At 39.0% G+C, this 51,883-nt stretch overlaps 2 protein-coding genes across 6 annotated transcripts; one reads left to right on the forward strand and one right to left on the reverse strand.

Annotated features, from left to right (window-relative positions):
* Nucleotides 1-4,605: 4,605 nt before the first annotated feature.
* On the forward strand, nucleotides 4,606-14,623 carry LOC106912233 (3-hydroxy-3-methylglutaryl-coenzyme A reductase-like). Of its 2 annotated transcripts, none has more exons than XM_014979054.2 (20): nucleotides 4,606-4,734; nucleotides 5,031-5,250; nucleotides 5,340-5,451; nucleotides 5,999-6,086; nucleotides 7,244-7,328; nucleotides 7,411-7,516; nucleotides 7,606-7,712; nucleotides 8,902-9,021; nucleotides 9,153-9,286; nucleotides 9,615-9,889; nucleotides 10,668-10,798; nucleotides 10,889-11,083; nucleotides 11,500-11,658; nucleotides 11,747-11,904; nucleotides 11,990-12,095; nucleotides 12,600-12,770; nucleotides 12,858-12,998; nucleotides 13,117-13,275; nucleotides 13,626-13,774; nucleotides 13,887-14,623. In XM_014979054.2, exons 2-20 carry the CDS (start codon nucleotides 5,089-5,091, stop codon nucleotides 13,927-13,929), a joined length of 2,601 nt encoding a protein of 866 aa, XP_014834540.2. In that variant the 5' UTR covers nucleotides 4,606-4,734; nucleotides 5,031-5,088; the 3' UTR covers nucleotides 13,930-14,623. The 2 variants fall into 2 exon arrangements, with proteins under 2 accessions (XP_014834540.2, XP_014834541.2); XM_014979055.2 differs by having other exon boundaries at nucleotides 4,611-4,734; nucleotides 5,053-5,250.
* A 438-nt stretch (nucleotides 14,624-15,061) lies between these two features.
* On the reverse strand, nucleotides 15,062-39,770 carry LOC106928742 (ceramide transfer protein-like). 4 transcript variants are annotated; one of them, XM_088010786.1, is made up of 18 exons: nucleotides 39,123-39,769; nucleotides 34,762-34,896; nucleotides 27,490-27,606; nucleotides 27,292-27,357; nucleotides 24,658-24,765; nucleotides 23,934-24,066; nucleotides 22,400-22,483; nucleotides 20,603-20,760; nucleotides 20,408-20,500; nucleotides 20,238-20,324; nucleotides 20,048-20,140; nucleotides 19,145-19,240; nucleotides 18,895-19,027; nucleotides 18,211-18,281; nucleotides 17,992-18,120; nucleotides 17,777-17,906; nucleotides 16,555-16,691; nucleotides 15,062-16,465 (listed from the first exon to the last, which is right to left on the reverse strand). In XM_088010786.1, exons 1-17 carry the CDS (start codon nucleotides 39,231-39,233, stop codon nucleotides 16,564-16,566), a joined length of 1,872 nt encoding a protein of 623 aa, XP_087866912.1. In that variant the 5' UTR covers nucleotides 39,234-39,769; the 3' UTR covers nucleotides 15,062-16,465; nucleotides 16,555-16,563. The 4 variants fall into 4 exon arrangements, with proteins under 4 accessions (XP_087866912.1, XP_087866911.1, XP_087866913.1 ...); XM_088010785.1 differs by having other exon boundaries at nucleotides 23,934-24,069; XM_088010787.1 differs by lacking the exon at nucleotides 27,292-27,357 and having other exon boundaries at nucleotides 39,123-39,770.
* Nucleotides 39,771-51,883: the final 12,113 nt, after the last annotated feature.

A 51,883-nucleotide genomic window follows, 5' to 3' on the forward strand; every position in this document is an offset into this window, starting at 1 on the left:
GACCCACTACATGTGTAACTGCAGCAAAGGTTTGCCCCAAACAGGAAGAGAAACTGACTTCCCACTGACATAAGACACATTTAACACCAATGAGAGCTAGTGATGCTAAAGAGCAGCATTAACTTCTCTGAGAGAAAGAAAATCTGAACGTCCAATTCTCAGTGGGTTGAATTCAGTTGCGCCCTGGAGACGGTTGGGAACGGTTAAATGATCGTCCAGCGCTGACAAAACAATACTTAAAAGAAAGAGCAAAACAAGTCCACATGTTGGAGGGGATCAGACCAAATCCCCTGACATCAGAACCCACTTTTAAAACACAAAGGGTTTATTTTGTGCTCGCCAGGTTCCGATTATCCAGAGACGTGCAAGAGTTATGCTGTTCAGACAGAGTACAACTAAGAATTGGCTGCTTTGGTAATGAAGCACAGCATTTGTTTTTCCACAGTTATCTACGTGTACATGTGTTTTAAATAATAATAAAAAAAACGAATAAGTACAATAATTAATGTAAAAAGTAGATTTGGATTTCATTCACTCAGAAAAACCAAAAACACATATTCAGAAAAATCTGGCCATTAGTGAAAAAGTAATAGACTCTGTCACACAACAATAAAGAGCATTTGAAGCAGAGCAGGCCTAACAAAGCAACGCAACTTCACGGCAATTTCTTACTGGAGCATGTTGCCTTCTATGAATGATGACCATGTAAAAAAAAATAATTATATATATATATATATATATATATATATATATATATATATATATATATATATATATATATATATATATATATATATATATATATATATATATATATATATATATATATATATATATATATATATATATTTGTAACAGTGGTTTTAATTGTGGTGTGAACCTCAGGAGGAATAGTCTCTACTCTGCGGTAGAGACTAATGGGAATCCTTAAATAAACAAGGAAACTATGTTGTTTCATCTTGATGATCAACCAGGAGTTTTGGAAAATATTCTGTGGACTAGAGAGACAAAAGTGGAGCTTTTTGGCAGGTGGTGGTGGTATGATGGTGGTTTGCTTTGCTGATTTCTTCTTTTGTTTCTTGAAAACATTTTGGATTCTTCGGTTTATGGGTTAATGACAAATGATAACAATCCAAAGCGTCCAAATGAATTTACGTATGAAAGGCTAAAAAGGACAAAGCGAAAGTTTAGGAACGGCCTAGTCAACACCTGGAGTTGGACCAAACAGATCCTGTGGTTTATCTTTAAACAGCCTGTTCATGTTTAGAAACCCTCCAGTGCGGCTGAAGTGAAACAGCTCAGTAAGGAAGTGGTTTATAGCACAGGGTGAGTCTGATTCATGTGACGACTAATCGAACATCTATGATCTTTGGAGGCCTGATTTGTGTTTTAAACAATAAGCAAATTAATGCACTCTCAACTGAACATACAAATAATAAATAAATAAATAAATAAATAAATAAATAAATAAAGGTGGCTTACTGACTCTGTTACCAGGTACTGAGCTGGTTTGAAATCAGCAAACTGATTTGTTTTCTCTCAGGAAACAGTCAGCCTGGCTGCTGCAAGATGATTGGGTTTATGTAAACGAGTCGACGGCTTCTAATGATTCACTTGACTCTAAATATCTTTAAATAGTTATACGAAAGGTGAAACAATTAAATGAATTTGATTCATTTATTGATTTTACAATAAAATACTGTACCGTAAAAACAGTTTAAACTTCCTTTCAATCCTGTGCGGATGAGTACGAAGCTAAAATGACTGATTCTTATGTTACAAGACATCATTTTAATAAATAAATAAATAAAAACGATTCAAAAAATGACTTGAATTTCCACATTCCTCAGATTACTAGATAAGAGAGCAGAAAGGATCTCCAGTAACAGTCAGCCTTGCAGCAACTCTGAAGAGGCCTCTGACTGAAGAATGTTGCTGTAAGACGAGCTTAATATCTGGGGAGTAGAAATGATATTACACAGTATTGTCAGATTATGATCTGATCATTTTTAATCTAATGGAGTACACACACACACACACACTCACACACACGCACGCACGCACACACACGCACGCACACACACACACACACGCACACACTTTAGACAAAATTACTTTATAGTAGGTCATATCAGACGACATTAGAATAACCTGTTCTGCTTTTACCTCTCTCAGAATCACAGAAAAACACACCAGAGGGCAACAATTCAATCTCTACCTTTTCAAAGATATAATTTTCTTCTTCATAATTTTACTTTCTCATTGTGAGTGGCATTAAACAACGGAGCCCTCGCTTGAAAAAGGAGGTAAAACTGGGAAAAAAAAATGAAAAGAGAACAAGAATAACCAGAGGTTTCTTTTCAGTGCTGTTACCAAACTTACAATGAGTCAATCTGTAAATTCATCCGGCTCTGCAAAGCCGGATGAACTCCGTCACTTAATGGTGTTCTTTAAGAACATTCAAAAATAAAACTATTGATGTCTTGCCGAACAGGGTAACTGTTGCTTCGGTGATTAAATAATAATCAAGTTTTGTCACACTTTAGGATCTTATTCTTTCAAACGTTCCTGACAGAGCACTTTGCTCCCAAACTGCCGGTTTGCTTGTGGTTCCTGGAATTTCTAAAAGTAGAAATCTTTTAGCTGTCATGCTAATTAGATCCCAGTTTTAGTACGTGAAACAGACACACTATTTTTAAGACCAGGTGTAAAACTTAAACTTCCCTTTTTGATAAAGTTTATAGTTAGAGTGGCTTATCCCACACTCCAGCTTCCTGCTGGAGCACAAAAAAACTCAAAGTTGTCAACATAATGTGCTAAATCTTAAATGTAACAAAAGAAAAGGGGTGTGGTGTTTTGCTAGAAGTTGTCAACATCACAGCGACATCTGAGGCCAAGTGTATCACATTTCACAGGTCTGTAAAGTGTTAAGGAAAATACTGAGAAGAGATTAGGTCAGTTATGCTAGCTTGACTTTGACAACTTTAACATGTAGCTGTGCTGCAGAATTTGGTGTGCTTTGGTTCAGTTTAAAAAAAAAAGAAAAGGGCAACCCTCAACAGATTATCAGTAAAGCAGGTGTTTAGATAAAAAAATTAAAGGTGTGTCGATTTTAATTTTAGCATCTTATTTACAGCCAGTCTAATACATATTGTACTTCATATGCAATGCCAAGTAAAAGTATGAAATCGTTTTCATTCTAAAGAACTAACAAAAAGTTATTTTTTTCTTTGTTTTGGAAGGATTTGTAGCAAGAGACTATTGGCAGATAATAATACTTCTGGCAATCATAAAACACTGGAATCTGGAATTTTTTTTGTTTGTTTGTTTTTTTTGTGCAAAGACATATTCTTTCCTTCCAGGAGACTCCCTCTGTCAAGCAGAATCAGTAAAACTGTGTCCTGAAACTGATGTAGCAATCAGGCGACGCTGATCAATGTAATTTCATAATTTAAATCATATTTATCTGAATAACTATCACTGCACAGAACTTGTGAATGTGGCTTCAGAGGGACCTTGAACCCTCTAGTGGCCAACATAATGTAAATGCAATTTTTCAAAACCAAAGTTATAAGAAATGATGAGTAATATTAATGTTTGTGCAAATGAGCTAATTGTATAAAAATTAAAATAAATAAATAAAATAAGGACTTCTTGCAATTTTTCCCCCAGCATCAGCTGACAGTGAATTAAATCTACTGAAATTGACTTATTTGTCTTTCAGGAAAACTAGATATAAGAACAAAATTGTGTAAGGGCCAGTGGCCTTTTTATTTCTATAATTTGATCAGTTTAATTTGTAAATCAATACGTAGCCTATAGCATGTGAAAAAACGTTTTCAGAAATGATGTGTAATTTTTCCTACTTTAAGTAAAATCTTAATGAGTACATGTCAAAATTCAGCCAAATTTATAAATCATAATCTCAAACCAAAATTAGGATCAATGCATGTTTTGGTAATTGAATTTTCATATTAGAAACCAGTAATGACCCACAAACGAACAACAAAATGTAAAAAAAAATTGACATTCATCTTTATTCAACATTTCTTAACCAATCTTTCCCACTCGCTTTTTTGTGAAAAAAGTACGTGACACAACACCTTCGAGGCAGAAACAACAGTCAGTCATACTGCAAAACAATAAAAAAAATTCTGATGCGTGTGAAGGAATATAAGAAATGTGACAATTTTTCGTTTTTCTCACTAGGGAGTTTTGTTTTTATTATATCACGTATGAAAGAAAAACAAACCAAATTCAATGTGTACTTTATCTGTTTTTGGCCTACAAAAAGGCTTTATTTTCAGTCTTTTAATTTGCATTAAAACAAATCAAATAGCTACTTGCACTTTTCCTTTTTTTGTTTTTTCGTTTTACAGAACAACGCAGTATTACTACTCGGAGTGGCGCGTTGATAGACTTTTGCGTAAAAAAATAATGCAAAATACAAAGGAAAAAACAGTACCTTTGATATTTTTTTTCTCTCGATAAAACAAATTACAACTAAAAACTGTTTTAAAGGTGAAAATAAACAAACAAATAAATAAATAAAATCGAAAAATTGTTGACGTACTTCCTGTCCTTCGGCGCCGCCCCGTCACGTCTCCGCGGTGACGACAGAATGAGGTCAGGAGTTCCGCGTCGCCATGTTGATTTTAGTTACATCAGTCTAGCAGCAGAGCTGTCACAAATATGAAAGAGACCCTCTGACCGCGGCAAAACTCACCATTTGAGGTAGGTAGGAGCTCTAGTGGCACCGAACAGGAAGTTTTATGAACGTTTAAGGCTGTAGGATAAGCTTCCTCTGGTAAGAGGCTATGTTAGATAAGTTCGGGTGTGACAGCTAATGTTGCTAAGGCTAACAGTAGGCACTGTCAGTATCTCTCAGATTTAGAGAAAGTAGATACAGTTTGCTTTTTGACTAAATAAAGAGGTGTGTGTACAGTGAAAAGAAAAGTTCTTCAGCTGCGTCAGTCGGCCATTTTTGGGCGTTTTAAACCGTCGAATTAACCTCCGTCATTTGGTTTCAGGTGTGATATTGTCGCCTTACAGATGAAGCTCCAGTAAGCAGGCATCTCGACATCCACGATGCTGGCCCGTCTTTTCCGCCTCCACGGCCTGCTGGTGGCCTCCCATCCCTGGGAGGTGATAGTGGGGACCCTGGCCGTCACCGTCTGCCTCATGAACATGAACAGCTCATCGACCAGCAGTCAGATGTGCAGCTGGAACAACTGTCCAAAGGTTAAAGAGGTGAGACGGCTGTGAACGGAGCATTTGGAAAGGGAGAAAGTTGTTTTCCTTCGCGCTAACAAGAGGTTATATGTCCTGTTTTCTTTCAGGAGGCCCCCAGTAGTGATATAATCGTTTTGACCATCACTCGCTGCATGGCTATTATTTATATCTACTTCCAGTTTAAGAACCTCCTGCAGCTGGGATCCAAATATATTCTGGGTCAGTATGATGACAGACTGTGACCATGTTCTAAAATTACACCGCTCCATGTTGGGGTATCTCCATCACCTTCGTTCTGATTTGTTCTTTTTGTAGATTTTTATATATATATATATATATATATATATATATATATTTGGCATATTTAAACAGCTTTGGATTTGGATTTTGGATGCTGGGGAGCTGGAAGGATTTTTGCTCTCTTTTTTTTCTTTCTTTCTACTTTTAAACAGTTATTATGATGTGTAACTGAGGCAACAAGATATTGTTTTTACAATTGGAAGCAACTTATTAGCGTCAAATACTGACTGCTACTGGAGATCCTTCCTGCCCATAGCATCACCGTTACACAACGACTCTTTAAAGACACTTGGACGATATGAGTTATGACGATATTCACCTCGGGCATAAATGAAGTATTTTTGAATTGAGCTGAATGACCGGCTTCTGCTTGTTACGCATCCCAACGCTAGCACAACAATCGTTTGGGAAAACAAATGAACATCCAAAAATATCTAAACACATTTGTTTTTGTTTGTTTCTGCAGGTATTGCTGGATTGTTTACAGTGTTTTCCAGCTTTGTTTTCAGTACAGTGGTCATCCACTTCTTCGGGAAAGAACTAACCGGTCTTAAGTAAGTGTTGTTTTGGGTTGTGCTTTAGGAAAGTTTTCATACGCCTGATAATTGTCTCACTTTAGTCATGAAGGAATCACAAACTTTAGGTTAAATTTATCTGTATTTTGTCTACTGGATGAACACGAAGCAGCAGATTGTTGCAGAATGGAAGGGAAATGATACTTTTAAACGTTGCACAAATTTAGTCATATTGGACAGAGAGCAAAGCGTCTCAAATTTAAAGTTTTCCTGTTTTAATATGACGATGGCGTCAAGTTCTTAGGATTTTATTTAGAATTATAATATTACTAGTATTTTAGAGAAAGATTGCCTTGTGTTTCTGATTGAAAAACGATAAGGGGTGTAATTCAGTTCCAATCAAAGACGGAGTATTATTTATAATTTAAGAAAATAAAATGAGTAAAATAAAGTCTTAATAATAAGTATAAACTTGTAGTATTTTGATTTCCTTCTCGTATCATTGCGACTTTATTCTTGAAACATTATGGCTTTATTCTCGTAATTTTATTTCTTTGATATCATCCAGATCCTCTGAAGCTGGAGTCTTTCTGGGTCCCATTTTCTTTCAATTTCACTTTTTTTTTTTCTTTTTACTTATTTCTTCTCCAATGAAAATTCCTCGCCACTGCTTGCGAGTTACCTTCCAGATTTCCACTGCCTACCGGCTTCCAGTTAGCTTACAGTTAGCTCCCACCGCTTACAGGCTAGCTTCGGTTAGCTTCAGATCGCTGTACTTTTAACGAAAACGCTCCGTGAAGCATTTCTCCTCACCGATCACGCTGAGCAGTTAAACGGCTCTCTCCGCATCATTCAGGTCCTCATTCGCCGTCTTGTCGATGTTGCTGGTATGTTTTCTTTCCGTTGTTTTCGGTGACGGACAGCTTGAACATGGGAGTGTCAAGCACAGGCAGCGTCGGTCAAGCAGCGACGCTGCTTCTTTTACTTTTAAACTTTTCTTAGTGTGGCCTTAACAATCTGTCAAACTAATCAGACGCTCCCGTCGGAATGAACTTCATTTGATTGGCCAGTTCTGATCTCTGCCCAATCTAATGGTGTTTTTTTCAAACTCTTTAAGACATTAATACAAAGGCTGCTGCTCAGTTGTTTTAGTTATTATTGTTGTAGAAATCTCACCCTGTCCTGTTTTCCTGCAGTGAAGCTCTGCCGTTCTTTCTCCTGCTCATTGACCTGTCCAAAGCCTGCACTTTAGCTAAATTTGCCCTCAGCTCCAACTCCCAGGTAGTGTTTCACGCCCGTCGATGCGTCTGAACTTGCACCTTGAACCGTTCAGCCGTAACAATCTGGTCGTGATTCTGTGTAGGAGGAGGTGAGGGAGAACATATCGAAGGGCATGGCTATCCTCGGCCCCACGTTCACCCTGGATGCTCTCGTCGAGTGTCTGGTTATAGGAATCGGCACCATGTCGGGTGAGAATGACTTTTGTTTTGTTTTAACAACCCAAAACATTTGCTGGTGTCAAACAGAAATTTTAATCAGGACCTGATTTGCTCTCCAGGCGTTCCTCAGTTGGAGATCATGTGCTGTTTTGGCTGCATGTCTGTTCTGGCCAATTACTTTGTTTTCATGACGTTCTTCCCAGCGTGCGTCTCTCTAGTCCTCGAGGTAAGGGTGAACCCAAAACATCCTGTTGAAGCAAGCTCAGTCTAATGAAGAGAATAGTTGCTATCATTGATGTATATTGCTGGATTGGACAGCGCCGGTTAGCCGCTGTGGCTAGAGACGTACTCCTGCAGGAGTCATTACTGTGCTTTGAGCCACAACAACAAAACTAAACTGTTCCTTTGAGCAGGAATCTGTCGTAGCACTCTTATTTCTTAACCAAGTTGTAGAAAATGAGGCTTAAATTAAAGTGGAGAAAATTGCCTAGGTTTCAATATGTAACATATTTATACTGCCTAGAAATAAATCCATAAATAGTTTGGTTTCTGTTGTTTCTAGGTGAATTTTTCTTTTTTTTAATATTGGACAATAACTTAATTTTACATAATTATTGCTAATAATCAAACTATGACTCCTGTGCTTTATGAAATATTTCATCCCATTTGATGACACTTATGAACATCTCCACATACTGCGAACAACAAGGAAAATTAGTCCAGTTTTTGTCGCTTATTAAACTTTTAGAAATCACAACGGCTGCAGTGTGCAGGGAATTAATGCCAAAAAACAACTCAAAACCACGTTTAGTTGCCATGGCAACTGACTGACAACAGCTCTGCTAGCTGACAGCAGAGATTATGTTCAAGTGTATCAGGAATGGACACCAAAAAACACGCAGACGTTTCCCAGACAAAGAGAGCCCATAAAAACCTGAGAGCATTCAGACCGTTCCAGTTTTCGGACTCAGCGTTAGTTTTGCTAATTGGCCAACTAAACACTGGGGTTGGTAGATCAGCTAATTTAAACACCTGCTCTACTGATGGTCTGTCAGAGTCTAGGTGTGTTTGTTGCCTTATTTTAGTGTTAACTGAACCAAAACATACCGAATTTCTCAGCACATCTACACGGTAAAATTGTCAAGCCAGCATAACCTACTTCCTGCTTTCTCACATTTTTTTTTTTAAGTTAACTTTTTTCCTCTCCTGTGAAATGTGATTCACTTGGACCTTGTTATTTTCGCTGCCGTAGTGTTGACATCTAATAGTAAAACATCGCATCCATTTTTCAGATTCTTGGCATGATTGTGTCATTTTACCAGCTACCGTTATTCCCAGACTCGATGCGTAACGTCCAGTCCAGTGATGTGTATCAGTGAGTTACATGTTCAGCTGTGGATTCTTCTGCTTTAAAGCTGTCCAGGGAAAGTCGGGAAGGCCGTCCCATCTGGCAGATGAGCCACTTGGCTAATGTTCTGGCTGAGGAAGAAGACAACAAGCCCAACCCTGTGACCCAAAGAGTTAAAATCATCATGGTGAGAACAAAGAAACAAAACAACCTTTCCAGTTTTTTGCTGCTGCCTAAAGGAGGTTTAGTTTTACTTTCCTCATGTGAAGTTGGAACAGTGAAGCAAGCGTCAGTCCGTTTCTCTTTCCCGTCTTTCAGTCTCTCGGTTTGGCCCTGGTCCACGCCCACACTCGGTTAACAGCCGAGCATTCGGGTCGCAATCGCACAGCAGAGGGACCCGTAGCTGAGAGACTGGAATCAGCTGGGACCGTGTGGCCCCTGAAACTCACCAGGTAAACACAAAATGAGCTTTTGATCATTTTATACTTATACTTGTTATTAGGAGGGTATAAGAGACATTTAAAACACATAAAATGTTCCTACATTTTAGTTTCCCTTGTCCTTGCTGCAGGATGTAGAATATCATCTCAAAGAAAGTTAACATTAATAAACGATATAATAGTGAATTGAAACTGTCGTTTGTATCGTTTCTATCTCCAGTTTGGTGCAGGAAAAGTTTGAAATGGTATTTTGAAAAATACTTGAACTTTGCAGATGAAGCGTCTTTCTGTACATCCCGTTTGTCCTGCTCCGCTCATGTTTGTCCGTCTCGTCCCTCAGCATGGAGCTGGAACATGTGATAACCCTTGGCCTGGCGCTGCTTCTCGCCATCAAGTACGTCTTCTTTGAGCAAGCGGACACCGAGTCCTCCCTGTCTCTCAGGAGTCCCATTAGCGGCGCCTCTCTGGTTCAGAAGCCCCGGGCAGCCGACAGCTGCTGCAGGAGGGACCAATCAGCTGCCAGGAAAAGCTCCGCTGGTGTCTTAGCAACCGGGGTTGCTTCCTCGGCGGTCTCAGACGTTAAACCGTTGCCTGAGGCTGACATTACCTGTAAAGGTATCTTTTTGTTTTGGGAGGTTCCTCCCAGATTTAACACTCTGTGGCTTTGATTAGATGGATCTTCTTCCTGTCTGTGTTAAAATGATAAAAACATGAATCTCATTAGAAATCCTTGATCATTTTAGGTTTAGCGTATTTCTAACATTCTGTATTATAACACATTTGTTTCTAATCAGTGGCCATGCAAAACATTTCCCCAACTTGCCTTTTGTAGATAACATAAACTTACAAATTATGTAATATTTTTTTACTACATTTGATCCCATTTGATAGCTAAACTAGTTGAATTGACTAAATCTGCAACACTTCACTACCTACAGACAATTTTTACTCTCAGGCCGGCCAAAGAAAACTTGTTTTGAGCCGCAAATGTCACGTTACGTTTTTAAAATAATTTCAGAAAGGAAATTTGTCATTCTCAAAGATGCACAATTTTTCCCTATTTTATGGAATTTAAAATAAAGATGAGCATGAAATTTTAGCGAAATTATTATTTTTTTCTTCTGTAGGATGGAAAATGATTTAAACAATAAAAAAGCACATGGATTACCCACCTAATGAGAAGAAAAACATATTTAAAAATGTTACATGTACTTTTATCGTCACAACTTGTGGGAATTCACTTCAAATATTGTAGGACTAAACAGAAAAACAGTCAAAAAGTTTGATATTTCTAAATTTAGAAACAATAGCCGGTGCTTTTTCATTTTTTATTAAGATCCAAAGAGCTGCAGACCAGCACAGTAACATGATGTGTTCCTCTCTGTCACTGAAGTGAGACGAAGCGTTTCAGTGGAGGTCGGCGGCTGTGCTTCACCTCGCCTGGAGACGTGCAGAGCTCCTGCAGGCTGTGGAGCAGAACCTCGCTCACTGGAGGAATGCATGGCCGTCCTCTCTGACCCCGAGGTGACTCACCAGACCACACAGACAGCTCAGGTAGTTTTTGATGGTGTGGAAATGGTTTCTGACGCTTTTTCAAATATTTCTTTTTTCTAGAGAGGTCCAGAAATGCTGACGGATTCAGAGGTGATCAACCTGGTGACCGCTAGGAAGATCCTGAACTACAAACTGGAAGCGCTGCTGGAGACTCCAGAAAGGGGCGTGGCCATCAGGAGAGAGATGCTGGCGCTGAAACTTCCTGTCAGCTCCGCTTTGTCTGGTCTGCCTTACAAAGGCTACGACTATTCAAAGGTATTTACCGGTTCCCTCGTACTTTAAAGGGGCAGTATTATTAATAATATATAAATAAATGCTGTTATATATCAAATATCACTTATAAGAAATTTGACTTTGTAGTTTGCTAATTGCTGCTCTGAAGGAGCTGAGTAGGGGAGGAGCTTCATCCTTGGAGGCGGGGCTAGGTGCACCCAGGTGCTTTGCACAACTGAATGGTTGCCATGGAAATTAAAGGATTTCTCAAACATGCATGAAAGAATCAAAGCAACACTCCAGGAATGTTTTTGATGAGGGAACAACATAACAGTGTAAAACTCTTAAAATTGATTTCACGTAACACTTCCCCTTTAAGTTATCCTGTTTTTATGTTGCCATAGAAACCGTTTCAGCTCCTCATCCGCTGCTTTGTGTTTCATTTTGTGTCGCTGTAGGTGATGGGCGCTTGCTGCGAGAACGTCATCGGCTACATGCCAGTGCCAGTGGGCGTGGCCGGCCCGCTGCTGTTGGACGGCCAGCAGTTTCATGTCCCCATGGCGACCACGGAGGGCTGCCTCGTGGCCAGCACCAACAGAGGATGCAGAGCGGTTTCTGTAGGTACACCGGCTCCTGCTCCAGTCATGTCCGGTGCGCTCCGTCGCTAACCGTTAGCGCTCTTCTTCTTCTTCTTCCCCCGTCCAGCTGAGCGGGGGCTGCAGCAGCAGGATCCTGGCCGACAGCATGACCAGGGGTCCTGTGGTGAGGCTGCCCTCGGCGTGCCGGGCCGCAGAGGTCAAAATGTGGCTGGAGACGTCGGACGGGTTCGGCTTGGTCAAGGAAGCCTTCGACGAGACCAGCAGGTGGGAAACGACCGCGGAGGTGATTTTTTTATTTTTGTTTCACCTGAGAGGCAGAAAGATCAAAACTAGACGTTTGTGTTTGCAGGTTTGCCCGTCTGGAGAAGCTGCTGGCCTGTGTGGCAGGAAGAAACCTTTACATTCGCTTCCAGTCGCAGACGGGCGACGCCATGGGGATGAACATGCTCTCTAAGGTACAGCCAGACAGCCAAGCTCTCCTTGTTGGCAGCATTGAACATTTTCAACACCTTTCAAAACCTTAAAGTATTTTATGTAGAGCTGAGCGATTGATCAAATGTTTGGTTTTATTATTGTTTAATATTTGGAAAGTTTTTTTTTTTTTTATGGTATTATGACTAAAATTCTCGTAGCCTCACCCTGACACTCCACCATGCAACTCACAGAAGGGTTGATTGAAGAAAGAAATACTCTCATTTGTAAATTTATCATTATTTTTACTTTTTAGAAAAGAAATTGAGAAAAAAAATGTGATTTAAAATCAGAACTGAGATTTTTCACCAAGCGCTTTATTTTGTGCTACACCGACTCAAAACGGTGCTCGACTGTGGATGAAATGAGTTGGTTTTTTTCCTTCATTTCTCGAAAACGTTCCCAGTGTGTCCAACACCATAGATAAAGGGGTGTGTGTGCGTGTGTGTGTGCGCGTGTGTGTGTGTGTGCGTGTGCGCGCCCTTCAGGGGACGGAGCAGGCTCTGAGTCGGCTCAAGCAGCACTTCCCAGACATGGAGGTTCTGTCTGTCAGTGGTAACTACTGCACTGACAAGAAGTCTGCTGCCATCAACTGGATCCTGGGTCGGGGGAAGTCCACTGTGTGTGAAGCCACCATCCCTGCCCAGGTGGTGAGGGAGGTAAAGGATCCAACAGGAAATGATGTCAGCTCGAGCTCCAGTCTTTTCTAGCTGTGTTCAAAGTGTTGTGTAAATGTTCTGCTGCAGGTTCTGAAGAGCAGCACGGCCGCTCTGGTGGATCTGAACATCAGTAAGAACCTGGTGGGCTCGGCCATGGCCGGCAGCATAGGGGGCTTCAACGCACATGCTGCCAACATAGTCACCGCCATCTTCATCGCCTGTGGACAGGTAGAGCAGCACCGAGCGCGCTCAGACCGGAGCTGCTGTTACTTTAGTGGTTAATGGATGGACTTGGTGTGACCAGTCGTCCTCCCAGTTCCTCACTGGTGCTGTTGCTATGGTGCAGGACCCGGCTCAGACCGTGGGGAGCTCCAGCTGCATCACTCAGATGGAGGCCGCCGGCCCAGACGGAGACGACCTGTACATCAGCTGCACCATGCCGTCCATAGAGCTGGGCACTGTGGGCGGAGGCACCAACCTGCCGCCACAGCAGGCCTGTCTGCAGGTACCATAAACGGCTGAGCTTTTCACGTTCATGTTGGAAGTATTTTTTAGCTGCAGATCCATCATTTGCTACAAATGTTCACCAAAGCAATGCTGTTATTGCATTTAAGGCAATAAAATGTTTATTTTCTCATTTAAAAAATGAGTTGATTCATTTGCACGTTTGAATGTATTTCTAATGTATAAAAAAAGACTTTAATTCAAAAATCTGCAGAATGTGGCAATTTTTTAAATCGGATTAATTGTCAGAATAATCAATTAATCGATAACTAAAATCCTCATCAGTTGCTACTTGGTGCACCTGCAGTGCAGGAAATGTTCTGAGGCGATTCCGTCGTTCTTCCTCTACAGATGCTTGGTGTCGCCGGGCCCAACCAGCCGGGAGAGAACGCCCGCCAGCTGGCCCGCGTAGTGTGTGCCACCGTCCTGGCGGGGGAGCTGTCTCTGATGGCCGCTCTGGCAGCAGGACACCTCGTCAAAAGCCACATGACTCACAACAGGTAGGGTTGCTTGTGTTTTTTTATTTTATTTTTAAAGTTTTTGTTCCCAATGCTGCCTCCTCCACCTTTTTCGGCCATTTCTGACTGCGTGTCTCTCTCTCTTCCCTCTCAGATCTAAGACCAACCTGCCTGAGACAAACGTCCCTAAGCGTTGACGCTTCATCCAAAACTGCTATAAACACAGCCTGTGTTTGGTTGCTCTCTGACTGCAAATCTTTTTTTTTTTTTTTTTGTTTCTCAGTGGAGATGTTACCATTACTAATGTGTGCTATTTATTTGCATCTTTTTTTTTTTATCATCCTGGCCAATCAGCTTACTGAATCTGACGTGAGAAAACCTGCATGGTTGTTAAACAGGTTTAAACCTGTCTTTGCATTTGCCAAAAGCTTGCTGGAGACGGTGCTGCAGATGTGTGTGAGGCCATTTCTGCTCACGTTTCGAACCCTGAATGTGTTTTTTCCTGCCAGTGTTGTAAGCTCCGGCCTGTGCCATCCTACCTGACTAAAAGCTCGCTGCTGTATACTGTGTATACTACGGAGCGGCCATGACTGCTGGTCTTCTTGGCTCCCGCTCGGATCCACTAACTAGTCGTCACCGCTGGGAAACAAGAGACTTAAAGCAATATTTATTTATTTTTGAACCTTTTCATGTGAAAGTATTAGATTCCTGCAGGTGGTGAATGTTAAAGGACGGTTGTGACGTCTCGGTGGTGATAAATCACAGATTCTTGTATTGCCATCCTCAGAAGTGGCCTTATGCGTTACAAGTGGAGCTTTACATAGAATATCCAATTCAAAGAAATTTCTTACACTTGTAATCATATTTAAAAAATAAAACACTACCTTTCTACTTGGTGAACTCATCTTTATAAAACAAAATAAGCTCGAGTTCTTTAACAGCTTTTATTTTTCATACGTTTTGTTTTTCATGTCAAGATAATTTTCTCTTCAATTAAAATACCTTTTCTAAGTAATTTGATGTAGTCAAACGGATCTATGGTCAATATTCCTGAAACATCTTTGACATTAGTATCACAAACATGTTTGTATTCAGTATTTGGCAGGAGGTTTTAAGAAAACTATTTAGTGGTATATGAAGAATAATCTGGTTTTAATCAGTCCACTCCATAAACTATTTGATTTCATTATAAGAATCTGTGTTTTAGGCAAAACCCATCACTTCATCTATAAAATTTACAATGTAGAAACAGAATTTCTACAAAAAAAGATTGTGCTTAAATTGTACAGAGGATGAGAGTTTGAGGGGGAAAAAAAAAAAAAAAAAAACTGAGGATAAACGGATTTATTTCACTTTCAAAACAGGGCAGAAGAGATGCCACATTACAGTACATTTACAGGCCGATCCCAAAGCGTTAGTATGAACAACTTTACTCAAAGTACATTCAGTTTGACCAAAACACAGAAAACTCAACTTACAGGAAAATGTTTGCTTTCAGATTAAAACGGCCTAACCCTGGCATTTTTCTAACGAGCAGCGGGGCCGAGCGAACTCCTCCATCGCGTTTTTCAGACAGAATGTCTGAATTCACAAGCTTAGGAATAACCGGGAAAGAAAACGTAGGAAAAAGTAGAACAGACAAGGTAATGCAGTACAGAGAAAGAATAGAAAGTATTAAAAATAAGTAAAATTGAAATCTGTTAATTTGCCTTGACGTTACAGAGCGTAACATTCTTCCACATGATCAAGAAGAAAAAGCTGCAGTACAAATAATTTTTTTTAAATGACCTGTTCAAATTGTGCCAGTGGAGTCCTTCATGTAACAAATCCCAGAAATACTGACACCGATTGCGACACTTTTATTCTAGAGCTTGGAATATGGCTCCTTCTGTGGACAACACGAGTAACTCCTCACCAGGTTCATTTGTTCAGTCAAAAACACGGCAAGACCAGATTTGAGTCGAATAAAACGAACGCACCCGAGAGGCACTTCCTCTATCAGCAACCTTCTACGTCTTCCTGCGACACTAAGGCATCTGGGCTCGAGTCAAAGCTTTGCAAACCGTCGGCAGAAGCCATGACAACTATTTACATTTGTAGCGAAGCGTGGTCGCGAAGAAAGCGCAACTGGAACGGTGTTATTCACACTTGGTAAATGTGCAGGCGTCGTGATAATCTCTGGTTCCTCCTTCAAACACCGGCATGTCGGGTGGTTTCATTAGAGAAACGTACAGCTTCTATCATCGGGCTCGCACGCTAACAGGAAGCCCTCTGGAGATTACACAGCCGAGATGTGGGGAAAATAATAATAACTCAAAACATGACCTTATCCACACAAAAATAGTTACTTATTTCCATCTAAAAACTAAGATTTTCTTTGTTTTGTTTGTTTTATAAACTTCTTTCCAGTTTCCAAACATTTAGGTACATCAGGGGAAGCAGCTGCAGAGTGTTTCCCCTTCACTCTGATGGGTGGAGAGTCTCCTCAGTGTCATTATTAAAAAATGGTAATCATGTCCAGTCAATTTATAAACATTCTTTTTTTTTTCCAGACTAGTGGTGCTCTTCTCTTGAGCCTTATGATCTAACTGTCTATCATGCACCCGCCCTACGTTTTAGCTACAAACCAGGACAAAAAAAAAAAAAGAAAAAACGTCTTTTCTTGGAGGGATGCTGTTTGGAAATAGAGTCCCTCCAGTCCTTCTGGCGTAGATCTGACCTCATTTTTTGATCCTAAAAAAGATAGAGAACGGTGATGGCATCATTCTGCAATATTATTTTAAATGTAAAATAACCCCGTCTCAGCAGAAAACTCATTTTACCTGCATGTCTCAGAATAAGATGGGCTTGCCGCTGGTTTTTTCTTGCACATAGGAAGTGAAGCGCTTGAGGAACTTGGGGTACTCCCTCTTAGCTACGGCCCTGAGTACGGAGGCTGGAGCCCAGCCCCCCGGATTCACTGCACACACACAAACATACACGGAAACATTTTAATTATTTATAGAATAATATCCAATTACTCCCATCATTTTGACAACAAGTCAAAATGATGTCAAAGATTTTAAAAGGGGAGGAAAATGGTTCCCATCAAGAGGTTGTGCTTAAAGTTGCTGCATTCACTGATTTTTCTCCAATTAACACTTTTGTTTAATGGACAGTTTGCGTTTATTATTACTATTTATATTAGATTGCATAGTTGGACTAATTTCTCCAAGATTTGTCTGGAAGCAATTAGTTTTCATTTAGCTTGTGGCATTTTATTTTGGTTTCCTGTCCTGGCTGCCCAGGTAACCAGCAGGGCGTCAAACGTATTTGGTTGGTGTCACTGATGCAACTGGATGGAGTCAGAACAACAGTGAGAATGAAAAACAGTCGACAAAAAAAAACTATTTCTGGAAAGTCTATAATCGGGTGATTAGATTTAAAAAATTTACCTTTTATTTTTCAAAATATAAGCTTTGATTTTTTGAAATAAAATTAGCAGACTAGAAATTTATGTTTACAACTAGTACACACAAAAATATTATAGTTGGAAAAGATATAGAATAAGGTATGAACAGTCATGGCCAACTAATACAGTGTTCTAAATTAAAGTTGAAAATGTAAATATTGGAAATAATTGCATTAAATAAATAAAGGCATCAGAATTGGACCCAACAAACTAAAATCTAAATGCTAAATTTGGAAACAAAAAAAATTGAATAAACTGTATCACCACAGAATTTTTTTAGTACATATTTATTTATTTGTCATCTGCTGTGAAACTATTTAAGCTCTTACTGTGCATCACTAACAGGGTAGCAGCTGATTGGTTACCCAATAAAACCAATGATCTATATCTGAGCAACGTTAGTTGAGTTGACTGAATATATTCTGCATCTATGACAGTTTTTTTTCATGTAGGTTATGTAACATATCATGTTCTCACATTAAATTTTAGTTGGCACATTAGCGTAACCGGTTACTGATTTTTTATGATTATTTTTATTCACTGGATTGTGGCACCGATTGTCTTCCATATAAATGAAAATGCAGTAGAATTACCATTGGCAACATAGGTGATTTTACACAGGATGTTGTCCCTGCTGATCTCTTTGTCTCCCTCTGGTGGACTGACCAGGGTCTGACAGATCATAGCGATGTTGATTTTGGCACGCACACATCTGCTGCTCGACTGAACCAGGGAAGAAAACCAGAAGGTTACAGGAAGAACTCGGTTGTTATGGTCTGTGGGACTTGGAGCGGATCTGGGTTCTGACCTGAGCCTCGTCGTGATCCACAGAGAAGTTGCACACCAGCCAGGTGTCGGGGTCATTCTCATTGTTGGCCAAAATCTTCCTCATAGCAGAAAGGTACAGCACGTCCCTCTGGGATGCAGGCCACACCCGCTGCAACACAGGTTGGCTCATCAGGCTGCAGATCTACAACACCAGGATGTTTAGTTTGGGACCTAAAGCATTCCAGCCTCTGGCTCTTACCTTGTGTGTTTGGTAGATTATTGCTGCGTTGTCTGAAAGTCTCTCCACCACATTGAAGTTTTCAATAGTAGCTGCAGAAAGAAGAACGTAATGTTTTTCATTTCATTTCCTGAAATGAAATGAAAAACAGCTCCTGAGCTGGTTGTCTGAACACAGGGTTCATTTAGGGTGTTTTCACACCAGATAGTCCGGTGAGTCGTGACTCAAACTCTGATACAGAGCAAAAAAGAAAACTCTGCTCCGCCCAAAAACCTGGGTCTCAGCTCGGTTGATGTGAACTCTCATCTAATTCAAATGCGTATGTGAATGCAAAACTGACCAGAGACGGCTTCAAAAGCTGCAGTCAGCCTTACTCAGAATGGGCAGGGCATTCTGGGTAAAAAACAACCAAAACAAACGCAAAAGTCTAGCAGGAGAAATGGCTCACTGTCTTTTCCTAAAGATGACGGAGTAATCATACAACCACTACTATTAGCTCCTCCATTTTTGTTTGTTTTTTGTGAAAAAGGAATTTGCTTCCAGTGTCTTCTTCAGAGGATTTTATGGCGTTTCCTTTAGTTGTTCGTGGAGCAGCGCCACCACAGGCGAGGAGGATAAACAGGTTTTTCAAAGGGCTTGGTTTGTTTGACACCAAACCCTGTAACATGCTGCAGTCTACTGGACTTCCACACCTCAAAGACTTACTTTCCCAGTCGTTGCGGTACATGGTGTCCCAAAAGTAGTGGCAGACTTCATGACCTGTGACTCCCTTCACAGAGTGGGTGGCCTTCAAAGGGTCCAACACAATCCCGTTTTCCTCCACTTCTCTCCTGTAAACCTGCGTTGCAAACATGTCGGGAAACCTTCTTTATTCCTTATACCAAACTTAAAATGAACCTCCCATTTATTTGTGCTTTTTGGAATACCGTCACAGTTCCTGTGAATATGGCCTCACCTTCATCTCTCCCTCTTCTACGACCAGTTGCCAGTTGGCGTCTCCACCGACATCCTGCAGCGAGTAGGTCATGTGATTCTGCACCATCTCTTCCACCTACAACACAAGGCAAGCGACAGGAAGAGGGAATGAATAATTTAGATGCAATCAGAGAGCAGGGAGATTCTAAGGGATGGCGTCACCAAGTGGTAAACAATAGAAACAACAACTGATACTCATTGAAACATTAAAACCACCACCTTCTTGGATGGAGAGCATCTGAGGAAAGCAATATCTAAGTCTCACTGCAGGTTCTCAGTTGTCTTGACTTGCCTTTATTGAGGAGTATCAGACAAAAGCGGACTATTTAAAGACCTTGCCTCATGAAAACATGATGTCCAGTTTAGACAGGGGAAACAGGAAAATGGCTGAAAGACTTGCTCAGTGGTTCCACTATGACTCTATTGACCATTTAACTGCACAAATTGGAGTTCAGAATCTGCTTAATGGAAACAAGATCATTTCAAAAAACCTCACATTTTTTGATGAAAAAGTTTTTGTGCTCGGATGTGATGGCTTTTCAGCCATATCAAAATTTTGCAAATTTCAATGGAAACATTTTTTTCCTCATCATGAGCCATGTGATCAACAACCGGATAAAAAAAGTCAAAGAAGAAGACAGGAAGTGGCAGGAGGATGATGGCGCGGCATATTTTTTAACAATGTATCGTGTAAACAGACGTATTCACATCGCAATATTGTGTTTTTTCGATGTTGGCGCATCATTGATAAAGTTTTGTGCACATTTGTAATGGAAAGCTGGTGATGCTGGACAAATTGTGTGAAACGGGATTAGAGGAGGAGAAATGGAGGGGAGGTGTGGAAAATGATTAAAGTATCTTGTGAGGAGAACAGTACTCCAACCTTATTGGAGAACCGGTGCGAGCCGGAGGTGGAGTAGATGTCTTCAGGGGGAGGTGGGCTGGATCGCTCTATCCTTGTCTTCTCTGCCTGAGACTACACCCAAACAAACATTGGAAGTTGTTTAGTTGTAATCATGATAAAAACATGAAAAAAGTGACAAATTGTTTTTTTTCTGATGGTTTTGTTTTACCTGTTCTTCAATTTTGTCCTGCCTGTCGAGAGCAGCTTCCACCGCATCGAAAAATTCATCCTCATTAATTAAACTGTTTGGTCCTTCCTATAAAGGAGACAACTAAGTATGAACTCATACATAGACAGTTATTTCTATTGCATAATGGAGAAATGTTACAATTATTTTACCTCATAATCTGGACCTCCAAAGTGAGACTTCTTCTTCAGTTCATTAAGGGCTGATTTATAGCTTTCCTCTATTCTTCTTCTCTTTTCCATTTCCTACAAAAACAGACGTTACATTACAGTCACGGTAAAAAGATTGGAAAGCAAACAAATCAAACGTGACCTTTTAGACTTCACAGTAGTCCAAATGTTACAGACCTTGTCCAGTCTCTTCTGCCAGCTGTCCTCTCTCTTTACCATCAGGTCGATACAGTGGGACAGAGTGGCTAAGATTCCAGCCGTGGTGGCCTTGAACGTGATGGCCTCGCCCTTAAAGTCTATTCCATTGATTCCCTTTGGATTCAAGGACTGAAACACTGAGCAAAGAGCAGAGAAACAAAAGCAAATGCTATGAATGACAATGACTTAGTTTATAGGATCAACGTGTAAAGTTTTCTGTTGCTTGCGGTGTTTCATTCCTAGTATGCATTTCAGACAGGAAGATTATTGGTGGCGCACCGCCTCCAACATACATTACTGGCAAATGCAAAAGGTTAAAAGTCTGCAAAATAAGATTTTTTTTTCTTTTTGGAAGATAGTAGAAGTTCACTTTGGCAATGCCTTCTTTTGGATTAGCTGTTAGCTTCTGGCTAAACCACCAAATTATCTGGATTTATACTAGATGAAGATTTCAAGAACTACAGGTGAGAAGTTAACTTTTTAGAAGATCCACACTCATCTATTTAATTTGAAAAATAATGAGGTCGTCTAAAGGAGACACAATGCTAACAGGTACTCAGAACTAATTGTTTTAAAGCTTCAAAAATTTCCACCACCATCAGAGTTGCTTACTAATTTTTCAGCTAAAGCAAATCTAATGTGTTTGAGACGACGACACAGAGGCCGCCCAATAAATTCTCAAAGAATTCACTTAGACATTTTGGTTAGCTTAAAATGATGTATAGTATCAGTAGTGACATATAGTAAACAGCTGTTCAAAGCACAAAGTAAAAGGTTGAAAATATTTACATGTATTTTGTTTGAATGTGAGGCTTGAGTAGATTTACTTGGTGAGAATTTTGCATATGTTCTGAGTGGCTCAGCTCGACTCCTTTGATTCTCCAAACTGAGGTCAATCTGACCACAGACTACAACAGGTTAGCCACAGGCAGCTCCACCCAGACCCATTTCATTAAGTTGAACTATCCCTTTACACAGTAAAAATTAAAGCTGAAACAATTAATCAGATTAATCGTCATAAATCGATTATTGAAATTATTCGGCAACTACTTCAGTCGTCGAGTAATCGCTAACTGGAGTATAGTCTAAAAAAACAGCATTTGTTGAGAGAATAATATATTCGGAGCAGCTATTAAGTCAAAACTGTACAAAACACACACACACACACACATATATATAAAAAATTTAAGATAAAAAAAAAAACCTGTCTGCTCTATCCAAAATTCGAGGGAACTAATTTTAGCTTCACCCAGTTCAAATATTGTAAAAGAAAATCTGTTAAGTACCTTTTGCTGTCCAATTATTAATTAATTTATCCAACAAATAATCAATAGATCAGCCAAACACTATTGATGTTAAGCAGAAAGGTCTGTGCTTTTCATATGTTGATGTTATAAGTATTTTGTTTATGAATCCTTTGCTACAAATGATTGCGTGTTCACTAAAGAAATGCTGTGTTGTTATACTTTAGGCAATACAATATTTATTTTCTTATGTAAAAAAGGAATTGAATTATTTATTTGCATACTTTAATGCATTTCTAAAATTGTATAAAAATGGCTCAAGTGAAAAATGTGCAGAATGTGCCAGTTTTTTTCTGAATAATCGTCAAAATAATCGATTAATTGATAACTAAGCTAATTGTTAGTTGCAGCCGTATTAAAATTACAATAATTTTATAGCCTTTTGCTGTAATTTTTTTAATACTGTGTTCAAAACAAATTGATAAAATAGTCACTGAAGGACTTTTTTAAAAAAGAACTGTGAATTACTCACATTTTTCTTTGCTACCGTTGTTGTTGTGCAGAAACTCTCCGTCGGTGCGGGTGTTTGGGAAGTCGTCTTCATCGTCCTCCACAACTGAAACAACACAGAAGGATTCAGACTGGACGGCACAAACCACAAACAGGTGATTTGCTACACAAAAGTCTTTTCTTGTCAGAGTGTCCGTTAAGGTCAGGGTTTCTGGACAGGGTCACGCCTAGTGGTCTGAATCATAACCGACTGCACAGCACAGCAGACCAACGGGGCCGACGGCCCTCTGCTGCTCTGGACAACATGACAATGGTCTGGTTTCATCCTCAGAATGGAGGGAGAGCCGGAGAGGAAGACAGGGAGAGAGGTCAGGAGAACAAAAGCCGGGTTTCATTCATTGTGGTCGTCCAAGTGAAGACTGCCATCAACGAATGCTAAGCCGGCCAAGACGGAGAAGCAGTGAGGGGGCTGATCGAATCACTGCTGTCTGAGTCACAAAACACATTCCTTCCAAGATTTATTGCATATTTCTTCCTCCACAATATTTCAGTCCCTCCAAAATGTTGCGATGATTCTCTTTGTGATTGTTGTGGCCTAAATTATTGATTTTAAGGCATCTTTGTCAAAAAGTTGCAAATGTTACAAAAAAGTTGAAACTGCTGCGCATAACCTTCCCTTTCATTATCTTCTTTTTTCCATCAAGTTTTTATCCCTTAGAATAAAACGGACAAGACTGAATCATCGTCCAACGTCTCCTCCCTGACTCTTTGCTCTTTATATTGTGACAGAGATTTTGCCTAAATATGTCAAAAGCAACAACGAGAACAACTTCTGTAGAGAAATTTAACAGGATTGTGTTTATTCCTGGCATTAACTGACAAGCAAGGGATGTAAAATAGGTAACAACATTAATATATGCAAATATAGGCATGATTGGTCAGATTTGTGGAAAAGCTGCACTGATTGGTGAAAATTGCATGTCTGCACAGAATTTACAAATGATGAGTGAATTTGAATTAATAGTTGCAATCATGACATCAAATCTTCCTGGAGGAGCTGATTTTACAACATCTCACTGTTAAGTGTCAAGAACTCTTAACCTTAAGTTAGTTTGAAGCAACTTGTACCAGTCTGTGCTTTCCACACACATTGAAACACAAACAGTAGATGGCTAATTACAGACTAGCTAACACATACATAGATTGCTGTGTAAACTGTTTATTATTGCTTTTTTATTGTCGTATCTAAAGTTCAAAAGCTCTAATTTGTTGATTCTTTGAGGCCAAAAGTAAAACTCGTTAATTTTTCTGAAAGAAAAAAAAAGCATAAAAACAAAGTAGTAATTTACTAGGAGCAAATAAAAAAATGACTTGTACAGCATAATTTCCTGACTTCATATTTCAAAAGAGAAATGAATATGCTTTGGATTCATGTTTATTGGATGAATTAATTTCATAGTCCACCTTCCTGACCGTTTTTAGAGCTCTACAAGGAACTCTGACCATATAAAGTCCATGTTCCCGTCACATCATTTTTGTTTCTTAGTGGTTCTTACTTTTGTCTCTCTGCAGCTCGTCCTTGGACACATCGGCACAGCTATCAAAGTACTTCTGCAGCGTGTCCACCTGCCTGCACAAGATGTCTCTGAACGTCTCCATCTCGGCCAGCTTCTCTTGTAGACTGTGACCCTTCTGGGGAAAAATATTAAATCAACATTATGACCCATATAGAGCCTTTTCAGTCTGGATGACTAACTTTTTTTGGTGAAATTCAGGGAATGCAACAATCATGATTTTTTTTTTTCTTTTGCACCAATTCCAAATTCTGAAGAAATATGATAGCACTTGTTTTCTAAATTAGTGTAGAGGCGATTAAATATCATTGTAAAAATAGGGTTTACCATTTAAAATAATTACAGACTTGACATATTAAACCTGTTTTAGCATGCTGTGTTACAATGCAAAAACAGTTTGTATATTTTAGTGAATTTAGATGCTTTACTCTGGGATGATCAACTTTGTATTTTGTTCTTGTTCTTAGCTAAAAATCTGCCTCCTGCTCTTTTGTCACCTGAACAAACAGCAAATATGTCTTAGAAAATACAGCTTACCAATAAACAGCTTCTTACATCTTTGCTCTCCGACTTTTCTTTTTTTCTCCTTTTTTGAAAATACTAGAAATAGCCAACTTTGAGTAGGTGCACTGAAGAGCGCACCTACTGGGAAAAAACATCTGATTTTTCACTTCAGAAGCGTAAATACCAATTTAAAACCTGTCACCTTGAAGGAGGATGTGGAGGTGGCAGAATAGCCACTAGTGGCTGACGTGAGCGAAAGCATGGAGCCGTGTCTTCGCAAACTGGACTCTGAGCCATACCCAGAATCTGCCTGAGAAACATATGAAATAAAAAAATATATATTATTCAGGTATCAAATTTAAGTTGTGTTATTGCATTGCCAACTTTCTTTTGCTTAAAATATTTTATTATTTCTGCTAGCTTTCTAGCATAATTTACAGTTCCAGTATTAAATACTAGTCATCTGACTACATTTCAATGTTTTTTTACATGAGGATCTGACAGTATGAGGCGATATGAGCAGAAACAGTGATCACAGCAGAAACACCTTTCCTGTTATACAACAGCCTGGCTTTAACATCAACGGCCCCCTGACAGAACAAGTAGAAAGCTACACTCAGAAACACAGATGAGTCTCTTTACAAGACACGGTTTCTGCCACTAGGGGGCAGGGCATGCAAACGCACATGACTGGGGATTTAGAGGAGACAGAGGTAACTATCGGTCAATGACCAAAAGTAGCTCTGCCCGTGTTCACATGGATGTCAGAGAGTGGTGCTTGTCCTTTATCCAGCATACTGTTTCCCTAGAGGCTGATTTAATGTTTGCATAAAGAACCCCTGATCTATTAAAACAGGAAAAAATAGAAAGCAAATAATGATGCATGATTAAAAGGAGCATTTATCACATGCTGGGTCAGCTGTAGAAGAGCTCCAACTCTGTAATAACATGCTAAGATGCACCACAGCAAATTATGAGCAATGATAATGACCCCACTTTAAACAATGATAAATGTTCCTGTTTGAGGCATAAGAAAGCACTGTAACAAACATGTTTCTCACAAACCAGGAAATACAGAGAGATTTAAGTTTTTGCATTATTATTATTTTTCAGTCTCTGGGAAGCGAGTGCTGTTTCCTGTTTAAACGTCGCAGGTCATTCTGGTGTTTGTTGTGTTCGCGTTACTGTTTTGGGTCTCCCAGGCGACCCTGGCTGGTCTGAGTAACCGTGGGTAGGAAGGAAAGTGCAGGGCCTCTCGAAGGTTTTGAGCGGTGAGTCATGATGGGAGGAATGACTGTGCAGAGCAATGTTGCTTGGATAAGTGGGGGCGAGGGTGCAGAAAGGGGTTTCCCCAAACCAGGCGCTGTGTGTGGGCAGCATGTGGCCGTGATGTGGACCTTCACTGTCTGTCAGACAGACCAGGTCTGTAGTAGGAATTTTAGTTTGACTTATGATGGTCTTCTGTAAAGGTTTTATTAAAAGTATTCGCACCCCTGACATTTTTTCATATTTTGTCACAGCAAAGCTACAAATTACAATGTATTTTATTGGGGATTTTTTTAAAGGGCAGTATTATGTATTTTCTAGGCACATACTGCCATTTTATAGCATAGCTATGTTGTTTTCAGTTCATAAAAAGTTTATTTTGTAATCTGATGCCTTGAAATTGGGCCTCCGTCTCTAAGAAACTCCTGCTCTTTCTGAAACTCTGCCTTCAGGAAGTGATCACAACATGGCTCCACTATTAAACTCTTTAACAACATTTTTATCAGCATTGCACTGAGAAGTAGCTCCTATATGATAAGCTCAACAGATGCGCAATTCTACCAGGTGTTTGCTAATTGCTGCTGGCTAGTCTGAAGGAACAGAGAGAGAGATGCTCTGAGAGTCGGAAGCTCAGAAGATTGGAAAATGCAGTGCTGAGGAGCAGCTTCATTGTCAAAGGCCCACCCAGGTGTTTTTCACAGATGAATGGTTGCCACAGGATTTCTCAGAAATACATCAAAAATGTAAGGCAGGTTGTTTGTAATGAGGGAATAACATTATAAAATAACGGAAAGCTCAAAAAAGTCATACTGCCCCTTTAAGAATTTTTTTATGCGACTCTTATAATGTACTGTTCGCATTGTGGGGAACATTTGTGCTATATTTGTTTGTATTCCTTCTTTATTTTTGTAACCTGGTATATTTTTATTGATAAAAAAACATACTTGTTTATTATTCTGTTTTTGGTGGAAGAAACTTGTTAACTTGTCTGTGTTGCACAGTAATATTTTGTATTTATATTGATTGTACCCTGAAGGACTACAGAAGAAAACTAGCCTGTATGCCAACACTGGAATATGTTTAAATGTGCACATACTCTTTGGAACAAACAAACAACTTCTTCGGAAAGAAAAATCTGAAAAGGGCGCTGTCGCTAAGTGTCCAAGTGTCAGACCAAAACTGGATAAGTGATATTTCCGTGTTTCTGAAAGGGTTGGGTCATTGGGTTTCTCTTGTTGCTCGTCAACAATAGGAACTAGAAGCTGCTCCTTTTGTCAGCTACCCTAAATAAAAATGAAGAAGGCTCATTTCACGTGCCCTTCCTCACCAGGCTGTTCACCCTTTACATTAACGATGAATCTGCAGAACAATAACGAAATAATCAAAACGCATGCTGCTCAGCTGGTCGTTTTCCAGTCTTTGCCACCTCAAAAAACTGGGATTAAACTGCTCGATTATTAATACATGCTTACGCAGTTGATTTGTTATTAATATTTGATCGATCACACATTCTTGCCATCAACAGTGAGCAGAGCTAAAGACACATAGTGACAGAACTCCTCAAACGCACCAGTGGTGAAGGGATGATTATTGTTCCCTGGATTCCTCCCTTCTGCCTCCTCCCTTCTCTGATACTCTAACAGAAACACACACACACACACACACACACAATGAACACACACGTTCACAAATCCAACCAATGTATGATGTGGTACTGACTTGGCTCTGGTTTTTTGTTGAGGTCGGCTGTGAGTGTGAAGGAGCTTACCCTGTGTAGCTCGATGAACTCGATCCACTTGTTTCGGCGCTCGGGGTCTTGCGCTCGCAGGTACCACACGCTGTCGTTCACGCTGATGTCCAGCCGGCACTCGTCAAACTCGTGTGGCTAAACACAGAAAAACACACACACACAAAACAAAAAACAGGTTAGTTACCGAGTCTCGTTTTGTTAATTACATGGATGACTGATCGATTTACACGACTGTAATCCAGAACCAGACCCGGTGGAGTGGGTGGAGTTTGGGGGGCGTTGCCCTGGACTGGAAGCAATTTTATTTTATTTTTTTAACTTCAGAATGGCCAACGTTTTATTATTCCTATTTTGATTTCAAACGTTAAGAACTCCTACACTTTCTGTACCTGTGCCCTCTGACCCCAGAGGGCACAGGTACAGCACTTTTTTTAGCCGTTACAACCATTTAATCCATTGTTAGCGGGTCGTAGGAGGTTTTTCCCGAGCCGCCTTTAAACGCAACATGAGCGTTAAGATGCTGCCGCTGGTTTTACACCTGTGCTATGAAGCAGCGACGGAGACCTGCTGCTGTTGTACAGTTGATGCACAGTGTTAGCGAAATAATTACATCCATGCTAATATATCATGTTAAGCTTGTTAGCAAGAACAGGCTACTAATGTTATGTTGTTATCTCTGGTTGATTTTGAATTTAAAGAGATGTATTGGAAACATTAAATTCTTAGATTTCTGCAATGTTTATGCTAATCTGAACTCAACTACTCAGCATTTTCTACAAGTCACTATATATATAACTATTGTTGATTTTGTATTAACACGGTTAATTTATTTGAAAGGTTACATAAACATTCAGATACACAGTGTTTAAGTATTCATACCCAAATATTTTTTTTATTTTCTTCATTTATTTGTATTTTTTACAGTAATAAATGTACTTCATACGTACATTTTGCTGCTTCTTTACATCTCTTCTGCCAAACAATGACTTTTTGTTAATTGTGACGTATATGTAATGCATCAGTGAAGAATCTGTTTCTTAATCTGACTTTAGCTGGAAGCACGAAAAAACAACACTTCATTACTGGAACTTGAAATGTATCTTGTAAAGCTTATCTTTGATCCTTACAGCATTCCACTGAAAGAAGCAGCTATTTTGCCGTACAGAGCGCGTTTCTGAGCACCACTGTAAATCTGTGTTGTGTGTGTGCGTGCTCAGAGATAGAGGAGAGGGAGGGAGAGCAGCTATCCATTTAGCATTCAGGAAATAAACTGGGATGTTTGAAAGGACAGCTCTACCATTAGCACCAAGGTTAAACTGCAGCAACAGAGCAGAATGATTTATGGTCGAGACCCTGGCGTGTTTAAGCACAGTCATGGACACAGAGAGAGGAAATGAAAACTGAACACACACACATACACACACTTTATTAGCAACTGTTGGCAAAGAGGGGGAAAAAAAAGCAAAACTATTGTAAATGTAAACAAAAAAGAGGGACAGAGACTAAAATACTGCTATTTAATTTAATTAATGTCCCTTTGGGATCAGAAAAGTATTTTTGAATCGTTTTGGATTCATTTTACTGAGAAAGTCACTCTGACAAACATCAGCAAGTAATCATTGTGATCATCAGCTTTACATCTTAGCAAATCAATAGAATATTAAAAACATTAAAATGACCCTAGATGCCATTTCAGATATGCTGCGTGAGACAAGAAAGTCCATTTAATCTTTACCAAGGGCTGGGTGGTTGTGGTTTAGCTAGCATCCTTGCCGAGATACAGGAAGAGGAAGAACAAACGAAGGAAGCAGAGCTGACAGATCCACAATCACAGCACAAATCTCCTTTTGTGCTGACATGTTAAAATGATAGTACTAGCCGCTTGCAGACAGAGAAGACGTTGGCTGTGCACTGTGGTGGCACATTTGGTCGCTAGGCAACGTTGACAACATTTGTGCTGATTGATCATCTGTGGATGGCACGGTGATAACATCATGGACTGTAAAGCATAGCTGGTGGACAAAAAGAGCCTTTTGCACATACAGTCACATTGCAACAACACACTGTCATGGATTTTATTGATATTTATGAACTCTGATGCAAAAGGTATTTTGTGTGCGCGTGTATTTTTTAAAGACAATAGCTGAAAAGTGTGGCGTACATCTCTGCCTGTCAAGATAACTTTTGTTGGATGATAAACTGTTCCAGAAGTTATTGCGATAAACGATACAATTGTTTTCCTATCGTTTCAAGTAATGTGGTGATAATAGCTTAGTAATGGAAGGGAACCTCTCAAAGACTAATAAACTTTAACTTCTAGTGAACATTTAACATGAACTGGAAGACCTTTTAAATATTCAATAACAGAAACAATAAATAAAATGAATTATAAAGTCTCTAAACAAACTTGCCCTTCAAAAAAAGATCTAGTTGAGATCAAAGCTTCAGACTGAAGACTTTTGTCATCCAGTTTTTGGTAGAAAGAAAGAAAAGAGAAAAACGATAAATCATGCAAATTGAAATTATTGAGTTTGTTTTAATTTATCACGTGATTGATTGATTGCTTCTCTTGGTCCACTGGGGTTCAATTTTGCTTCAGAAAACAATCTGATTGGACGCTGAAAAAGACCATTATTGTGTGCTAAAATATGTTAGCCTGTTAGCGAAGCTATTCAAGCCTAAATTTGCATCTCAATGCTAATCATGTAGCAGCAGCACAGACACCTCCAACGCCAACTCCAGCGAGACCAATGTTTATTTTATTTTTTTTTCGCCTGGTATTTCTAAGGTACCTTTTACATAAGATCCCTATCAAAAGTGAAAAAATTGAAAGGGGTATGCATACTTTTGCAAGGTACTGTAAATGCACAGCAAGTAAAATCTAACACTAATAAAATAAAGGAACATAAAAACAAAATCAACTATAAAAGGTTACAAGAAGTTCCAAAAAACACTTTTGTTAATCTGTGTAATAGCTGCTGTACAAGTTTAAGGGTTAAAGTGTGATGAGTTACCCAGAAGAAAGCTCGGCCTTTAAGGTGCAAGGAAACAATCTGATTAATTTGGTTTAATGTAGAAATGCACATTTCAGATATGTATCAGTGGCTGAATTGAGACATGCTCCTGAGTAAAAAGGAAACAAATGAAATGAGGAACACAAGCGAAGCAGGAAGTGATCCACTATGATGCCCGTCTGACTCACTATGCAATGCCCTCAAACCAAAAGAGGAAAGAGGACTTTGTGACAATGAGGGAAGGTTTAAGAGATTTAAAACTCTTGTTAACCGGCAGACACATATCAAACGAGAAGGAAACCTCATTCGTCCTCCCACTAAACATCCCCCTTTAGCTCACATCTAATTAGTATTAAAATAATTTAATGCTAGGCTCCGACTTTCTCCACCTGTATAGGAGGAAGTCAGGTTTGAATATTAGATGGAAGGTTTTTAAGGAAACCTTCAGTCTTGGTCATGCTCGGTTTATTTAGCGCAGGAAGTAGCATGATCCAAAAACATTAAATGATGAAGGTAAAACATCTTGACCCAGTCTCTGTTCTCTTCAGAGAAACTTCCTGCTCGGCTTCAAAAGAATCCCCTCCTGTCCTCTCCCATCAAAAGGAGAGGACAAGACGCGGTCTTAAAGCAGCGTACGTGTCTGCAGTCACAAACAAACCAAATGACAGAAACCAAAGTGGCTGAAATGGCTAAGGAACACAGACACACTTTGAGTTAAATAAATGATCTAAACTTTATAATTTAACATTTATTCAAACATCCCAAACATTTTCTCATATTAAAACCACAAACTTTAGTGTATTTTATTGGATTTTGATGTGACAGACCAATACAAATAAATTTAAGAAACATCTAAAAACTGTGCTGTTAGTTTGCATCCAAACTCTCTGGATCACTTAAATTAGATACAAATCCTCCTGGGTGTGTTTCCATCAGCACCTCAGTCATGTTAGATTGAGAGCATCTGTGAACAGCAATGTTTAATTCTTGCCACAGATTCTCAATTAATTTTACTTCTGTACTTTGATTGGGGTATTTTAAACACATGTGCATATCTAAACCATCTCACTGAACGCTCTGGTTGTAATTAATTTTAGGACCTTGTAGATTACAAAAATAGTAATAAAAAGAGGAGTAAATCTCTGCCAAACCTCAAAGTTTGAGACCAATCTCAGAAATTTTCTAGAAAAAAACTTGAAAGTTTTTGAGTTTGAAAATTCAAACATTTTTGACTTCTCAAACATTTTTGACTTCTCAAACTCAGAACTTTTTAAAGATATTTTTTGGCACAAATTTACTCCTATACATCCCTTATCTACAAACACGCTGCCCTCACCATGTGTCACAGTGAGGATTGTGGGTTCCTGGTGATGTGTGGTATTGTTTGCCATCTCCTAATCCTGCTTTAATCCATAACTCATTTTTTAACTTAAAAAAGTTACCATGCATCATTTTTCTTTCCCCTCATAATTTTACAACTTTCTGTTGGTTTATCACATAAAACCACCAATAAGAAGCATCAAAGTTTGTGGTTGTAACATAAAAAAGTGAAAGTGATCTGAATACTTTTGCATGCTATCCAAATGATTCAGGCTTCTCCTTATGACAGAGCACGAGGAGTATCATTTTGCAGAATTCAGAACACCAAAATGAGATCATTACAGCTCTACAGGAGGGAGCAACGAGTCACCAAGAGGTGAAAGAGAAAGATGGGGCAAAGGGAAGGTTACATCAGGATGGATGAACAGGCACAGCAGAGCTATCTCCACACACACATTCACACTGAGGTTTGTTGATCTTGACCCTCTTCATAACCCCCGGTGTGAGGGGAAGTCATGCGCTATGAGGAACAATCACATTTCCTGGCAGAAGACACATTGCATATTTCCTCAAAGCCTTACACCGAGTATATCTGACTTCTATTTCATCTCGTTTTCTGGTCTGCAGTGAAAGGCAGATTTATTCACATTCTGCGAGTCCGTTTCAGAAACATCCAAACAATCCAGGTCGAATCAGCCACAGATGGAGCCAGTCTGGGTTACTCACCAATTCCACTGAGGGGAGAAATTACAAGTAGGCCAGTGTGCTCCCGTTAGCTGACCGTGGAGCTAAAAATGGCAGCGGCAGTTGTCAGGGTTTCTAGGTGCGGTTGCAAACTTTTTCTTTTTTGGCAACAGAAACATTTACAATCGCATAAAAAAAAAACTGAAACGCCTGCAAAAACTCTTCAAACTTTAATCTTAGAGTGATTTTTATAACAGCTATAGTTTTGTAAACATTCAGAGGGACATTATTATGTATTTTCCAGGCACATAGTGCAATTGTACAGGATAATAAAGTATGTTAGCCTCAGTTGTTATAAAAATGCTATATAAATATATCAAATATGACTGCATAACTTAGTGCCTTGAAATTGGGCCTCGGTCTTTAAAAACTCCTGCTCTTTCTGAAACGCTGGCTTCAGAAATTCATCACAACATGGCTCCTTTATTAACCCTTTAGTAACATTTTAACCAGCACTGTTTGCCAATTGCTGCTGGCTAATCTGAAGAAGCCGAGTAGGAGAGGAGCTTCGACTTGAAGGTGGAGCTTGTCCCCCCACTTCCCTCAAGCGTTTTGCACAGTTGAATGGTTGTCATGGGAGATTAAAGGACTTTTAAAACACACATGAAAGAATCAAGGCAACACTCCAGGTATGTTTTTGAAGAGGGAATAACATTATAACATAATATAAAACTTTAAAAAGTCACTTTTCCCTAATTCTGCCCCTTTAAAAAACATTAGTATTTTGATACAAACAGGTTTTGCTGACAATATAAAGTTTTTATTAGTTTTGACTGTATTTTTCAGTTTTTATGTATGAAATTGTACAAAAGTTTGTATTTTGTATTGTTTTTTGTTGTGGAACTACTGATGGAAATTAGCATTTTTCTAAATCCAGTATATTTAATGTTCACTGTAATACAAATCAATAAATGTTCAAACTTAAAACCATTGACCAACTTCCAGCCTACATAACTCACAAGTGAACCCTATCTTGTTTGGAAACTTGTTAACCTCATTTAAAAATCAATTTCTTCGAAACAAAACAGATTCAGACCTGAAAATTTTTTTTTTTTTAAGTTTATACTTCCCTTCTAGTCTACAACTAAATAAAATATGTATTGCAAGAACTATTATGCTCAAAAAAGCTACCATTACCAGGCGTAACATTTCGGTTCATCTGCTGCCGACGGGTGTAAAGTGGAGCGAGAGGTCAGGACCACAGAGCAACACATGGGGGTTAATATTTACACATGCTGGGGAAAAGATAAAGCTGAACAAATACAGCCAATAGCCAGGCCTGCTTTTCAGTGCCTGGAAACAGTCATTTATTAACTTCCCTTCGTCTCCATTTGGAGACAAAACAGACGCATATTGGGTTTTTGTCAGGAAAAAAAACAAACAGAAAGGCCCACCACTCTGTCGACTAGTTTTAGGTGAATCTTTGGATGCTTGGAAATGTAGGACAGAATAATGGGATAAGCTTGTGGGGCTTAACCTCGATCACTCCGTCATGCTAGCAGTCTGCTGCTACATTCCCAGCTTCATCCTGTGCCGTATTAGCACACCGAATGTGTTGGCAGTTTCCAAAGCAAGTGTTGCCACATGCCACGCTGTTGCTCAGAACAAGCCACCTGACGTGTTGCTGTCATCAAGCAGAACTGAGGACATAATCGAGACTTTGTAGTGGATGTTAAAAACGGTCGGAGGCCACCTGCAGTTTGAGAAGCTTCCTGTTTGAGATTCAAGAGTTGGTGGCATGAGAGAGAGACGGAGCGGCATGAAGAAAAGTCTGTTTTCTTTTTAAAAAATACTGAAGGCCCATGACAGAGTATTAGGGCCATACAAAATAAAAATTAAATGATGAGAATGAAGTTGTAATTTAGTAGAATAAAGTCATGATGTAATGACTGGTAATTTTATGACTTGGTGAAAAATGGCAGGTGTTTTAATAAAAAGTGACCCAAACCCTGCTCAATTTGTTAAATCAAGGTCAAAAGAATTAGAAAACTAGATTCCTCTCTTTTAATGCAGCAAACATTCAAAATCCTTTTTAAATTTTGAAGCTACAATCAAGAACATCCCTTTCCTACAACAAAATAATAAAAATCGAACTACATTTGCTTGATTTTAGTGGGGGGTTTTATTTTGGTTTTTTCTTGGCCTGCCAGTACTTTCGATTCAACAATTTTTTATTCCACGTTTCAAAATCCCTGCAGTGGATGATACTCACGGTAATCACAGCTTTGCTCAGGCAGAGGGAACCCCGGCAGCCGTACTCCGTCTCATCCTGGGACTTGTAGTAGCTCAGCGTGTTGTTTTTCAGCACAACCCAGCGATCCTGCCAGCCGTGGATGTAGTTTGTCCACTGAAAGGAAAGAAAAAAAAAAAAAAAGACAAAATTATAGACAAACAGCGACTATATTTAATTGAGAACCAAGTGAGCAAACAATTAAATTGAAACACTTTAGTTCACCGAGCCTGGCCTCAAATAACATAATGACAGCATATTTTTAAAACACTTTAAAATGTCTCATACCTTTATTTACATTTGCATGAAAATGCTATCTTCAGCACATTACAACGGTAGTCACACCTGTTTTTTTCGTTGTGTTTTTTGTTTCTTGCATTACAACCACAAAGGTCAGTGTGCTTTCTTTGAATTTTGTGACGGCTAAACGCCAAGTAGCGCATGACTTTGATGGGGGATTAAAACGATTAATAACATTCAACGTTTCTTTACCACTACATGCAAAAACCAAACAAGAAGCTAGATTATGCTGAGCACAGTAATACTGGAAGATAAGCTGTGAATCTGTAGTAAGACTTAAATTGATTCTCACAGCCGTTTTCCATCTAATTTGATTGTGGTTTACATATTTTTCAGGAAAGAACTGGTAAAAGTCTCAGTCTGTAGATGGGTCAAACTGGTTTTTCAAAAATTTCACATTTATTTACCAACTTTGTTGATGTACAAACTAAAATGTAACTAAAATACATGCAGGTTGAGGATTTTGGGTTTAACATGGCAGAATGTGAAGAAGTCTGATGATAGTGTAGTATGTGTGAATGAGTTGATTGCATTTCCCACGAAAATCACCTGGGTTTTCATGCAGCGCCCAGAGTCATTCATTTCCTTTGAGTCCAAGACAGGCATCTTCACTTCCTGTTTTCAAATCTCTTTTAAAAACTTTTTTTTTTCCATTTTGAGTTGCTAAGTTCTTTTTGCCTTTATCTGATGTGTGTGTGTTTTGAAATGTGAACGTTTTTTAATGTTTTATGCCTCGACTTTTATTCCATTATTTGTCCTGTTTTTGGTCAAACTTCCGTTTTTCAAATGTACTTTATCAACAAGTTGGATTTGGCTCAACCTTTTCTCATTACAACTTTTGAGATTTTTGAGACTTTATAGTGGAATTTAGATGATGGGCAGAGAAAAAAGGGGAATATAAGCAGGGAACAACTGCTTTAGCTTTTAACATACGGTGCATCTGCTCTACCTCTGGGCCATGTGGCGTCGATTAATCATTAATCCTTACTGTAGTTCTGACGTGCGTGGGGCTCAGACTGATCAAACAGGTGAGCTCCACTACATGTGGCTTTGCCTAATCTTACAATATGCTTGGTTAGCAGGTCAGCGTGCAATCTGTTTGGAAATAATCAGCGCATGGCGAGACTGATACCGCATCAGTTTCCTGGCAGCTTATCGCATCAAAACTGTGGTCAGCCTGCGCAAAACCGAGCTTAAGACAACAGAGCAGAGGCACATGGAAAAAAATAACAGTGAGCTTCAAATGTTTGACACAGAAAAAAAGAAGAACAGAGGAAAACAACCTGTTGGTGTTTTAAAGGTGATACTGTCACCTACACAGCCAATCCCTTACTGTAGCTCGCTATACACCTGTCGCAGTAAATCAATTAAACGCGTGATTAATTAAAACAAACTCAATGTCTATTTGCATGATGAATCGTTTTCCTCTTTTTTTTTTTTTCTTCAAAAACTAGCTGGCAAAAGTCTTCAGTCTGGGACCTTTGGCTCAACTAGCCTTTCTTTGTTTTTGAAGGACAGTTTTGCCTCAAAATTTACTTGATTTGTTGTTTCTGTTTTGTTTATTTTGGATATTTAAAATGTCTTCCAGTTCCAGAGTTAAAGGTTCATTAGAATCTAAAATTTGTTGATCTTTGAGTATGAAATTTTGCATTATTATGCCATTATCATTAAATTACTGGAAAATGGGTTCAAAACAACATTATCGTTTATCATAATAACTTCTGGGACAATTTATCGTCCGGGAAAATTTCTATTGTGACAGGCCAACGTAACTATAAAGCCAGTATCTACAGTATGCCATCTAATACCTAATAATGCAATTAGACCCTTTAAATTGCATTTACAATAGGGCTGAAATGATTAATCTGATTAAACGATTATTGAAATAATCATCAGCTATTTAATTAATCGATCAATTGTTGAAAGACTAAACAAAAAACGCAATTCACTGGAAAAAAAAACATCCTTTGTCTGTAAATACATCTTACCAAAAACTTCTCAAGTGTCATAGTTTTAGCTTCAGCTGTTTCAAAGCAACACTTTGTTATTGTGTTTTAGACAATGAAATATTCATTTTCATGTTAAAAAAAGGAATTGATTTATTTGCATATTTTTATGTATTTCTAACAGTGTATAAAAAGGCTTAAGGGGTTAAATGAAAAATCTGAAGAATATGACAATTTCTTTATCTGATTAATCAATTAATTGTTAAATTAATTGCTTACTAAAATATTCATGAGTAGCAGCCATAACCTTTGACTTACCTTTATTTTTCTATGCCTACTTTAGCTTCTACAATTGTTCGTACTAGAAAATATGAATACACCAGTGTTGTTTTGTTTTTTTCATGTTGAACAGATATTAGACTACACGCCTCCCACACTATCTGAAAAAGTACGGAAGTTTTTACAAACCTGGAAAAGTTTCACTCCCTATCCAAATATCTACACATTTTATTCATCCATTGTTTGTCTATTACAAATCCATCCACATATCCACTTCTCCTTCATCATACATCCATCCTTCATTACGTAGGGCCAAATCTACAAGGAAATGGGCCCCTGGGCTGTAGTTTTGGTGCCCCATCTACTACAGGAAAATATACTGCTCAAAAAAATAAAGGGAACATTTCACTTTAATTTTGTGTGTGGCTCCAAATCCAGGCCTCCATTGGTTAATACATTTGATTTCCATTGATGATTTTTGTGTGATTTTGTTGTCAGCACATTCAACTTTGTACAGAACAAAGTATTCAATGAGAATATTTCATTCATTCTGATCTAGGATGTGTTATTTGAGTGTTCCCTTTATTTTTTTGAGCAGTGTACTTAATAGGAAGTACTATACATGAATTGATGCATGGTAGATTTAATACCTCCCTTGAACAATAGTTCCATGTCATTCCCAAAGAAATTACAATAAATTCATGGTTTTCAGATTGCTTATGTTCATAAAAATCTCAAACTATTAATACAAATAATGAGTTTTATATAAAATGCAATGCAAGAAAAATAAAATGGGGCTAGTACTTTCTAAAGTCTGAGCCAGCATCCATCCACTACATATTTATCAGTCCCAGAGGTGGGTGATATGGACTTAGAATTGTATTGTGATATTTTGTAGCAACACTAAAATTATGATCAAAATGACTATTTATTACTTCTGTCTTAGGTTTGAAATGCTGTTCTTATAAAACGTTCATATTTAAAATGTGCTTCTTTGGCACGCCACTTTGCTTATAGGAGTGTGATTTAAATCACTAACCTGCACAAAGTATCTGTGTTTAACTTTTATTTACTGTTATTTTTATTGGTGACAATAGTGGAGAAAATAGCAAAAAAATAACATTTCCAATAATATTTTTATTTAACCTCACTGATTGAAATTTATCAAGACATCTACAAATCAAAATACAGAATAAATGCCCATCCTGGTTCCTCCCTCAGTTTATTATCCCACCATCCATCCATAAGTTTATTACACATTCATCCTTCCACTCATTATCCATCAATGCATTATCAATCAGTTTGATCATTCTTCATCTATCCATTTTATTCATCTGTTCATTTTTTAAATCCATTATTCAGCCATCCACCGTACAGCATCGACGCAATTATCATTCTGCTCATCTTACTCTGTGGTTTTCTTGCATGTCCCACATGCAATACGCTCCAATAATGGTGATCTTTCTCGGGAAATTTGATCTCGGAAAACTCTGAAATGAGATCTGCGCTGAATCCGTCCCTACTCACTAGGAAGCTAAGAGGCATAGCAGCAAGCTATGTATTGCATAGACAGCTCATGTAAGGGCTCTGCTTTGGGATCAGAGGGGGATTACCAGTCCCACTGTTATTGCTGCAACTCCGAGATAACCCTGCCCAGAAACAGACGGGCTATGATTTGTCATCGCTGTTCTTGATTACTTAGTTTCCGCACTGATGTGAGCACGCGGCTTCCTGGACTTGGGCAGTAATAGTATTCCCAGTTGGTAATGAAACTGAATGAATTGGATAATGTGCGGTTTGTAGGGAAACGCGACTTACCTTACTGAGTACTCCGCTGAACTCCACGACGCCAACAGGGTGCCCGTAGTCCTCTCTGGGCTCTATATCCTCCTCCGAGCCGGAGGAGTTCCAACTTTGGTTGTCTGACATTATTTCTGAATACAAGACTACAAATAGAAACAAAACCAACGAGGCATATGAAACTCAGAGGAAGCAACAGTTCAAGAATCCATGCTGGGCTGCTATCGACTGATTAATAGCTCCGCTGGCTCGGCGAGTTAAGCAAAAAATAAAATAAAAATAAAATAAAAAACCTCCGAGGGATAGAAAGAAGAGTAGCTCCCAGCGAACAGCGTCTGCTAGCTTCAGCGGTTTCCAGCCAGTGGTCAAAACAGCGCAGGTAATGAAAACATTAGCCGAGCCCAAGAAACGATAGCTGTCAACTCCGCTAAACAGACTCTCCTCCTCGGCGAAGAGTGGCAGAAATGAATAAAATTAAATTAAAACACGTTGTGGGCACGCTTCGCTGGTCTCGAACGATACGTCGCGGCCTCTCGGAGGAGCGCAGTGTCCCTGGCTGTGTTTTGTTTGTGCTCCGAAAACCATTGACAGCTCTACTCCCCTTATGCCAAAGCAGTCGGAGCTTCCCCCTTGACGGCTTGAAGGAGCGCGTGTTCCAACTTGTGTGTTACGCAAGGGCGCTGGCCTCCGAGTGACGTCACCAAATCCACTCCTAAATTGGAAGGAAGCTCCTCCCCCTTGTTTATGGTTCTCAAAATAAGTCGGAGATGCACGAGAATACGCCAAGATTTACTGGAAGGGACTCAGAGGACGACTGGCAATGATTACAAAACATTAAAGACAGAAAATACTGAGAGAAATGCGTCATGTTCCACGTTTTAGAGCCTCGCGTGGAACAAAAAGCTCCAGATACAAAGCATTGCTAAAGTATTTACTCCCTTTGAACTTTTCCACTTTTTTATCACATTACAAGAGCTAACCTTTATGTATTCTATGAGGATTTTATTTGATTGACATACATGAAGTGGTGTGTAATAAAATTTAAGAACAAACATTCAAAAACAGTCTCAGAAATAAAAAATATGAAAGCTTTGCATTGAGCTCAACATTCTTTTCAATTGTTTTACTGAGAACAGTTTCCTTATTATTTAAAGTACATTAACAGTGCTCCATCTGAACTTCTAACACACTAGTCCATTTTAAACCTGTTCTCAGTTTTAGAGTTTTTAAAAAATTGTGAGATACTAGCAAGACACTCGTTTCACTTATTTCAGAATTAAAAGGCAGCCATTAGCATAAATGACTTAAACCTTTTTAAGATGAAGGGGAAAAAAACAGTCGGTGCTCTGATCACATGTACTGAACCTTGTGGCACACAAGCAGAAGCTACAACTATCATGACTTTTCTGAGTTAAGCACTACTGAACTCTGGTTCATGAAAACACATGACTGGACTTTATGCAAGGAAGTTCAACCAACATTCCACAAGACCAATGAGAAAACTTGGCACGGATATCACATGAAAGAAATAAATGAAAGAACTTGTACTAGATAGATAGATAGATAGATAGATAGATAGATAGATAGATAGATAGATAGATAGATAGATAGATAGATAGATAGATAGATAGATAGATAGATAGATAGATAGATAGATAGATAGATAGATAGATAGAACAATTCATTGGGCTTCACGGCTAGTGGGTGGTGTCAGCAAATATGTATTGATCCCATTCAGGATTTGTAATGGACCATTTGATGGTGAAAACTCTTATGTAATTTCTTGAAATTTCTGGCAATATCCACACAAATAAGCAAAGCAGCTTATTGAGGACTGAAATACACACTGAGTGTGTAAACCGTATTTAACGCTATAAGTCAGTGATGTAAAACTTTCATCAACAACAAATGTTCATTTCTTTCTTGTCCTTATGCTAACCGCTGGTCATGTCATAAGCCTGAGGCGATTTACTCTGCAGCACGTAGACCAACTCATGCTTCTCCACACACATGCACACACACAAACAAACACACATGTAAACACAGTCGTGTTTTCATCACTTGTGGGGACTTCACATTGACTTCCATTAATTTCTACAGCCTAACACTAACCATCACATACCTAACCCTTACCTTAACCTTTACCCTAAACCTAACCATCACAGACCTAACCACTAACCCAACAGCAACAATTTCCCTCATGGGGACAAAGAAAATGTCCCCACAGGGAGCAATGGTCCCCATAGCCCCACATTGTAGACCGAAATAGGTTCCCATAAGGATATAAAAACCCGGTACACACACACACACACACACACACACACGCACACACACACACACACACACACACACACAGTGTTTGGTGAATTTCAACAAATTAAAGGAGAGAAAAGAGAGAGTGTTCAGGCGGATCATGAGGTTTGTGGGTTTGCCTGTTTTCAAGGAAGACATAAGATTTCAATTAGCAGCACAAGTCGACTCCCTGCACTGGCAATGAAAGGAAGTTAGAGTGGGAGAAAGCTGAGGTTTCTCCCACATCAGTGTTGTGAGTTTTAAATCACTTTGCTGGATTCTATGACGGTGTATTAGGGCTGTTGTCTATAGAAAACAAAAAAGGAGGAATTTCTGCTAAAAATAAAAAATAAATGAAATAAAAACCTTTGAAATCGCGAGGTTAATCTCAGAATTTCTTTTTTTTTCTTCCCATAAATTTCCTTGTTTTTTTTTTTTCAGGAACATTTTTATGATTGATCCCAAAATTTCAGAGATTTTTTTTTTCAGGAAAATTTTTGACTTCAAATTCAGAAATGTTCTTGTTTTTCCTAGAGGATTTCAAAGTTTTTCAGCAGGAATTTACTCTTCCTCTTTTTCTTTTCTTTGCACAGTGGCCCTAACATCCCATCACAGGATCCACTTCAGCTTCAAAGTACTTGTTGTCAGCCTTTCAGAATCATTTAAACTTGAACAAACTAACAGGAATCAGGAGATTAGAGCATTCTGTTTGTTCTACACAATCAGAGAACCAGATGGCCTGGCATGTTCCGACTCTTTATCCTCCAAATTTCACAGGTTAAAAAAACGTCAGATCTGGTTTTCCCTCAGCCAAACCTTTTTGTTTCACATTATCAGCCTGTAAATCCTGCCGGTCGCCCCGGCAACGTGCCCTGACTCTGTTTTCTGGCTCCAGCTGGAAAAAAAACAACAAAAAAAAAACAGGGCTTGCTGTTAGACTGGAGAGGATTTAGGCAGTTGATGTAATGACATACAAATTGTTCCTGACTCAGTGAGTCTGTGATTCATTTAGAGAGCGGGAGAGTCAAGGACCATGACTCAGGCTGGGCTGATCGAGCAGTAAACTGATTTAATCACATCCTCTTTCCAGCCGCGTTCCCCTTGGGTCAGCAGGAGTGGCCAAAAAAGAATGAAGGAAGCAAATGGATGGATTATCTTTCCTCATATCAATCTAGGTATAACTAGGCACCTTTTTTTTTGCCACACAAAAAGCTAGTTTTCTTTGAACCAGCTATGTAAAGTGACTGCTGAGAAATGATTTCAGGGAAGCCAGTGTCCATGTTGGTGTCTAAGGAATCCTGGCTAAACAGAGCTGGAGGGAGATTTTTACTCCCACTGCTGGTGGATTTGTGTTACTGCACACAAAGAAATATTTTCTGCTCCCTAAACTCTTGTTTTGTTTTGGCCGGTCCAAGGTAAAACAGGGGTCCTCAAACTTTTTCCAGTGAGGGCCACATAACTTTTCCCTTCTCTGGTGGGGGGCCGGAGTCAGTTTGTAACAGAAAAAGTCTGACAATTGCAGGAGTGCCTAAATGTAAAAATTTATTGTTTTCCAGAAAGCACAATCAAATAACCCTCTCCGAAAAAAGTCAGGAAATAACACTATTTATAAAATAGTGTTATTTTATAAATAACACTATTTTTAGTGTTATTTGTGACACTAAAATAAAACTACAACCACGCATAGCTCCACTAGACGGCAGTATATGAACATGATAAGCTTGTGTTTCACACGAAGTTGTTTAAATTGCTTCCAGCTACAAAAACTGAAGTACATTTCGTAAAATGTCCCGTTCAGTTTGTGTTTACAGTTTATAGTCTGGTGCGGACTATAAGCTGCAACCCCAAAGTTGTTTTTCTTAAACCAGTAATCATACACATATAAGCCGCACTGGATTTTAAGCCGCAGATATCTCTGCCGCTCCAGGTTTTCCACAAGGATGCAGCACGCAGCAGGGGGGCGGACACCCAAAATTTGAGTCATAACAGGTCAATTGAATATCACATTTATTATGGTTGAAAAAGAAAAAGTTGCCAAGTTTAGATTTAACTGAACTGATTACGGTAGTTTCCGAACGGTAACTGTAACAGTAAAAGTGCTGATCCTTCGTGTCTGCTACTAGCATGTGCTAAATGAAAATGGGCGCTTTTTTCTTCTCCTTCTTTAGATTTAACGGCAGCTTGCATCCATTATTGTTGCACTACTGCCATCTATTGGATCCTAATATCTATACCTCAAATTCTCATAATGATCCCAGTATTATTTAAAAACAAAAAATCTTCTTTTCCCCCTCAATGCTATTTAACTGATCAACAACATTCTCAAATTTCAATTCCCTATTAAAACCTAATTCCGTTTTAATTGGCGCTTTCTTCTTTTATTTCCAATTTTGACTTCCAATGATTCACTTCCTGCTAAAGAGCCCCGTGGTGGTTGAAGAAAAATCCACATATAAGCCACATGGTTCAAAGCTTAGGAAAAAAGCAGCGGCTTATAGTCCGGAAAATACGGTATATGAAAAAAACATCTAAATGCTCTCTGGTATTGTTCAAGGGGCCGGACCAAATGTGGAGGCGGGCTGGATCCATTTACAGTTTACAGTCATAAATTGTAAACTGGCGGGATTTAATTATCTAGCATGTTCCTGTCATCTTGTAGTCTATAAATCATGCAGCTGTTGGTTTTTTTAGTCCCACAGCGTGTTTTATGAAAAATCAGTTAATTTCAACAAATAGTGCCCAGATTCACATCATCATCATCATCATCATCATCAAACAGTATGCTTGTCAAAATATGCTATGAGTCTGCAGTCACTATTATTAGCAGTTTTGTAACAAAGACTTTCTGTATTTCTCTAAAAGTTGAATGTCTGTCTTTGACTACTTCTACCAAGCAGAAGAAAAACCAAAAGTAACAAGTCAAATAAAAAAAATCTTCAAATTTTATCTGACAACCCCAACCCTAACAACAACAGAAAATATTCTGCTAGTATCAATATGATGTGTCTGTGATCCAAATAAATGTAATATTTTTTTGTTCAAATTATGAGATGTAAAACCAACAAATCTGCATTTTACAGAGATCGTAGACAAATGGCGTATGAGTAAAAAAGTATTTGGTACCAAAAAAAAGTAAGAGTAAGAGATCAAAACATCAATCATTTAATGATAAAAAATACATAAGATAGACAGATTGAAATCTAAAGTTATGTGGAGATGCTGAGATGTTAAAGTCCAAAATGAAAATAACTAATATAATTAAAATAATAAGAAAATCAGGCAATAGAAACATTTTTCAAAATCAGTTTCTTTCAGTATAAAACTAAACAAAAGCGACATGTCTGTCTAGTGAATTTTTGGTTAAAACATTATTTTCTTCATTCAGTGAAGTTACTTATGGAAATTTTACTCAAGCAGGAGTAGTGAGACTTCATAATAAAACTAAAAAGTACACTGTAGTAAAAACCCTCCTAAAGGTGCATTTTGTTTCCAAAAAGTCACTCAAGTAACTGAGTAAATGTAACTGATTACTACCCAACTCTGGTTTGCAATTGTGCAAAACTCACTGATTAACAAACCTCCGAGGCAAAAACAGCGGGATTTATACTGAGATGAAAGGAAACTGGATTTTACATCAGAGTATCAGAGTGAAATGGGTCGAAACGAGACGCTGTCTGAACCTTCTTTAGGTTTTTATCCAGAAAATGTCTGAAAACCATGTTTCTTTTTCCACTGCAGCCTTGTGTGGCCTTATCGCGCACTATTCCATTAAAACAGACCAACGTGACGAAACATGGAAGAGTTCAAGGGGTGTAAAAAAACATTTGAAGGCTGCTGAAAGGGAACCATATACATTAAGACCAGTAGGAGGCAGTGTGGTATTTTTGGTTGAGTACCATTAAGTAGCACAGCACTCTGTTTAATAATAAACCTAACAATTATTAAAGCTGCACATCTTTGTGCAAAGACTGAGGGGTACTTTATGCTGTATCTGTGTTCTTACAAAACAATTCAGAATTCAGAAAAACAGCAAACCTGCTAAATCATAGTTGTTACATTTGATGATAAATAGTAACTTCATACTTACGTCTCTTCATCTTCCTATCATAACGGATTAGGCCAGTTGTTGTATTCCTCCATGTAAGCCTTGGACTCAGAGGCCTGCTGTATCATAACCCGCTGATTAATATCACACAGAACACTGAGTCACTCACACTTGCGGTGTCTTGAGTCCTGTACTAAAAGACTTCGTCATGCTACACTTACTGAGCCATAATTGATGTAAAGATTCTGGGCTTGTCTCCTGGAAGAGGATGTGTCAAGGCGTCGAGCTGAGGGAAACTTCAAAGTGAAGAAAACCTGTGATAGATGTCACAAAGAGAACGGCTGTGTTCCTCAAAGAGGAGCTCAAAGTAAAATGGAGCCTCTTACCTTCATCCAGTCAGTTGCTGCAGGTTATCTGCTGCCTTAGGTTATTCTCAGGTTAAGTAATTGACATCACGGGCTATGATAAATCGAACAATTGAAACTCTAAACTTGTGAATAAAGTAGGATCCGTATGAAAGCTTGTGTAGTTTTCCAACATATATGGACATGTTATATGTAAAGTGCAATGACAAAAAATGCAATTTTCGGTGAGGGAACCATAAGAAAACCATTATTATTATTTAAGATTGCTAAGATTACACACTGGCTTACCATATCAGAAGACAGTGAGCGCGACGTCCTTCTTCGCAAAATGTAAACAAAAATTACATTTCAACTATCTGGACACACAATCAGGATACATCTGGTATGGAACAACACAGAATACCAGAGGGAAAAAACTCATCCCAGCTGTCCAGCATGGAGCTGGACATGTCATGGTTCTGTGCTGCAATGAAACCTGATCACCTCGTTAAAGATGTTTAAAGTGACAAAATGTTCATCATCATCCGTCACACAAACCAGTAATGTACCAGCCAAGTCAAGGCCTCTTTCCCTCTCAGTCGCTGGTCAGTGCCCTTAAAAAAACCTCCATTTGGTTCAACCACTTCTAATTTTCACACCTGCCCTTGTTGTCCTTAATGGGCTGCTTTTCACCTTTTCAAGTTTCTCGCAACAGTGCTCTGCTGTTTACTGCTGTCTTTGTGTAGCCATCGACAGAGTCACTCTTACACAACCAGTAGCTCCACCACCTCGCCAATCAGTGACTGACTATCTCAGCCAGAAAAAGCTCGCTTGAGACCAAGCAAGTTCCAAAGAAGGAGCTGGTACCAAGTAGCCGTTCTAGATGGAAACGGTATCAGCCTATTAGTAGGCAACAAACTGCGGTAGGTTTCAGAGGAAATGGAGTATGAGTCAGTGAAGAATATGAGACGATCTGTCACGGATGGAGTCGAGACCGGTTCTTTCAAGAACAAGGCGAAGATCAGACTTTCAGAGACCAAAACTAAACCAAGACCTTTCGAGACCCAGGCCAAATGTTTAGAACTTTGACAAATATTTTAGGACATTTGCGCTTTGTACACCACAAAATGCAAAAAAAAAAGAAAGAAAAATGTTTAATTACTCAATCAAAACTCATTTCATTACTTTACATGCAAGAAACTCTTTAAACATCTCACCACTGAAAGTGAGGAATGGGGCAAACTTTCCTCAAACTCATGTCAGAAACTGTTTGTGTTCATTTACAATAAAACGACTTGCAGAGCCAAACTAGATCAATCACACAAACGAGGTTAGTCAATGAAGTGGGAACACAAAAGGGTGTGTTTGCGACGGTCTGTCACATAAAATCTAAAAAACTTTGAAGTTTGTGGCTATAAGGCGACAAAACGTTAAAAAGTTAAATCAATAATGATATTTTTTGTGAAGCAGCGTGTGTTGTAGGCGTCACAGCTCTCCTTACTGGATCCTGGGTTTAAAGACAGCAGAGCGGAACGGCAGAGAGCAGCAGCCTGATATATAGCTCATTTGTCAGTGACGCGGGAATGCTTCGACCTTCCTGAGACAGGCAGGCTTTGCCAGCTCAGCACTTTCTCTTTCTATGGCCAAATTACAGTCATCACCCGCACAACTGAGCACAGGTCCCCCACATCCACTACGCCTTACGAGACGTCAGACTCGTTTCTGCTGCGACCTGTTACAGAGGCAGAATCAGAAAAACAAAAAGCAGGACAAGTTTGTGAGAAACTCCTGTCCACTGATGCGTTCGTAGAAATTGAGAGAGTAAGTAGCCGGCAATGCACTGAATAAGTAATCAGCTAAAGGCAAGTAACCTCCTTTAGATGACAAGATAAAAATGAAACCTGTCTTCTTTTCAGACCAATTAAAGTTTTTCATGGAAGACTTGGACAGCTGTCTCTTGTCTTTTTATTGTTATGATAGATTTTCACATATAAGGAGAAGTCTTTGAAAAATGACTGCACATTAAAAGTGTTATGATCCTGCAGAGAGATCAGTCATGTCAGCAAGACGCAGACGACTCTAACTCTACCAAACTGAGTGATGCAAATTGCAGCTTTTCACCGTGAATCCAAAAGTATTGATATGATCAGCAGTGTGCACGGCTATGTTAGGTTATAAAACTATATCCTGTTAACCTGCCTGTTGTCCACCTAAACTGACCTGCCTGGCAAAGATTAAGGCCACAAGTATCCGGATATCTGGAGAGACTAATACATTTTTGTGTGTTTTGGCCTTTCATTCACACATAAAAGTTGTTTACTATTGCCAAAAATGATTATTTATAAAAACTCTGACCAAAATAAAGAGTTGAGAAAACTCAGTTTCTGTGTTTGGTGTGTATGGGAAAACAGAGATTTAGGTTCCCAGCATTACAGTCTGCGACAATTAATGTGCTAATATGTCCAAGTACTTGGTTTTACATGATTCCAAATTGTTGTATTGTATTTTAATAACTTTATATTCTAATATGCTATTTAAAAGTAGTTCAACCTATATGTCTGTCCACACAAATGAGCCTCCTGAGTGAATGTTTAATTTCCAACAGGAAGTCGTGGTTGTTTTGAAGCGATCTGATAGCTTTTAGTTTCTTGCTACGCTGCCCCCTATGGGTGTGGCATGTTTAAAACATCAGTCAGGCTTGGATTTCTGTGGTTCCACATGGAACCAAACTTTTCTAAGACCAACCCTGTGTTTATGCTGATGTTTTCTTAAACAATGTGGCTTAGATATTTGATTTTATAAAGAACCAGCTATAAAATCAAATATCTAAATATCCTTGTTGCAACAATGCAACAAGGATGCATTGTTGCAATGGAGGATGCAACAATGCATCCTCCATTGTTGCATGGAAGATGCAACAATAAGCAGAGGCATATTTTAAAGAACAAATCTGAAAGTTGCCAGCTGAGAGGCAACTCATGTTAAACTGCAAAAACAAGCATCTTCAGCCACAGCGTCTAGACTGGAGAACAACCTTCACACCTCAGCAGGCGTGCTGTGTTCTTACTATCACAGGTTTCTGTGAAGACTAAGAAGCCCATGCAGTGCTGCAAGGCCAGAGGAAGAGCACAGCGGTGAAACGTAATAAATAAAATCCCTGGTAAAATAAACAACACTAACCTTAGTAGAGTGCTCGCAGTATGGAGTTCTTTTTATTTTCTGGCTCTGAAATATCTCATATTAAAAAGAAATTAAAGAGTTTTATCAGAACATCAGCACAGTGTAATTAGCTAGATTAACTCATCCTGATAAATGTGATGGTAATCTGTTTCAGGTTCCATTAAAAAAAAATGAGGGCTTTAAAGCTCCGGTGGGAAACCTCTATAAAAATATTTTTACATATTTATTAAATGTATCACTATGTCCTCCTGACAGTATAATATGAGACAGATAAAAAAAAATCAAGCTCCTCTGGCTTTGTCTAGTGGACCGCTCCTGATCAAAAACAACCAGTCAAAGCTAGCAGTGTCAATCATTCTCTTGTACATGCTGCTCACACCTGTCCCTTGCTCTTTGCTGCGCTATGGCTACTTCCCCTTAGCAGAGCCACCAATGGAGGTGGAGAAACAGTTTTCCTGTAGCGTTAGCTTGTTTCTCCACCATTATTACAGGTGTAGCAAACTGGCAGTCTTGAACTTGTACACACGTACATAAGGGTGATTGACAGCGCATAGAGCCTCCTCCTGGCCCTGATTGGTTGTTTCTGACTGAGTTGTGTATTTCTGCAGATGGCAGTAGGACCAATGAGTCAAGCCAGAGGAGTTTGATTTTTTCACTGATTATCTGTCTCATTCTACTGGACAGTTTCAACAAATATGTAAAAAACACATTTTTGTAAAAGTTACCTGCTACTGCTGGTTTAAAGCCCTCATTGTTATTCATTTTTTAGTTAAACCTAAGCCCCATCTACAGCCTGTAGTCCAAAAGTAAAATTATGTTGGTGCTCGAATGAGGGACTGTCTGATTTTGAATTAAACCACTTCCTAATCAAAACAAAGCTAATCTTATTTGCTCATATTATGAGCTAAAGTGTCAGGGAAAATTCATTTAAAGGGAGCTAATTGCTCTAGATTTTACATCAAAGTTCATTATCTTAAAGTTAAGAATGCTGAACAGCTTTACATAACACAGAGGGTAAAAAAATTCATGAGTCTGGGTTTATTTATGAGTTCGGCTTCCTGTGCCACAGCAGAGGTATCCTGCTTACATAAGAGCCCTGCTGGAAGCTTGAAGTAGGTGTCCCCTCCCCAACGCATTAGGGATTCTGCTTGAAGACTACCTTCAGATCTTGGGAGAGCGTCGCTCTCAGCTCTCGCTTCCTCAACAACAGGCTGTGTGAACAGCACTGAAAACAGTCACGACTGGCCTTTCCTGCATATTTGTGTCGAGTGACGACGGCACACTGACAATGAGAGCGCTTGTGAAAAACAATGAATGATTAAGAAACGAGAGAAACCTGTCAAAGTGATGGTTTTTCATGTTTTATTTGCTCCTGCTTGTTTCTATGCACTGCTTTTTACTCAGATTCACAAGGATCTTTTACAGAAACAAAAAGCCGCCTTCAGGGAACCTTGGTTGAAACTGGTCAGAAATGTAAATGTTATTGAGTAAATGTAACTAGTTACTACCCAAGCTTCTTAAGCTGTAAATGAAGTAAGTTTGACAAACTTAATTCAATTATATGGAACAAATTAACAGATTTTTTTTTTCCAAGCTGGAGATCTATTCTATTTTTTCAGTTCTCAGTAAAAAAAAAACAAACAAAAAAAAATTTTAATCAGAAAATAAGATTTTTTTCTTTTTGGTAAAGTTTACCCTGCTTTACTTTTACTTTTATTTTTATGGTTTGGTTGAATGTAATGTACAGATTTCTCCACAATCTGATAAATCAAATATACATATAGCTCAGACATGAACAAACTATTGCAAGGCATGTATGGCTTCCCAACATTGCCGTTGTGAGCTGTAGGTACCAAGCTAAAGGTGTGAGTGATTCTGCTGAGACAGTAACGGCTGCAAAGGGTTTCCGGAGCTCATTAGGAGCCCAGTAACGATTGTAAACCGGGTCTAATGGATGTGAAGGTACATATTCATGCTAATAGAAACAAATAGTCTCGTGCTTCGCCTGCGGTGTATAATTGCCGCCTGTCCTGGAAGCCATTAAAACAACTAGTTACAAGTGCAGGCTAAACCTGTCAGCTCAAAGTAGATTAAAGTGCTGAGGTTTGCGTGCACCAGACTCCCCACCCGAGGATTTCTCAGCTATGAGTCACACATGGTTTATTAATGTGTCTGAAGCATGAGCGAGTGGGAGGGGAAGCCGTCTTGGGGGAACCTTTGATTTCCCTCATCATTCATTAAAAAAAAAGAAAAAAAAAGAGATTTCCGGTGTGATGTGAATAAGCTCTGATCTGTCAGGGAAGACAGGATAAAACAAAAACAAGTGACAATATTTCCCTCTTATGCATTACTCTCTTTTTTTGTGAAAAGGTTCCCTCCGACACTATGACCGTTTTCTTCTTCTCCTATAGTCTCTCTGCAGGACTTACAGTATCTGCCATATATTTACACTGAGTCGTCTTCAGTAGCTTTGATAGAAAGTCTGACAATTACTTAATTTTAACAATCCATTTGAGCCAAAAATAAACAGCAGCATGTAAAGCTTGGAGTCTCTGCTTTCAGGAAGGCTGTAAATACAATCCCGCCAAGGTGCGGTGAGCACGCTGAAAGCACCTCTGGTCTAGCTACTACTTGTGTATATGGATCACGTATCTTTTCAATTTCTGGCATGATCACACCCTTCAGCTTTTTACAAAGCCCGCCGGCTCATTAACTTTGGGGGGAAACTTTGCAGAATAGCCTCAGGAATCTTGGCCACCGCCGCCAACACGAGTTCAGTTTGAGCAGCATTGTGAAACATAGCAGATTATCAACGGCAAGATTGCACACGGGCCATACGGTAAACCATAAATACTAAGATTCAAAACACATTTGTGACTTTTAATAGCTCTGTTTGTTTTTTTTTCTTTTGCAGATTT

The sequence above is a fragment of the Poecilia mexicana genome, unplaced genomic scaffold (assembly GCF_051168715.1).
Source record: "Poecilia mexicana isolate PSO_F unplaced genomic scaffold, ASM5116871v1 scaffold_12, whole genome shotgun sequence".
In the NCBI taxonomy this organism is placed as follows: domain Eukaryota; kingdom Metazoa; phylum Chordata; class Actinopteri; order Cyprinodontiformes; family Poeciliidae; genus Poecilia; species Poecilia mexicana.

Bases quoted from the DNA above. Each gene is read 5' to 3' on its own strand.
- LOC106912233 (XM_014979054.2), top strand. From the start codon at position 5,089: ATGCTGGCCCGTCTTTTCCGCCTCCACGGCCTGCTGGTGGCCTCCCAT. The intron at 9,890-10,667 runs GTATCTTTTTGT...CTGTCACTGAAG, and splicing joins GGCTGACATTACCTGTAAAG to TGAGACGAAGCGTTTCAGTG. The intron at 11,084-11,499 runs GTATTTACCGGT...GTGTCGCTGTAG, and splicing joins AAGGCTACGACTATTCAAAG to GTGATGGGCGCTTGCTGCGA.
- LOC106928742 (XM_088010785.1), bottom strand. From the start codon at position 39,233: ATGTCAGACAACCAAAGTTGGAACTCCTCCGGCTCGGAGGAGGATATA. The intron at 27,607-34,761 runs GTGAGTATCATC...TTCTGTGTTTAG, and splicing joins TGAGCAAAGCTGTGATTACC to CCACACGAGTTTGACGAGTG. The intron at 20,141-20,237 runs GTAAAACAAAAC...GTTTGGGTGTAG, and splicing joins AGGACAAAATTGAAGAACAG to TCTCAGGCAGAGAAGACAAG.